This window comes from Rhinopithecus roxellana, chromosome 15 (genome assembly GCF_007565055.1).
Source record: "Rhinopithecus roxellana isolate Shanxi Qingling chromosome 15, ASM756505v1, whole genome shotgun sequence".
Lineage (NCBI taxonomy): Eukaryota > Metazoa > Chordata > Mammalia > Primates > Cercopithecidae > Rhinopithecus > Rhinopithecus roxellana.
The window spans coordinates 14,171,343-14,238,684 of record NC_044563.1 but is presented as its reverse complement, the minus strand read 5'-3'; the positions used below and the strand labels follow the sequence as shown (position 1 = coordinate 14,238,684).

The 67,342-nt window shown below is 55.2% G+C and overlaps 6 protein-coding genes and 1 long non-coding RNA gene across 12 annotated transcripts in view; 4 read left to right on the top strand and 3 right to left on the bottom strand.

Moving 5' to 3' along the window:
• Nucleotides 1–15,651: 15,651 nt before the first annotated feature.
• LOC115893608 lies at nt 15,652–35,478 on the bottom strand. 6 transcript variants are annotated; one of them, XR_004053680.1, is made up of 8 exons: nt 34,548–35,478; nt 33,847–34,219; nt 33,372–33,504; nt 30,737–30,851; nt 27,918–28,122; nt 26,322–26,517; nt 24,027–25,483; nt 22,385–22,675 (listed from the first exon to the last, which is right to left on the bottom strand). It is a non-coding gene; the product is annotated as an uncharacterized LOC115893608 (long non-coding RNA). The 6 variants fall into 6 exon arrangements; XR_004053681.1 differs by lacking the exon at nt 30,737–30,851 and having other exon boundaries at nt 24,027–24,887; nt 25,384–25,483; XR_004053678.1 differs by lacking the exons at nt 22,385–22,675; nt 30,737–30,851 and adding an exon at nt 15,652–15,954.
• On the top strand, nt 25,465–26,372 carry LOC104656765 (interferon-induced transmembrane protein 3-like). The gene is made up of 2 exons (XM_010356490.2): nt 25,465–25,640; nt 26,206–26,372. Exons 1-2 carry the CDS (start codon nt 25,491–25,493, stop codon nt 26,344–26,346), a joined length of 291 nt encoding a protein of 96 aa, XP_010354792.2. The 5' UTR covers nt 25,465–25,490; the 3' UTR covers nt 26,347–26,372.
• A 1,188-nt stretch (nt 35,479–36,666) lies between the features above and the next one.
• On the top strand, nt 36,667–38,590 carry LOC104655295 (interferon-induced transmembrane protein 3-like). The gene is made up of 3 exons (XM_010354744.2): nt 36,667–36,778; nt 37,454–37,708; nt 38,275–38,590. The coding sequence occupies exons 1-3, from the start codon at nt 36,668–36,670 to the stop codon at nt 38,425–38,427; spliced, it is 519 nt and encodes a 172-aa protein (XP_010353046.2). The 5' UTR covers nt 36,667; the 3' UTR covers nt 38,428–38,590.
• A 3,898-nt stretch (nt 38,591–42,488) lies between these two features.
• IFITM1 (interferon induced transmembrane protein 1) lies at nt 42,489–43,888 on the top strand. Its single transcript, XM_010354645.2, has 2 exons — nt 42,489–42,984; nt 43,539–43,888. The coding sequence occupies exons 1-2, from the start codon at nt 42,799–42,801 to the stop codon at nt 43,728–43,730; spliced, it is 378 nt and encodes a 125-aa protein (XP_010352947.1). The 5' UTR covers nt 42,489–42,798; the 3' UTR covers nt 43,731–43,888.
• A 6,834-nt stretch (nt 43,889–50,722) lies between these two features.
• LOC104655384 (interferon-induced transmembrane protein 3) lies at nt 50,723–51,937 on the bottom strand. The gene is made up of 2 exons (XM_010354836.2): nt 51,604–51,937; nt 50,723–51,037 (listed from the first exon to the last, which is right to left on the bottom strand). The coding sequence occupies exons 1-2, from the start codon at nt 51,850–51,852 to the stop codon at nt 50,885–50,887; spliced, it is 402 nt and encodes a 133-aa protein (XP_010353138.2). The 5' UTR covers nt 51,853–51,937; the 3' UTR covers nt 50,723–50,884.
• Nucleotides 51,938–63,324: 11,387 nt separating this feature from the next.
• On the top strand, nt 63,325–64,636 carry IFITM5 (interferon induced transmembrane protein 5). Its single transcript, XM_010354927.1, has 2 exons — nt 63,325–63,540; nt 64,123–64,636. The coding sequence occupies exons 1-2, from the start codon at nt 63,355–63,357 to the stop codon at nt 64,333–64,335; spliced, it is 399 nt and encodes a 132-aa protein (XP_010353229.1). The 5' UTR covers nt 63,325–63,354; the 3' UTR covers nt 64,336–64,636.
• A 2,391-nt stretch (nt 64,637–67,027) lies between these two features.
• Nucleotides 67,028–67,342, bottom strand: part of PGGHG (protein-glucosylgalactosylhydroxylysine glucosidase) — a 6,686-nt gene continuing 6,371 nt past the window's right edge. Inside the window, exon 14 of the mRNA XM_030918455.1 lies at nt 67,028–67,342. This exon is cut by the window's right edge and continues 803 nt beyond it. The gene's annotated coding sequence lies outside the window, so the exon portion shown is untranslated.

Sequence of the window (67,342 nt, the reverse complement as noted above, 5' to 3'; positions counted from 1 at the left end):
AACAGTAATGGTGAGAGCAGACGACCCTGTCTCACTCTTTCTCCTAGGGCACAGTATCTACAGTCTCACCAGTAAGTGTGATGTTAGTTGCACATTTTTGGGTAGATGAATTTTATCAAGTTGAAGTAATTTTCTTGTCTTCTCGTCTTCTCTTTCTTTTTTTTCCTTTTACTTTTTCTTTTTTCTTTTTTTTTTTTGAGATGGAGTCTCGCTCTGTTGCCCAGGCTGGAGTGCAGTGGCGCGATCTCGGCTCACTGCAAGCTCCGCCTCCCAGGTTCACGCCGTTCTCCTGCCTCAACCTCCCGAGTAGCTGGGACTACAGGTGCCCACCACCACACCCGGCTAATTTTTTGTATTTTTAGTAGAGACAGGGTTTCACCGTGTTAGCCAGGATGGTCTCGATCTCCTGACCTCATGATCCACCCACCTCGGCCTCCCAAAGTGCTGGGATTACAGGCGTGAGCCACCGCACCCGGCCTACCAGCGCCATCTTGTCTGCTCCTTACTGTACACATGGCTGCCAAAGGGAAGGGAAGATGGAACTGCCATTTTGATCATGCCTAGTCCCAGGCAGCCTTTTCCTATTGGCATAGCTGTTAGTATTCACCTGTTCAAACTTCCAGCTTGCTTGTCTATGTCTGCAGCTGGATTTTACCAGCTGCTCTTTGTTAGAAAAGAAAACGATTTGGGGGCTGCTTTTCATTAAAAGGAAAACCTTACCGAGGACTTTTTTACCCTCACTACCTGCCTAAATAATTTCTTTTTTTTTTTTTTTTTTTTTTTTTTTTTTGAGGCGGAGTCTCGCTCTGTCGCCCGGACTGGAGTGCAGTGGCCAGATCTCAGCTCACTGCAAGCTCCGCCTCCCGGGTTCACGCCATTCTCCTGCCTCAGCCTCCCGAGTAGCTGGGACTACAGGCGCCCACCACCTCGCCCGGCTAGTTTTTGTATTTTTAGTAGAGACGCGGTTTCACCGTGTTAGCCAGGATGGTCTCGATCTCCTGACCTCGTGATCCGCCCGTCTCGGCCTCCCAAAGTGCTGGGATTACAGGCTTGAGCCACCGCGCCCGGCCAATAATTTCTTTTTAACTCCTATATCATCACTTGGTCACCCAGGCTGGAGTGCAGTGGTGCCAACACAGCTCACTGCAGCCTCGACCTCCTGAGTTCAAGCAATTCTCCCATCTCAGCCTCCTGAGTAGCTGGGACTAGAGGCACATGCCACCAGCCCCTACCACACCCAGCTAATTGTTGTATTTTTCACTGAGACAGGGTCTCCCTATGTTGACCAGGCTGGTCTCTAACTCTGGTCTCAAACGATCCTCCCACCTTGGCCTCCCACAGAGCGGGGATTACAGGTGCACACCACGGCTCCAGCAACGGAGGCCGCACATGCTCAGCGTGTGAGGCTGCCCTGTGGCTTGGGTCAAACCAATGCACTGGGTCCCAAATAAGTTCAACCACAAATCCCCACTGGAGCGGCTGTGCCCTGGGGAGGGCGGCCTTTCCATGCCTCTCCTTTGGGGATGGGGGTGCCTTCTGGCCACACTGCCTATAATAATTGCCCCGAACCTCCTCCGTGTCCTCCGTTGGGCTCCCAGGGTGGGGCCGACTCGTGGCTCCAGGCAGCAGGGTGAGGGCTGTTCCCTGGCAGCGGGACAACGGCCAGGACCCCCGCCCCAGGTCAGCAGGCCTGGGAGGCCCCCATGCATAACGGGCCGGGTTGGGGAACCGCCTGAGTCTCTTCCTGGCCGAGTTGGGAGGAGCACCTCCTGCTGTGTCTGGGTTAATGCCACCGTGGGGACCTGCGAAAGGAGGCCGAGGATCACTGGAGATGCAACCTGGGTGCCCCTCTGTGACTCACAGGGCGGCAGAGTCGGCTCCTGCGCAGGACAAATGCGCGGGGGGAGGGGCTCCCAGCCGGCCAGAGTGTGTGACCTGCAGTCTGGGGGCCCCGCGGCCTCGCCGAGGAGTGGGTTCAGCCCAGGGTAGAGCTGCTGGGAGAGGCCTCGCTGTGGGCCCTGAGTCCCGAGTGGCCGGGCCACAAGGCCAGCCCTCGCAAGGTGGAGCGGTTTCTGTGGCCCCCATGCAGGCAGCCGAGCGGGTCAGGGTGACCCGGGGTGATCGCGCCCACCGCGGGCTCCCGGAGCGGCGCCTGTGAGTTTGCTGCGCCCTGAGCCCCTGGACACCCGCGCGGTGGCGGGAGGTTTTTATCTGCGCCTCCTCCAGACGCGGCGGCTCCCGGCACGGACATTCCCCTGGGCCAGGCCCGCTCCTGGGTCCCCACAGCGCCCCCCAGGCCTGGCCCTGACCCTCCTCTGGTCCCTCCCTGGGGTGCACACCAGCCCCTCCTTCTCCCTCGGCGCCCCCCGGGGCCTCCCCCGCTCCCCCGGGTGCCCCTGTCCCGCCCGGCCTAGCCCGGTGCTTCCAGGCCTTTCCATTCCGAGTCCTGTTGGCTTGTTTAGGGTTTGCGTTTTCCCTGAGGCCCCTGAGGCTCCGCCAGGTCATTCCTGCCCTGCGTGGCCTCCCAGCCTCCTTTTCCAGGGGTGGGTGGGCTCAGGGGCTCCGGGGTCCACGCCGCCTTCGTGGCTCCAGCGCCCTGGGCACCGCCCTGCGCTCTGTTGGAAGAACGAGGCGGGGGCCCCGGGCTGCTGGGGTCCGACCCTGCGTCTCCGCGGGGTCTCCTCCATCCGCCCCCGGCGAACCAGGACAGCGCAGCGGAAGCAGAAACTCCCGCTCGGGCCTGATGTGGGCTTCGTTCGGTTTGACCAGAAATGCTCGGGGGACCATCAGGACCGGAGTCAGTCGAAATCTGGGTTCAGCGTCCCGGCCCCCGGTGTCCCGGATGGCTAACGGGTTGGGGGGCGAAGGCCGCGGCGCCTCCTCAGGAGCGACCCTCGCCCCGCAGGCCCCGTTTCGCCCCTCCCTGAGGGCGCGTTTTGCCGGCAAGGCCACCAGGTGGCGCCGCAGGGCCCCGAACAGCCGGGGAGGCGCGCGCAGGGCCGGGCCCGGGTCCTCTCGCCGGAGGGGCGGGGCGGGGCGGGGCGGGGCCGGGGGCGGGTCCTCTCGCCGGAGGGGCGGGGCGGGGGCCGGGGGCGGGTCCTCTCGCCGAGGGGCGGGGGGGGGGCCGGGGGCGGGTCCTCTCGCCGGAGGGGCGGGGGGGGGGGGCCGGGGGCGGGTCCGCTCGCCGGAGGGGCGGGGGGGTCCGGGGGCGGGTCCTCTCGCCGGAGGGGCGGGGGGGGGGGGGGCCGGGGGCGGGTCCTCTCGCCGGAGGGGCGGGGGGGGGCCGGGGGCGGGTCCTCTCGCCGGAGGGGCGGGGGGGGGCCGGGGGCGGGTCCTCTCGCCGGAGGGGCGGGGCGGGGAGGGGGCGGGGCCGGGGGGCGGACCGGCTCCGAGCATCTGGGGGGCGGGTCTGCTGGGGGCCGCGCTTGCGGGGTGGGAAGGTCCGGGGCGTGCCAGAGGTCCCAGGAAGGGGAGGCGGGGAGGGGATGCGGCGCCCTGGCAGCATCCGGACCCGCCCCCCGCCCCCCAGGCGCTTTCTCCGTTTCCCCGAAGTGACGACCGCGCCTGGGCCGGAAGCGGGGAGGGGCCGCCTCGTGGGAGCGCGGACGGGCAGAGCCCTTTGTGTTCGGGACGGGGCGGGACGGGCTGGGTGCGGGGAGACCCCCTGCGCCCTGGCCCTGCTGAGGAGGAGGGGGCTCTAGACGGGCGGGACGCTCCTCCGAGCGCTGCGTATCTGGGGCCTCGAAACGCAGACCCGCCCCCACCTTTGGAACGTCCTCCCCCCATCCCTGGGGAGCCGCTGGGAACGCCCCACACCCATCCATCCCGGGCCGCGCCTTCACGGTTGTTTTCCTCGGTCTGGTAAACGCCCCGGCCCGCTCGGTTCCGGGCCGTCGGTTCGGGGACGTTTTCCTGGCACAGCCCTGGGAGGCCTCCCCGGCGCCGAGGGCAGCCAGTGTCTGGGGGCAGAGTCCTTGTCCGGGAAGATGCGCCCCGGGCTCGGCTCCTGCCTACACCCACTGCGTGGCGCGGGTCCCCCGGTCCTCCAGGCTTCCTGTGGGAGCTGGGGCTTGGGAAGCCGCCGCAGAAGCGGTTCCCTTGGCCACCTCCCTGCCTGAGAAGTCAGCCGTCCTTGCCTCTGACCCAGGGGCTCTGTCTTCTGATGGCCTCCGGGGAACTGTGGCCGGTTCACCCCCTAGGTGGTGAAGCTAGTCGTTTGAACCAGAGCAACTCCATCTTGATTAGGAGCTGGGTAAAATGAGGCTGAAATCCACTGGGCTGCATTCCTAGACGGTGGAAGCTCAGATCCTGCCCGTTTGTGTACGGGAAGAACCCACCAGACTCCTGAAGTCCACCTCAGCTCCCTTCCCCGAGCTCCAGGCCCGGCCTGCAGTTCCCTCCACCCCTTAGACCGCAGACCTGGACAACTCCCTGTGTTTTGAGCCCCCTGTGCCCTTCCTATCCTGTTTGCCACCCAAATTGTTCTTAACCCCGTTATTTAGGGCATGCGATAGTGTGGGCGGAGGATTACCCAGGTGCCGAGGCAAGAGATTGAAGGCACAAACTCTTTCAGTATAATAAAGAAAATAGAATAAGAACAGTCAGAATACAGATTAGATATAGAGATGATCATGAGCATTATCAATAGTATAAACATTATTAATCAGCTTTTATCATGGACATTATCAATCAGGATGAGCATTATTAATCATTAACTTTTAATAGTACTCTTTCTTGCATTACTAATATAACCAAGGAATAACTGGCGGGTATAGGGTCAGGTGCTGAAGGGACATCATGAGAAGTGACCGAGAAGGCAAGAGATGAGCCCTCCGTCACGCCCGCATAAGGGCCGCGGGAGGGCTCCTTGGTCAAGCGGTAACGCCAGTGTCTGGAAAGGCACCCATTACTTAGCAGACCGCGAAAGGGAGTCTCCTTTCCTTGGAGGAGTCAGGGAACACTCTGCTCCACCAGCTCCTCGTGGGAGGCTGGATATTATCCAGGCCTGCCCGCAGTCACCCGGAGGCCGAAACCCCTCCCTGTAGTGCTGTGCTTCAGTGGTCACTCTCCTTGTCCACTTTCATGTTCCTCCCGTACTCCTGGTTCCTCTTTGAAGTTCGTAGAAGGTAACAATAGAAGAAATAAAGTCTTTGATCTTTCTTTTTTTTTTTTTTTTGAGATGGAGGCTCGCTGTGTTGCCCAGGCTGGAGTACAGTGGCCCGATCTTGGCTCATTGCAAGCTTCGCCCCCTGGGTTCATGCCATTCTCCTGCCTCAGCCTCCCAAGTAGCTGGGACTACAGACGCTCACCACCATGCCTGGCTAATTGTTTGTATTTTTAGTAGAGACGGCGTTTCACTGTGTTAGCCAGGATGGTCTCGATCTCCTGACCTCATGATCCACCCACCTTGGCCTCCCAAAGTGCTGGGATTACAGGCGTGAGCCATCACGCCTGGCTGTCTCTGATCTTTCTTAGAAGTGCATAGAAGAAAACGCTGACGTATGCTGCCTTCCCTCTCTGCTTCAGCTGCCTATAAGGGAAGGGCCCCCTGTCCTATGATCATGTGACTTGTCTGACCTTATCAATGACTTGGATGACTCACCCTCCTTACCCTAACCCCTTGTCTTGTATGCAGTAAATATCAGCGCCCAGCCATTCGGGGCCATTACTGGGTCTCTGCATCTTGGTGGTAGTGGTCCCCTGGGCCCAGCCGTTTTCTCTTTATCTCTTTGTCTTGTGTATTTATTTATTTATTTATTTATTTATTTATTTATTTATTTATTTTATTATTATTTTTTTTTGAGACGGAGTCTCGCTCTGTCACCCAGGCTGGAGTGCTGTGGCCGGATCTCAGCTCACTGCAAGCTCCGCCTCCCGGGTTCACGCCATTCTCGTGCCTCAGCCTCCCGAGTAGCTGAGACTACAGGCGCCGTTACGTCGCCTGGCTAGTTTTTTTTTGTAGTTTTTAGTAGAGACGGGGTTTCACCGTGTTAGCCAGGATGGTCTCGATCTCCTGACCTCGTGATCCGCCCGTCTCGGCCTCCCAAAGTGCTGGGATTACAGGCTTGAGCCACCGCGCCCGGCCGAGAAGTTGAAGTTCTAAAGTTCAAGTCCAGAAATACTGGGAAGGGAAAAACAAAACAAAAAAACTCAGGAAACAAACATCAGGGAAAAACCCAGAATCTCATCATGAAAATAGTGTCCTGTTGCTCCGTTTCTGATTGGCAGCTCACAGCTTGTGTTTCACCCCGGCCTCTGGGGCCGGCTCTGTGCCTGGCCTGAGGCCGACTCCCTGGCACAGTCCACACAGTTGGGCCAGGCTTCCTGCCCTGGAAACCAGTCGGGGCTTCTCCACAGGAACGTGCCTGGGCAGACACAGGGCTTTGCTGGTTCTCCCACAGGAAGTCTGAGATGAAACTTGGGTGTTTTGCTTTAACAAAAAAAAAAAAAAAAAAAAGCCAAAAAACAAAAACAAAACTGGGTTTTGATGTGTTTAGAAAGAGACCTTTCTGAGCGTCTTCTGCTCTGTGGCCTGGGTGCGGGGTGCTGCCCACCAATAGCAGCTGGGCTGGGCCTTCTGCTCCCAGCCTGGGGGTGCTTTTCAGCCCCTGTAGAGGTAAAGTAACACCCAAAGTCTCTCTTCTTTAAAAAGGGCAGAGCCGCTGGGGGAATATGAATTTCATGTCGTTACCCGTGGAGGGTGTCCAGGTTCTTGGTGTCTTGAACAAAGAACTGGACCAAACATATGAAGTAAGGAAGGAATGAGGAGATTTACTGGAAATGAAAGCACACACCACAGCGTGGGAGTGGTCAGAGTGTGGGGCTCAAGGGCCCCGTTCCAGAATTTTGGGGAGTTTAAATACCTTCTAGAAGATTCCATTGGTTACTTGGTGTACGCCCTATGTAAATGGAGAGGATGAAGTAAAGTTACAAAGTTATTTACTGGGTGTAGGCCTTATGGAGGATGAAATAAAGTTACAGAGTCATTTACTGGGCGCAGGCCCTATGGAGAGGCTATTTCCTGTCATACCTGAGGTGTGAATCGGCCTTACGCTCCCTGTCTCCAGGCTTCATTTTCCTGCCTCACTAGCACCAGGCCCACAGCCACACAATGTGGAAAACGGACTCCACGTGCCTCCAAGGCGAACACCCTGGATCTCAGGAGCAGAGACCTAGCGGTGTCCCAGGGAGAGTGGAGAGACAGCGAGAGAAATGTTCTGGCTGGTCCGGAGGGCGAAACAGCAGAGACTGTTCTGTAAGAGGTGTGTGAACCAGAGCAACTCCATCTTGATTAGGAGCTGGGCAAGATGAGGCTGAGACCTACTGGGCTGCATCCCCAGATGGTTAAGGCGTTCTAAGTCACAGGATGACACAGGAAGTTGGCAATAGCCACAGGTCATAAAGACCTTGCTGATAAAACAGTTTGGGGCCGGGCGTGGTGGCTCAAGCCTGTAATCTCAGCACTTTGGGAGGCCCAGACGGGCGGATCACGAGGTCAGGAGATCGAGACCATCCTGGCTAACACGGTGAAACCCCGTCTCTACTAAAAAATACAAAAAACTAGCCGGGTGAGGTGGCGGGTGCCTGTAGTCCCAGCTACTCAGGAGGCTGAGGCAGGAGAATGGCGTAAACCCGGGAGGCGGAGCTTGTAGTGAGCTGAGATCCGGCCACTGCACTCCAGCCTGGGCCACAGAGCGAGACTCCGTCTCAAAAAAACAAACAACAACAAAGAAAACAGTTTGGAATAAGGAAGCCGGACAAATTCCTCCAAAACCAAGGTGGTGATGAGAGTGACCTCTGGCCGTCCTCAGTGCTACACTCCCACCAGGGCCCTGACAGTTTACAAATGCCATGGCAACGTCAGAAGGTTACTCTACATGGTCTAAAAGAGGGGGCAAGAATTATCCACCCCTTGTTTAGCGTATGATCAAGAAATAACCGAAAAAATGGGCAGCCAGCAGCTCTCGGGGCCCCTCTGTCTAAGGAGTAGCCAATCTTTATTACTTTACTTTCCTAATAAACTTGCTTTCACTTTAGGGACTCGCCCTGATTTCTTTCTTGCACGAGATCCGGGAACCCTCTCTTGGGGTCTGGATCGGGACCCCTTTCTTGTAACATGTTTCTGGCGACCACAGAAGAAAAACCCCAGACCCGAAGGCTAACTTTGGGTAGGCGGTGGGGCCCAGTGACGTATTTCTGGCAACCACAGGAGGGGCTCCGGTGTGGAAACCCAAGACCTAGAGGCTAACTTTGGGTAAGTGGTGGGGTCCAGGCACATCTTTCTGGCGAACCCTGAAGGGACGACACTGAGGAGGAGCCCCCAACCCAGAGGAAACAGACTCAGCCCTGATTGGACGACTCTGGGTAAGTGGTGGGGTAGCCGGGAAAGGATGGGATTGGGTGAGAGGCCCATTTAGGGGAGTTAGAGTCTCTCCTAAGACAGACAGCGTGAAAGACCACTCTTAACAAGAGGCCAGGATGCTTGGCCCACCTTGGGTTAGAGGCCCCGCCTAGGAGGGTTGGTCGGGGTCCGTTCTAAGATTTAGGGGCTTAGAGGCCCCTCTCAGTAGAGTCCCTCTTGGAAAAGTCCCTCCCGGCTGAGAACGGGTTCGGCCCCAGGGGATGTTAACGGCTGTTCTCTTTGGGGTTAACCTGCCTTGCACTCTTTGCTGACGGCCGTGGGTGACAGGGTTAGGCACAGACAGGATCGTGGGACGTGGGAGCTTTTTCCTTCCTGAAAAGGGAAACTAGAGAGCTGATGGGACTGCGGGAAATAGTCCCTTCCCAACAGCAGCCGCCTGAACTCCTCAGTGTCCTGCAGTGGGCGTCTTTCTCTAGCCTCCCTGAGCCTTTTGCCTTCCCCACCCTGCCACAGGCAATGCTTTGCTCTCTCTCCGTTCCCTTGTTTATCTTTTCTATCCCTCAGGGCCGCTGTCTTGCCCAGAGAACGCATGTTGAAACTCCTGGTTGGAGGTTGGATTAATGACTACGGGGCAAGTTTGAGCCTTGCCAGTGTGATACTGGGTGCCAAGCAGAGTGGCTGTTGTCTACGTTTTCTCACACGGATTTTGCTCTGGCCAGAACAGAAAGAGAAACTTTCCTTTGTGTTGCGGCTTGGCCCGCAGGCCTGTGGTGCAGCCAGTTGTAAGGGAGGAGACCACCCCTCATATTGTCTTATGCCCAATTTCTGCCTCCAAAGAAAGAAGTAAAAACTAAAAGGCAGAAATGAAATCCACAGGCAGACAGCCTGGCACCGCACCCTGGGCCTGGTAGTTACAGATCGACCCCTGACCTAACCAGTTATGTTATCTATAGATTCCAGGCATTGTGTGGAAAAGCACTGTGAAAATCCCTGTCCTGTTCTGTTCTGTTCTGATTACCGGTGCCTGCAGCCCTCAGTCACATACCCTCTGCTTGCGCAATCGATCACGACCCTCTCACACGCACCCCCTTAAAGTTGTGAGCCCTTAAAAGGGACAGGAATTGCCCACTCGAGGAGTTCGGTTGTTGGAGACGTGAGTCTTGCCAAAGCTCCCGGCCGAATAAAGCCCTTCCTTCTTTAACTGGGTGTCTGAGGGTTTTGTCTGTGGCTTGTCCTGCTACAGTTGAGTCACTTGGTCCCCCGGGGGAAGGGAACCCAGAAGCCTGTCATGCTGGCAAAAGTGTAAGAATTACTCACCAGTCAGACTCCTGGCCTCTGTGTGTGTGTGTGCGTGTGTGTGGTGTGTGTGTGGTTGTGTGTGGTGTGTGTGTATGTTGGTGTGTGTGTAGTGTGTGGTGTGGTGTAGTGGTGTGTGGTGTGTGTGTGTATGTCTGATGTGTGGTCTGTGTGTGGTGTGGTGTGTGGTGTCTGAGGTGTGGTGTGTAGTGTATGTGTGTGTGGTGTGTGGTGTGTGGGTGTGTGTGGTGTCCGTGTGTGTGTGTGTGTGGTGTGTGTGTGGTGTGTGTGGTGTTGTGTGGTGTGGTGGTGTGTGTGTGTGTGTGTGTGGTGTGTGTGTGGTGTGTTGGTGGTGTTGTGTGGTGTGTATGGTGTGTGGTGTGTGTGTGGTGGTGGTGTGGTGTGTGGTGTGTGTTGGTGGTGTGGGTGGGTGTGTGGTTTGTGGTGTGTGGTGTGTGTGTGTGGGTGTGGTGTGTGGTGGTGTGTGGTGTGGGTGTGGTTGGTGTGTGTGTGGTGTGTGGGTGTGTGGTGTGTGGTGTGTGTGTGTGGTGGGTGTGTGTGGTTGTGTAGGGTGTGTGTGGTGTGTTGGGTGTGTGGTGGGTGTGGGTGTGTGTGGTGGGTGGTGTGGTGGTGTGTGTGGTGTGTGGTGGTTGTGGTGGGGTGGTGTGTGGTATGTTGGTGTGTGGGGTTGTGGTTGTGTGTGGTGGTTTGTGGTGTGTGGTGTGGTGTGTGGTGGGGTGTGTTGTGGTGTGTGTGTGTGTGTGTGTGTCTGGTTGTGTGGTGTTGTGGTTGGGGTATGTGTGTAGTGTGTGGTGTGGGTGTGTGTGGTGTGTAGGTGTGTGGGTGTGTTGTGGGTGTGGTGGTGTTTGGTGGTGTTGGTGTGTGTGTGTGGTGGTGTGTGTGGTGTGTGTGGTTGTGTGGTGTGTGGTGTGTGTGTGGTGTGTGTGTGGTGTGTGTGTGTGTGTGATGTGTGTGTGTGGTGTGTGGTGGTGTGTGTGTGGTGTGTGTATGGTGTGTGGTGTGTGGTGGTGTGTGTGTGGTGTGTGTGTGTGGTGGTGTGTGTGTGGTGTGTGTGTGGTGTGTGGTGTGTGTGTGGTGTGTGTGTGTGTGTGTGTGGTGTGGTGTGTGGTGTGTGTGTGGTGTGTGGTGTGTGGTGGTGTGTGGTGTGGTGTGGTGTGTGTGTGGTGGTGTGTGGTGTGTGGTGGTGGTGGTGTGTGTGTGTGTGTGGTGTGTGTGGTGTGTATGGTGTGTGGTGTGTGTGGTGTGTGTGGTGTGTGTGGTGTGTGTGGTGTGTGTGGTGTGTGTGTGTGGTGTGTGGTGTGTGTGGTGTGTGGTGGTGTGTGGTGTGGGTGTGGTGTGTGGTGTGTGGTGTGTGTGTGTGTGTTGTGTGTGGTGGTGTGTGGTGTGTGTGTGTTGTTGTGGGTGTGTGTGGTGTAGTGTCTGTGGGGTGGGTGTTGGGTGTGGTCTGTGTGTGTGTGTGGTGTGTGTGTGTGTGGTGTGTCTGGTGTAGTGGTGGGTGTGGGTGGTGTGTGGTGGTTGTGTGGTGTGTGGTGGTGTGTGTGTGGTGTGTGGGTGGTGTGTGGTTGTGTAGTGTGTGGTTGTGTGGTGTTGTGTCTGTGGTGTGTGGTTGTGTGTGTGGTGTGTGTCATGTGTCTGGTGTGTGTGTGGTGTGTGTGTGGTGTGTGTGTGTGTGGTGGTGTGTGTGTGGATGTGTGGTGTTGTGTGTGGTGTGACTCGGGTGTGGGTGTGTGGTGTGGTGGTGTGTGGTGTGTGGTGTGTGTGTGTGGTGGTGTGTGTGGTGTGTGTGGTTGTGTGGTGTGTGGTGGTGTATGTGTGGTGTGTGTGTGGTGTGTGTGGTGTGTGTGTGTGTGGTGGTGTGTGTGTGGTGTGTGGTGTGTGTGTGTGGTGTGTGGTGGTGTGTGTGTTGTGGTGTGTGTGTGGTGTGTGTGTAAACTGGATGAAACTTCCCTCTGGCCCGTCCTGTCCTTGGGAGCTTGGCCTTGTAACCACGTGGCCGTACTTTCTCTTGGTCTCTGCCATCGCACTGGCTGCCCAGGTTCAGGGTTCAATTCTCAGGGTAGGGGATGGATCTTTATCTTCTGTTTGTCCGTGTTTTTATACATGTTGTGTGTGTAATATAAAATAGCTTTAATTAATTGATTTAATAATAAGAGCTTAAATCAAAAATTGTGTCAGAAAAGTTAAAAGTGCAATGCCTTTGAGTTCACGTGACTTTTAAAGCAGATAGAAAACACTGTTTCTGTGGTTATTTTCTACGTTGACTTTCAGTAAAACCTGAGAACATAACACGAACGATTTCTTGAGGCCAGGCATGGTGGCTCACGCCTGAATCCCAGCATTTTGGGAGGCTGAAGCAGGTAGATCACCTGAGGTCAGGAGTTTGAGATCATCCTGGTCAACTTGGCAAAACCCCATCTCTGCTAAAAACACAAAAATAAGCCAGGCATGGTGGCGGGCGCTTGTAGTCCCAGCTGCTCCAGAAGCTGAGACATGAGAATGGCTTGAACCTGAGAGGCGGAGGTTGCAGTGAGCCGAGATCACGCCGCTGCACTCCAGCCTGGGCGACAGCAAGACTCTGACTCAAACAAACAAACAAAAAATATTTCTTGATATATTAAGGACACTAGCCTTTTGTCTGTGGCAAAACATTTTAAATATTTTATCCCGGCCGGGCGCGTTGGCTCAAGCCTGTAATCCCAGCACTTTGGGAGGCCGAGACGGGCGGATCACGAGGTCAGGAGATCAAGACCATCCTGGCTAACACGGTGAAACCCCGTCTCTACTAAAAATACAAAAAAATAAACTAGCCGGGCGAGGTGGCGGGCGCCTGTAGTCCCAGCTACTCGGGAGGCTGAGGCAGGAGAATGGAGTAAACCCGGGAGGCGGAGCTTGCAGTGAGCTGAGATCCGGCTACTGCACTCCAGACCTCCAGACCGGGCGACCGAGCAAGACTCCGTCTCAAAAAAAAAAAATAAAAAAATAAAAAAAAAAAAAAAAAAAAAAAAATATTTTATCCCTATTTGTCAGTTGCCTTTTCGCTTTGTTTATGGGTTTCTGTCATGCAAATTATTTAAAGAATGTTTTTATGTAGTCAAATATACTCATCTCTTCCCTGTTTGCATCAGGGTTTTGGATCTTAATTAGAAAGCTTTTCCTTCCAAGGAGGTTAAAGGGAATTCTGCGCCTGTTTTCTTGTTTCTTGGGTGGTCTCTGCTCTTACACGCAGATTCCTGACCTGCTGGGGTCTTTATGCAGGCCCGTGTGAGATACGGATCTCATTTTGTCTTTTTCCAAACACTCTCCGGTTGTCCCAGCACCATTTGTTGAAAAGTCTGTCTCTGTCCTGTAGGCCAAGTTCCCTCTTGGTTGGGGTTCAGTTCTGCACTTTCTATTCCCTTCCCCTGGCCCGCATCTATTCACGTCCCCGTGTCAGAGGCGTGTGAACCAGAGCAGCTCCATCTTGAATAGGATCTGGGTAAAATGAGGCTGAAACTTACTGTGCTGCATTCCCAGATGGATAACGCATTCTAAGTCCAAGATGAGGTAAGAGGTCAGCACAAGATACAGGTCATAAAGACCTTGCTGATTAAACCGTCTGCAGTAAAGAAGCTGGCCAAATCCACCAAAACCAAGAGGGCATCAAGAGTGACCTCTGGCCATCCTTGTCCAGACTGCTACACTCCCACCAGTGCCACGACAGTTTACAAATGCCATGACGGCGGGGTGGGGGCGGTGGTTCACACCTGTAATCCCGACACTTTGGGAGGCCGAGGTGGACGGGTCGCTTCAGGTCAGGAGCTCAAGACTAACATGGCGAAACTCTGTCTCTACTAAAAATACGAAAAATTAGCAGGGCATGGTGGTGCACACCTGTAATCCCACCTACGTGGGAGGCTGAGGCAGGAGAATGGCATGAACCCGGGAGGTGGAGCTTGCAGTGAGCCGAGATCATGCCACTGCACTCCATCCTGGGCAACAGAGCGAGACTCCGTCTCAAACAACAACAACAACAACAACAACAACAAAAACCAACAACCAAACAAGCAGAATACCACAGCAACGTCAGGAGGTTACTCTACACGGTCTAAAGGAGGAGGCAAGAATTATCCACCCCTTGTCTAGCGTATCATCAAGAAATAACCGTAAACATGGGCAGCCAGCAGCTCTCGGGGCCCCTCTGTCTAAGGAGTAGCCAATCTTTATTACTTTACTTTCCTAATAAACTTGCTTTCACTTTAGGGACTCGCCCTGATTTCTTTCTTGCACGAGATCCGGGAACCCTCTCTTGGGGTCTGGATCGGGACCCCTTTCTTGTAACATGTTTCTGGCGACCACAGAAGAAAAACCCCAGACCCGAAGGCTAACTTTGGGTAGGCGGTGGGGCCCAGTGACGTATTTCTGGCGACCACAGGAGGGGCTCCGGTGCGGAAACCCAAGACCTAGAGGCTAACTTTGGGTAAGTGGTGGGGTCCAGGCACATCTTTCTGGCGAACCCTGAAGGGACGACACTGAGGAGGAGCCCCCAACCCAGAGGAAACAGACTCAGCCCTGATTGGACGACTCTGGGTAAGTGGTGGGGTAGCCAGGAATGGATGGGATTGGGTGAGAGGCCCATTTAGGGGAGTTAGAGTCTCTCCTAAGACAGACAGCGTGAAAGACCACTCTTAACAAGAGGCCAGGATGCTTGGCCCACCTTGGGTTAGAGGCCCCGCCTAGGAGGGTTGGTCGGGGTCCGTTCTAAGATTTAGGGGCTTCAGAAGCAGTGAGTGAAATCGGACTCAGAGACTCTCACTGTGGCTTCTAAGCCTTTTCTTTTTCTTTTTTTTTTTTGAGACGGAGTCTGGCTCTGTCGCCCAGGCTGGAGTGCAGTGGCGGGATCTCGGCTCACTGCAAGCTCCGCCTCCCAGGTTCACGCCATTCTCCTGCCTCAGCCTCCCGAGTAGCTGGGACTACAGGCACCCGCCACCTCGCCTGGCTAATTTTTTGTATTTTTTAGTAGAGACGGGGTTTCTCCTTGTTAGCCAGGATGGTCTCGAACTCCTGACCTCGTGATCCACCCGCCTCGACCTCCCAAAGTACTGGGATTACAAGCGTGAGCCACTGCACCTGGCCTTTTTTTTTTTTTCCAGTACATTGTTCGAGGACATCTCAGGAATCTTAAATGCATGTTCAAAGCCATCAGTGGTACACCAGATGGTCTTACTGTGATTAGAACAACTGAAAAGGGAGAATAAAAATTTTCCCAATGAGCCTGACATTGTGACTTACAAGTTCCATGCGGAAACAGACAAACCAGCCACAACGGTGACAGAGGGTGCCTGCGTCTGACTTTTGGTCAATGTCCGATAAATGAGAGGATGGCTAATGGGGGAGTTTTTAGAAGACTCCATCAGGACACCATCAGACTGAGGAGGCCCCAGTGCCCTGAAACCCAACTGAGTTTGAAAGGTTGTATCCTAGGAAAACACAACTTAAGCTTCATCAGTCCACCAACCTCGAAGTAGGGACTTCAAGGCCATGGCTCCAACTTTGCCAATCAAGGATTTGCCTTCCCTACACCCCTGGTAAAGTTCCCTTTGACGGAGCCCCAAGCTGCTTGCAGTTTAGTGCTGCCCAGTTCATAAATTGCTGCTCGTTCGAATAAACTTTAAAAAAATTTCCTGGGCTTTTGTTTATATTTTAACACAAATAAGAAGATTATAGGGTGACATTTTACAGAATTGAAAGAAAAAAACCTAGAATTTTATATGCAGCCAAATTGTTACTCAAAGCTCAGAGAATAATAAAGCTATTTCCAGAAAGCCTCAGAATGTGTCTCTCCCTCACGTCTACGTTGAAAATATTCTTGAAGAAGGACGTCAAAAAACAAAAAAATAGAAAAAACAGAAATCCAGGAAATGCTGCAGGCCACAGGAGAAGTATGGGGACCCAATGTGTTTGTGAAATCTTTTTTATTAGCAACAAATCACTGCCAATAAAAAGGTAACGCAAAGGGCAAAGATGAGGGAAAATACAGTTGTGCAAAGCCTGACGATCTAGACAATGCCATCAGGAAGGGAGTGAGAGAGCCAAGGGATGTGGGAAGTTTGCCAAAGGGTGCAGGGTGCCGGGAGTTCCAGGTGTGGCAAGTCCAGGAAGCGAACAGGGGCAGCTGAATAGTGTGGGTCTTAAGACCACCATCACAGGAACTCACTCGCACACTGTGTGCCCACTGCTGTAGGGGAGAAGAGACAACGTCTTTCTTTCCTTTATAGGTTCTTAGTCGAGACAGTCTCCTGAAAATAAAAGTGAGATTAACACAAGAAAAAGCAACAGCAGTTTATGGATGCCTGCTGTACCTGCCTCGCCGGAGAGGCCTCAGGTTAAAGATATTTCTCTCTCTCTGCAATGGCTTAGGAGCCTTACTTCAGTAGTATTTTAACATGAGTCATCAATCCTATGGGAGAAGACAAAGGGCAGTAAAATATGGGGAGGAACATTTACGGGAAGGGCCTGGATTCTCCCTGTCTCTGAGGGTTTGTGCAAGTGTCTTCAGGTGCGAAAGGCAGAGAGGAGGCCAGGAAGACCTTAGTCTTTGTACCTCGCTGTCCTGCCACCAGGCAAGCAGAGAGGGGCCGAGCATTGCCCTGCGTTTTAAGTTTCGTCACCTCAGCAACGCCCAGTATTTTAGGGTGTTTTGGTTTGTTTCATCACGTGCAGCAATTCTTGGCACTGCAGGAGCAGAGAGCTGTGAGGCCTTTCTTCACCCCTCACAGGGTCACAGCGACACTCTACACTCTCATAACTACACACAGCTAACAAGAGAAAAGCAGAACACATTTACTGAGCCAAAGTTTTACATGACACAGAAGACCCAGAGACCCAGGGAAACCCTTTTTATGTTTAGATTAGATGAAGCATGGGCAGCTGTGTAGAAATGGGAACAATCCAGTGGGAAGGCGGAGGGGACAGACCCAGCAAGGCTGCCCAGAGCCTTCTCAGCACCCGCTGCAAAGCTCCTTCCTCCCTCCCACGCATGGGGGCAGGACCCTTGGAAGGAAGGCCTCCCAGGGAAAAGGGACAGAGTGATCTTCTAGGTTCTACGGCCTGCTCTGGGAGACACGAGTTCTATTTTCTATGACTCACCATGGGGAAAAGGAATTCTGGTTTCTGTGATTCACACTGGGGAGAAAATGGGGCAGGAAATAGGAGGGAAGGAGAAGGCCAGAGAGGCTTTGCTTCTGAGGCCCTTAATGGCCCCAGACCCAAGTACTCAGCAGGCCAAGGTCACGTTTGGAGCCCCAGCAACAAGAAGGAGGCACTCAGTAAGTTTCGTTGTGCCAGGCGTGGTGGGAGGAGAGCCTGAGGCCAGGAGTTTGAGAGCAGCCTCGGCAACAGCAAAACTCCATCTTAAAAAAAAATGTGTGTGTGTGTGTGTGTATACATGTGTGTGTGTGTGTATGTATTTGTTGAATGAATCAATATAAATTTTTAGAAAAGTTATAAAAGAAAAAATCTCTCATGAAAATCACCAAAAGAAAAAAACCCCCAAAAGTAGGGCAAATAGAAAATATAAAAACTGTGGCAGGAATATGTCCTTGTCGAAGAATTATTATAATAAATATGAATTAAAAGACAGAGATTTAATTAGAGATACGTTTTAAGAAAAGACCCAGAAATATGGAAATGTTCTTTGAAACTGAATTTGGGTGCTTCTAGGCGATTCCTGACGGAATCGATAGGCAATCCTCCCCCGACGGAGATAACACCCCAGGCCTGAAAGCAGCTCCGTGTCCAGCCATGAAACATAAACAGGCAACATGGAGGGAGAAGACAGTGAGGGTGAGGGTCAGCAGGAGCCACAGGCAGCAAAAACTCCGGGTGCTGGAATTCCCAGGCGATAAACCAGCTGTGCTCGCTATGTTTTTGGAAACGAAAGGTAAACATGAGGATTTTTTCCAAAAAATGAGAAATGGATACGGTGATGCAATAAGAAGAACCGGTTTGGTCTTCAGTCCTGGTTCTGCAGAGCCCCTAACACTCTTATGACTCCGAGGCAATGGGGAGTAAAGGCAGAGCCTCTCTCAACCACACCTGGGTTTTCACTGAAGAAGAGGCGTTTGGGAAGGGGCTCTGGTTGCCAGGTGATTTGGGGGCTGGAACTTTCAGTCCCACCCTCAGCCCGTGGAATGAGTCAGTCTCTAGGGGAATGATTTAAGCAGTCGTCCCTACATAATGAGGCCTCCATAGAAAACCCTAATCAGCAGAGTTCCAAGAACTTAGATGTTGGAAGCTCTAACTCATCGTGTTTAGGTGTAGCCGACACTTGATTTGGTTTGGTTTAACCCCCACGTGGGTGTTAAAATCCTGACAAAAAGCAAGAATGTGTTCACCGTAGAAGTCCGGAGTGGTGGTCTTCTTGGGAAGGGAGGGGTCGTGACTGGGCAGGGACAGGCAGGCACCTTCTGGGGGATGGGCAATGCACCCTTTTGACTAGGGTGGTAGTTTTTTACTTTTATGTTTTATACATTTTGCTGTAAATTTATTAAATTTCACAATAGGGAAACGTTAAAAGTATATGCACCCAGCAACACGGATTTTATACACACCAGGCAACCACAAATAGAAATGCTGGGAGACGTGGGGTCAGCAGTAATCATATTTCTGAAATCACCAAAATTCTGCCAGGAAAAGATATGGAGAGCCTGTGAGGCCAAGGCTAAGATCTCCAGTGAGGGTGAGACTAAGCTGAGGACCTGCAGATGACCATTGCAATGGCCGTCTGCGTCAGCCAGGACAGGCTGCGTTAGGCTGCATAACAAATAGCCCCACATAATGACATCCCGTGCATGCTCCACCCCACCGGGGAGGACTCTGCTCTCCACCCCCATGCAGAGGCCCAGGTGAAATCGCACCTCGACACGCGTCTCCATGGCCACTAAGGTGAAAGAAGGAGCTCCATGGGAAGACGGAGCCCTGCCGTCTGCCCAGAGGAGAGCCGAAGGTATCTAGTGAACAGAACTGATGCACACCACATCCAGACACCTGCGAGGTACTTGGAAGACTGCCCTTCCTGCAAGCAAAACGCACCCGCTTCCTCCAAGGCAACCATCCCGGTGTCCTCCAGCTACATGAAGGTCAAACGTACACAAGTTGCTGCATCCAGCCTAGCTGTGTCTCCTCCCAAGCTGGAGGGCTCTGAGTTAAAAAGATGAAGGTTTGCTGCCCACGCCTCCCGTATTCAACCAAGGAGCAGGGACAGGGGCTTCCAGGGTCTGGTTTGGAAGGGGAAGAAGGCAGACCCCAGCAGTCAAGCTCTGCAGTGGCTCCAAAGTCCCAGTGGGTGGCTGGGGGAGGACCCCAACCCCGGGGAGCAACTTCCTGGAAGAGATGTGGGCTGTGGTCGGTGGAGGGGACACCTCCCATCCCCACAGTCCTCTGTGGCCCCACCAGGGTGGGTGCTGGAGAGCTGAGTGGCTTCCTCAGCTCCCTTCTTGCCTGTAGCGACCCGGGGGGCCCAAGGGCTACTTTGAATCTCAGGCTGTCACAGCCTTTGGATCCAGCCTGCATTTTTAGGACAGTGCAACTCTTTCAAATCTTTGATCAACTATTTTTTTCTTTTTCTTTTTTTTTTTTTGAGGCAGGTGTCGCACGCGTCCTTGTGAAGAGACCACCAACCGGGCTTTGTGTGATCAATAAAGCTTTTTAATCACCTGGGTGCAGGCGGGCTGAGTTCGAAAAATGAGTCAGCAAAGGGAGATGGGGTGGGGCACTTTTACAGGATTTGGGTGGGTCGTGGAAGAGTACAGTCAAAGGGCGTTCGTTGTTCTCCGGCGGGCAGGGGCAGGGGCCACAAGGTGCTCGGTGGGGAGCTTCTGAGACTCACTGTCCAGGAGAAGGAATGTCACAAGGTAGTGTCATCAGTTAAGGCAGGAACCGACCATTTTCACTTCTTCTGTGGTTCTTCAGTTGCCTCAGGCCATCTGGATTAGTCCAGGCTTGGGCTCAGAGGCCTGACCGCAGGGGCCTGCCCAGGCGGGATGTGACTGATCGCCACTCAGTGCAGCCTCTACCTCCTGGGCTCAAGCGATCCTCCCACCTCAGTCTCCCGAGTGGGTGGGACCACAGGCATGCACCACCGCCACTGGCTATGTTTTCATCCTTTTTGTAGAGACCGGGTCTCACCATGTTGCCCAGGCTGGTCATGAACTCCTGGGCTCAAGTGATCCGCCCGCCTCAGCTTCCCAAAGTGCTGGGATTACAGGCGTGAGCCACGGCACCCGGCGTAAATCAGCTCTTTAAACTTCCGTCTGATTTGGTCAGGTCCCTGTGCCGAGTCACACCCGCTCCTCCTGCCTGCTCTTGGCTTGGCTGCATTTCTTTCCTTGGTCGTCCTCAGCTCCCACTGCCCCCCTCCCTCTAAAATCTCTCCCCACAAAATGCGGCATCAGGTCAGGCTGAAGAGCCTGAGGCACAGCCTTAGTCTTTTTTTCTTAGAGCATTTGGTGCAATAAAAGCGCTTTCCTGGGCCATTCCCTTGGCCAGACCTGGAGACATTGCGAGCTCCTCGGCGTTTTCAGCGGTGGGAGCGGTGGTGTGCTCTTGATTCCATCCTAGCCGCAAATGCTGAAATTTTCACTCAAGGGTCTCTGCAATCTTCCCTTCTATGGTCAGGATGGAAAGGCAGTTGCCTCTTTTAACCCACAAAGTCCCCCCTGGGTTTTCTTGGTTTCCTTTCACTACTGCTCACCCACCAGCCAGTTCTCTCCTGAACTCATGATGTCAAAACCCGCATCCGGCCGCAGGCAGCACCCACAGAACATTCACTGCCCAGCCTCAAAGTCCAGGACTCACATTGATTAGGTTCTTGCTCTCCTTCCAAACACCTCAGGGGTCACTGCCCCCACCATGTCCTCCCTGCTCTGCCTGGCCCGGGCAGCACTGCTCCCAGTCAGCCAGGATGAGCCAGGCTGTGCAGTGGTAACGAACAGCCCCACCCTCAGCCGCTGACTCCCTCCAGTGTGGGCCGGTGGCAGGTGTGGGGTCTGTGGTCTGTGCATCGTCCTTGCCCAGCCACCCAGGTTGGGGAGCCCCTAGCATGTGCTGCCAGGCCTCTGAGGTGGGAATGGGAGGTGGAGTCATGCCTGATCTCTTGGTGCCACCTCTTATGCCCACAACATCGCACTGGCCACCTCAAGTGACAAGTTCATGCCAAGCTGCAAGGGGGTGGGGAAGAAAGACTCCAGGAAGAAAGAGTCCAGGAAGAAAAATTCCAGGAAGAAAGCTGAGGCTTGGGGAACAGCACTGATGGGCCTCCCAGTGCATCTCGAGGCACTGCTGTGGGGTGTGTGCCTGTGAAGAGGGCGGGGCTGCACTTGGGAGCCAGGGCAGGGGAGTCGCTGCCCTGGGGAGCAGCAGCTGCATTCGAGCAAGAAGGTCAGGGCACCCCTCACGGGGCTGTTCGAACGGAGGCTCGAGGAACGGGCTTTTCACCCTCGTTCTGACCCAGGGCTTCTCTGAATCCGTCCTGACCGTCGGCGGGCATTGGGAAGCTGGCCCAGCAGCTCCCGGAAGGCACCCTCTAACTGCAGCTCCAAAGGGGTTTTTCTGCTGCAGCTCCCACCGCAGCTGCTGAAGAAAGGGCTTGGGAAGGAAGGAGCTGTGGCCATCCTGAGATGCAACCTCATTCTCCACACTGAGCCTCCAGAAAGACAGGGCATCCATTTACTGAGACGACTTCAGATTGCTTTTGTGGAAGATAAATGCTCAAATATGTTGTGGGAAGTCAGGGACCCCAAAGGGAGGGACCGGCTGAAGCCGCGGCCGAAGAACGTAAATTGTGAAGATTCCATGGACATTTATTAGTTCCCAAAATTAATACTTTTATAATTTCTTATGCCTGTCTTTACTGCAGTCTCTGAACATAAATTGTGAAGATTTCATGGACAGTTGTCACTTCCCCAGTCAATAGCCTTGTGATTTCCTATGCCTGTCTTTACTTTAATCTCTTAATCCCGTCATCTTCTTTGTAAACTGAGGAGGATGCATGTCGCCTCAGGACCCTGTGATGATTGCGTTAAATGCACAAATTGTTTGTAGAGCATGTGTGTTTGAACAATATGAAATCTGGGCATCTTGAAAAAAGAACAGGATAACAGCAATCTTCAGGGAACACCAGAGATAAAGACTTCTGGCCACTGGTGAGCCAGATGGAACAGTCATATTTCTCCTCTTTCAAAAGCAAATAGGAGAAATATCGCTGATTCTTTTTCTCAGCAAGGAACATCCCTGAGAAAGAGAGTGCGCCCCTGAGGGCAGGCCTATAAACTGCCCCCTTGGAAGCCTACCGCGCCGTCTTTTATGGTTGAAGCCGAAGGGATGAAATAAGCCCTGGTCTCCTGTAGAGCTCCCAGGCTTATTAGGACGAGGAAATTCCTGCCTAATAAATTGTGGTCAGACAGGTTGTCTGCTCTCAAACCCTGTCTCCTGATAAGATGTTATCAATGACAATGCTGCCCAAAACTTCATTAGCAATTTTAATTTCGCCCCATCCTGTGGTCCTGTTATCTTGCCCTGCCTCCACTTGCTTTGTGATATTTTATTACCTTGTGAAGTATGTGATCTCTGTGACCCACACCCTATTCGTGCACTGCCTCCCCTTTTGAAAATCGCTAATAAAAACTTGCTGGTTTTACGTCACGGATCCTGCCGACATGTGATGTCTGCCCTGGACACCCAGCTTTAAATTTCTCTCTCTTGTGCTCTTTCCCTTTATTTCTCAAACCAGCCGAGACACCTAGGAAATAGAAAAGAACCCATGTAACCATCGGGAGTGGGTTCTCCCGATACAAATAATCTTTATTTCTCTGTGAATTAAAACTCCAATTTAAGCATTAGCTGGGCATGCTGGTGTGTTACTTGGGAGTTCTAGCTACTCGGGAGGCTGAGGCAGGAGGATGGCTTGAGCCCAGGAGGTGGAGGCTGCAGTGATCTGTGATGGTGCCACTGCACTTCAGCCTGGGTGACAGAGTGAGACCCTGTTTCAAACAAAGAAACAAAATCCACGAAACAAAACAAAAAACCCCTCTATTCCTTACTCCATTTTTTGGCCGTGAAGAGACCCCAGGGAGACTTGCTTTTTCCTTAAAATGCTAAGTCACAAAATTCTAGAGCCTGACTGTGAGAAACAAAGTCACTTGTCCAAACCCAAAGAATGGATTTAGAAACCTGGAAAACAGCAAAAGTGAGACTTTGAACGATGGTCTTGCAAGATCAGGCATCGGATGGGCAGGCCCAGGCAGTACAGAACAAGCCATTTATCCCCCAGTGCGCAGGCCCCTCCCCCGGTTCCTCATAGGCCGAGTCCTGTGGGGTCACTGTCTTCCTATTGGTTGTTGGGCAGGAGCTTTAGGTGTTTCCTTTAGGGTCATCCTGCTGCATTTTGTTGCAGCCCACAATGCATTGCAATCCCAGTCAGCTCAGGGGCTCCTTGTGTATTTGACTTATGACCTAAGCAGCTGGGCAGGCGGATACGGACACACGAACCGAGCTATTTTGCAAGCTAGTAAACTTTCATCTTAGACTAAACTTCCTTGATTTGCGTGAGGGCAACTAAGTGGAGGGAGAAGGGGAGGGACAGGGAGACTGACAAGAAGGAATCAGCTATCCAAGCAGGGGCCTAGTATATCCTGTTTCTTCTGTAGTTTGCTGACCTAAGCTGATTTAAGGCACTTTGTCTTGGAAATGGACCACTGTATACATTATTTCCTTCACTTACTTAGAAAGGAAGAAGATAGGCCAGGCGTGCTGGCTCACGCCTGTAATCCCAGCACTTTGGGAGGCTTAGGTGGGTGGATCACGAGGTCAGGAGATCGAGACCATCCTGGCTAACACAGTAAAACCTCATCTCTACTAAAAATACAAAAAATTAGCCAGGCGTGGTGGTGGGCGCCTGTAGTCCCAGTTACTTGGGAGGCTGAGGCAGGAGAATGGCGTGAACCCAGAAGGCAGAGGTTGCAGTGAGCCGAGATCACGCCACTGCACTCCAGCCCGGGTGACAGAGCGAGACTCCGTCTCAAAAAAAAAAAAGTTTTATTGATTTAATTTTAATTACTTGTTTTTAAAGGCAGGATCTCTGTCATCCACGCTGGAGTGCAGTGGCACCATCACAGCTCATGGCAGCCTCAACCACTGGCCTCAAGCGATCCTCCTGCCTTGGCCTCCCAGTGCTAGGATTACAGGAGTGAGCCACCATGCCTGGCCAGCAATCTACTTAAACAAATATATCCAAAATACTACCTCACCATATCGTCAACAAAATATACTACTGATGAAATAGTGACATTTTACAAAGAAATTTTTTTCTCACCAAATCTTCAAAATCCAGCATGAGCTTTGTACTCGCAGCAGTTTGAGAATGGAACTGGCCACTTTCCAAGGGTGGCCACAGGGAGCTCCCCAGAGTGTAGCAGCCAGGCCGGAGGCTGCACAGAGGTGCAGGAGCGGAGGAGGCGCAGGCAACCCCAGAGTCCGGTCTGAGATGGCACAGGGAGCAGGTCTCTGGTGGCCTTGACAAGACGACAGGATCCAGGATAGGGTGGGGAGGGGACGGACCCTGGGCACTTCAGAGAGCAGAGCAGGGGAAACAGGAGCCCCCACCTAGGGAGAGCTGGAGGGGGGGCTCCTCTCCAGGAACCCCAATCAAGACAGGCCTCACGTGACTCCCACTTCCTCCTGGAGGGTGTGGGGGCCTCTTCTGAGGTGAGTTTGGTTTCTGATTTTTTCAAGGGAAACTTTTCAGCACGTTGTCCTTGGCCAGATGCCACAGGAGCCGCTGACCCAGTGACCTCACCTTGCTCTGCTCAGACTGCACTCCTGTCCACGGGGCGCTGAGGCAGGAGGAGGAAAGTGTTGTAATCTCAGTAAGCTCTTGGCCAATGGGGCCCTAGAGCCCTGCCCTGGCCCCATGGGGTGTGGCCCTGAGTCCAGGAACCCCCCGCCCCTCATGTCCCCTCAACCTCTGTGGTGTTTTATAAAGCAAAGGGGCCCCGGAAGGAGGAAGGAGGGGGTCGCGCATGTCAGCCCTGAGCACCGAAGCTGCCTCCACAGGTCCTGGAATCCTCCCTGTATCCCAAGACAGCCTCCTCTTCAGTCAGTGCTCCCCACAGTCCCCGGTCCTGGGCCTGGAGGGCTGCTTAGGGCAGGCAGCAATGGCCACTGGGTCTCTGACCTGCAGCAGGAGACACAGGGAGGCTTGGGCCTCTGAACCCACATGGAGCAGAACTGTAGCCCCAAGAAAGGGAAGATTCCAGCAGAGGAGGCCTGTGACAAGAGAGGTGAGGGCTTGAGGGGCCCCCTGTGGGGCCTAGAGTGTGGAGGCCCATCGGGGGCCTGGCAGGGACACTGAACCAATACAGTGAGGTCCTGCAACTGCTGGCGTAAGGTGAGGAGACTCCCAGGTCTAGTAAAGTTCACAGGGGCCTCTGACACCCCTACAAGAGGAAGCTGGAGTCACATGACGCTGTCCTGCTGGGGTCCTGGAGAGAAGGCTCCTAATCCGACAGTGCATCCGCCTGCCCTGAATGTATAACTTCACGTTCAGAAATTTGTTACCCCCCTCCTCAGACCTCACACAAGCAGGAAACAAACTTCTAAGAAAGCAGAACCCCTGAGTCCAGCGGGTCAAGGATCCTAAGAAGACAGCGAAGACCTGTCAGAGACAGTACCCCAGCATCCAGACGTCACTCCACAAATGGTCATGTAAGAGAGCAGGAACCACACTTCCCAAGCCTTCTTCACCACCAAAAACATCAGCTTCCCGGAAACCTGAGACATGATCAAGGAGGAGCACTGTGTGAAGTCAGCCATGACCCACATCCGCAGCGAGACCTCCGCGCCCGACCATGTCGTCTGGTCCCTGTTCAACACCCTCTTCATGAACCCCTGCTGCCTGGGCTTCATAGCATTCGCCTCCTCCGTGAAGGTGCGTGTGGCCCCAGGGGATGCTCAAAGGGTCCGTGAGCCTGGGGCTCCACCTGCCCAGATGCTGCCTGGGGTGGGGACTTGTGTGTCCCTGTGAGTGTGAGTTTGTGTGCACCTCTGTCCCGTGTGTGCTCACGTCAGTAGCTTTGTCTGTGTGATCTGTGTATGGGTGGCTTGGGGAATCTGCCCAGTGCAGGTCTAGGAGGAGGCTCCAGGAGGCTGGCTGGCTCAGAGTTTGTCACAGCGATCCACTAGCCCAGAGCAATTCTCCCTACAGCCCAGTACCAGAAATGACACCCTCACCTTCCAGACTGGCACCCAGGTTCTCCCAGAAAGTGAGAAGGGAACTCACAGGCGACTTCACCCCATGGTGGGAGAACAGCCTGTGCTGGGGCCAAGGCAGAAGGAGGATGAGCCCCGAGGCCCCTGGAGAGTCAGCCTGAGTGAGGAAGGGGAGGGGGTGGTCCCTGATCTCAGAGTGGGGAGGAGCCAGGGGGGAGTGGGAGCCACAGCACATGGCTCTCAGCTGAGGGATCCTGGTCCCCTCACCATCTCTTCTCCTCCAGTCTAGGGACAGGAAGATGGTTGGCGACCTGACTGGAGCCCAGGCCTGTGCCTCCACCGCCAAGTGCCTGAACATCTGGGCCCTGACTGTGGGCATCTTTGTGACGACTGCACTCACCATCCTTTCACCAGTAGTTCTGTGATAATATTCCAAGCAATTTCTCAGATGACAAAGAATCTCCAAGGCCAGTAGTAGCGCCCAGGTACTCGCCATCCACTGCTGGTCCTGCCCCCGGAGCCGAGTCCTGTATCAGCCCTTTATCCTCACACACTTTTCCACAGTGGCATTCAATGAAGTGCAGGTGTTTCTGGTGCTGTGGAAGGCAGGATATAGTGTCAGGAAAAAAGGCTCAAAATGTGCCTGAAGGTGTCCAGTGTTTACGCTTCTATATAAGCCAAGAGGAAAGATGCCTTAGCAGTGAACGGAAAGCAGTGGACAGAAAGCAGCTGTTTGTTCCCTTCCTCCTCCAACCACCCGGCGTCAGAGATAAGAGAGCTCCTAGAGGCAGCAAGGTTCTGCTGCGTTTGAATCCCAAATCTCTTGCTCATACCTAAGCTGCTATATGAAGCCACAAAGAGGAGGAAAGAAGGAGACCCTCCTCTAGGAGGCTGACCAGGAGAAGGCTTTCTTTTTTTTTTTTTTGACACGGAGTCTCGCTCTGTCGCCCAGGCTGGAGTGCAGTGACTCCATCTCGGCTCACTGCAAGCTCCGCCTCCCGGGTTCACGCCATTCTCCTGCCTCAGCCTCCTGAGTAGCTGGGACTACAGGCGCCCGCCACCTCGCCCGGCTAATTTTTTGTATTTTTTAGTAGAGACGGGGGTTTCACCGTGTTAGCCAGGATGGTCTCGATCTCCTGACCTCGTGATCCGCCTGCCTCGGCCTCCGTAGTGCTGGGATTCCAGGCGTGAGCTGTTGCGCCCGGCCAGGAGAAAGCTTTTTTTTTTTTTTTTTTTTTTTTTTTTTTTGAGACGGAGTCTCGCTCTGCTGCCCAGGCTGGAGTGCAGTGGCCGGATCTCAGCTCACTGCAAGCTCCGCCTCCCGGGTTCACGCCATTCTCCTGCCTTAGCCTCCCGAGTAGCTGGGACTACAGGCGCCCGCCAGGTCGCCCGGCTAGTTTTTTTTGTATTTTTAGTAGAGACGGGGTTTCACCATGTTAGCCAGGATGGTCTCGATCTCCTGACCTCGTGATCCGCCCGTCTCGGCCTCCCAAAGTGCTGGGATTACAGGCTTGAGCCACCGCGCCTGGCCTTTTTTTTTTTGAGACGGAGTCTCGCTCTGTCGGCCAGGCTGGAGTGCAGTGGCCGGATCTCAGCTCACTGCAAGCTCCACCTCCGGGGTTTACGCCATTCTCCTGCCTCAGCCTCCCGAGTAGCTGGGACTACAGGCGCCCGCCACCTCGCCCGGCTAGTTTTTTGTATTTTTTTTTTAGTAGAGACAGGGTTTCACCGTGTTAGCCAGGATGGTCTCGATCTCCTGACCTCGTGATCCGCCCGTCTCGGCCTCCCAAAGTGCTGGGATTACAGGCTTGAGCCACCGCGCCCGGCCAGGAGAAAGCTTTTAAAGAAATCAAAGAAGACTTAACTCAGCTCAGCTTTAGGGCTGCCTGATCTAACTAACCAAGCTTTGCTTCTTGTTTGTCCATGAGTGAAAGGGAGGCCACAGGGCTTCTAACTCAAGCCATAAGGTCACGGCATCGCCCGGCGGCATACTTACCCAGGTTATTAGATTCTGTGGCACTTGGATGACCTCCTTGTTTTAAACAGTAGCTGCCGCTGCCCTACTGGTGCAGGAAGCCGATCAACTGACTTTAGAGACTGTGAATACCCTAAACACAGCTGCCTTGCTCCTCATCGCGTCAGTGCCGGGAATGTGGGTGGAGGATTACGCGGGGGTCGAGGCAAGAGACTGAAGGCACAGACTGTTTCAGTACAATAAAGAAAATAGAACAAGAACAGTTGTAATACAAATTAGATATAGAGATGATCATGAACATTATCAATCATAAGTATAAACATTATTAATCATTAGCTTTTAATATGACTTCGTTGCATTACTAATATAACCAAGGAATAACCGGGGGTTATAGGGTCAGGTGCTGAAGGGACATCATGAGAAGTGACCGAGAAGGCAAGAGATGAGCCCTCCGTCACGCCCACATAAGGGCCGTGTGAGGGCTCCTTGGTCAAGCGGTAACGCCAGTGTCTGGGAAGACACCCGTTACTTAGCAGACCGCGAAAGGGAGTCTCCTTTCCTTGGAGGAGTCAGGGAACACTCTGCTCCACCAGCTCCTTGTGGGAGGCTGGATATGATCCAGGCCTGCCCGCAGTCACCCGGAGGCCGAAACCCCTCCCTGTAGTGCAGTGCTTCAGTGGTCACTCTCCTTGTCCACTTTCATGTTCCTCCCGTACTCCTGGTTCCTCTTTGAAGTTTGTAGTAGATAGCGGTAGAAGACATAGTGAAAGTCTTAAAGTCTTTGATCTTTTTGATAAATGCATAGAAGAAAACGCTGACGTATGCTGCCTTCCCGCTCTGCTTTGGCTACCTAAAAGGAAGGGCCCCCTGTCCCATGATTGTGTGACTTACCTGACCTTATCAATGACTTGGACGACTCACCCTCCTTACCCTAACTCCTTGTCTTGTATGCAGTAAATATCAGCGCCCAGCCATTCAGGGCCACTACCGGTCTCCACATCTGGGTGGTAGTGGTTCCTGGGCCCAGCTGTTTTCTCTTTATCTTTTTGTCTTGTGTCTTTATTTCTAACGATCTCTCATCTCCGCACACGGCGAGAACACCCGCCAAGCCCTGTAGGGCTGGACCCTACACAGGACGTCCCTTTCATTGCTGTGAGGATGTGGTAGATAAAGTGCTCTCAAGCCGGAAAGATTGAACAGATTGGCCCCTCGAGGACCCGGACATTGAACGTTTTACTGAGGGAAGCAGTTTCGTACTAAAGGGAGTCTGCCGAGCTGGGTGTGCACTGCTGACTTTGGACTCAGTAGAAGAGGTGCAGTCTTTGCCTGCAGAAACCTCTGCTTAGAAGGCAGAGCTAATAGCTCTGACAAGAGCTCTCCCGCTAGCAAAAGACCAGAAGGTGAATATTTACACAGATTCCAAAAATGCTTCTGCCACTTTGCATGTTCATGAGGCTATTTACAAAGAATAAAAGACTTTTAACCACTGAAAGTAAAAAAATAAAGTATCAGGAAGAAATTAAAGTATAAGAAATAAAGTATAAACAATGACAACTCCACCTTCTAAAGAGGAAGCCTTAGCTGTACCTCTCCTCCCGGAGATCCCAAACTCCACTCCACATGAAAAGGCTTGGTTTGCCCAGAAAAATAAGAGCTACATTGAAGGAAGTTGGTTAAAATTCTCCAATGGGAGGCTAGCCATTCCTGAAATGGTGGCCCCCAGATTTGTAAAACAGTTCCACAAAGGAACTCATTAAAAAATAAAAAAATAGGCCGGGCGCGGTGGCTCAAGCCTGTAATCCCAGCACTTTGGGAGGCCGAGACGGGCGGATCACGAGGTCAGGAGATCGAGACCATCCTGGCTAACACGGTGAAACCCCGTCTCTACTAAAAATACAAAAACTAGCCGGGCGAAGTGGCGGGCGCCTGTAGTCCCAGCTACTCGGGAGGCTGAGGCAAGAGAATGGCGTAAACCCGGGAGGCGGAGCTTGCAGTGAGCTGAGATCCGGCCACTGCACTCCAGCCTGGGCGACAGAGCGAGACTCTGCCTCAAAAAAAAAAAAAAAAAAAAAAAAAATAATAATAATAATAATAAAAATAAAAAATTAAAGACATTATTAAGGCATCATTTCTTTTTTTTTTTTGAGACGGAGTCTCGCTCTGTCGCCCAGGCTGGAGTGCAGTGACCAGATTTCAGCTCACTGCAAGCTCCGCCTCCCGGGTTTACGCCATTCTCCTGCCTCAGCCTCCTGAGTAGCTGGAACTACAGGCGCCCGCCACCGCGCCCGCCTAGTTTTTTGTATTTTTTTAGTAGAGACGGGGTTTCACCGTGTTAGCCAGGATGGTCGCGATTTCCTGACCTTGTGATCCGCCCGTCTCGGCCTCCCAAAGTGCTGGGATGACAGGCTTGAGCCACCGCGCCCGGCCAAGGCATCATTTCTATGTGCCATGGCTCACTGTTATTCTTCGAGCCATTTGTAAACAAATGGTGTTTAATTTGTGCTCAGAACAATCCACCACGAGGGCCTATTTGGCCTCCGGGATTTCAGGAAACAGGAGCCAGGGGGCCATGCCCTGTGAAAAACTGCTTATGGACTTCCCCGAATTGCCTGAGAGGGGCTGTCAGTGCATGTTACGGTTCATTTACACCTTTCAGGATAGGTCAAAGCCTTCCCCACCTGGACAAAAAAGCCACTGGAAGTAACCAAGGTGTTGTTAAGAGACCTTATTCCCAGATTTGGACTGCCTCTAACTCTAAGATCAGATAATGGACCAACATTTGTGGCTGAAATAGTTCAGGACTTAACCTGACTACTAAAAATAAAGTGGCAATTACATACCGCTTGCAGGCTGCAGAGCTCAGGCAAAGTGGAGGCATGAACCAGACACTCAAGCAGCTGCTGAAGAAATTTTGTCAAGATCCGGGCGTGGTGGCTCACACCTGTAATCCCAGCACTTTGGGAGGCCAAGACGGGTGGATCACAAGGTCAGGAGATCGAGACCATCCTGGCTAACACGGTGAAACCCTATCTCTACTAAAAAATACAAAAATTAGCTGGGCATTGTGGTGGGCGCCTGTAGTGCCAGCTACTAGGGAGCCTGAGGCAAGAGAATGGTGTCAACCTGGGAAGCGGAGGTTGCAGTGAGCAGAGGTTGCAGTGAGCGGAGGTTGCAGCGAGCGGAGGTTGCAGCGAGCGGAGGTTGCAGCGAGCGGAGGTTGCAGCGAGCGGAGGTTGCAGCGAGCGGACGTTGCAGCGAGCGGAGGTTGCAGCGAGCGGACGTTGCAGCGAGCGGACGTTGCAGCGAGCGGACGTTGCAGCGAGCGGAGGTTGCAGCGAGCGGAGGTTGCAGCGAGCGGAGGTTGCAGCGAGCGGACGTTGCAGCGAGCGGACGTTGCAGCGAGCGGACGTTGCAGCGAGCGGAGGTTGCAGCGAGCGGACGTTGCAGCGAGCGGAGGTTGCAGCGAGCGGAGGTTGCAGCGAGCGGAGGTTGCAGCGAGCGGAGGTTGCAGCGAGCGGAGGTTGCAGCGAGCGGACGTTGCAGCGAGCGGAGGTTGCAGCGAGCGGAGGTTGCAGCGAGCGGAGGTTGCAGCGAGCGGAGGTTGCAGCGAGCGGAGGTTGCAGCGAGCGGACGTTGCAGCGAGCGGACGTTGCAGCGAGCGGACGTTGCAGCGAGCGGAGGTTGCAGCGAGCGGAGGTTGCAGCGAGTGGACGTTGCAGTGAGCCAAGATTGCACCACTACACTCCAGCCTGGGCAACAGAGCGAGACTCTGTCTCAAGAAAAAAAAAAAAAAAAAAAACCAGAAGGAAAACGAGAAAATGGGTTGCGGTCTGGCAACCTGGTTATGTCTTTACTCGGCTTATTTTTCCCTTGCCACAAAGTTTTCTTTACTGTCTTATTGGAATATTGTTGCCCTAGACAGACTAATTCCCCTACTGGGTTTGTGAAGGCTTTCCCTCAGCAGGCTTAACCGCATCATAAAGTTGCAGGCAGTACTTCAAATCGTCACTAATAAGACAGCAAATACTGTCTGTGGACATGTATATTGTTGTGGACAAATACATTGCTGTGCCAGCAAGCTACAAAAATGAGAAATGCCATTTACCAAAATAGACTACCTCCTAGCCCAGGAAAAAGGAATATGTGGAAAGTTAAACCTGACAAATTGCTGCCTAGATATTGATGATAATAGAAAGGCCCTTATGGAAATAGCTGCAAGAATTAAATCAATACCCCATCTTCCAGTTCAAACTTAGAAAAAGCAGTCTCCAGATTCTCTCTTTAGAGGCTAGTTTTCATTTTACGGAAAGTTCAAGACTTCAATAGGCGTTGTTCTGGCCATACTAGGAAGTTGCCTAACATCCCCTTGTCTCTTACCTCTCCTTGTCAGAAGCATTCAAGCAACTACAGAGGCAATAGCAGCTAGGCAAACTACCACTCAGCTAATGGCTTTGCGTAAATATCAACCATTGCCCAAAGAAGAAAACCTGTCTCTTCATTCAGAATTAAGTAATATTGAGGCCTTCTAGTAAACTTCTTTTATAAAAGGCCTCAAAGGAGGGCGGATCATGAGGTCAGGAGATCGAGACCATCCTGGCTAACACGGTGAAACCCCGTCTCTACTAAAAATACAGATACTAGCCGGGTGCGGTGGCAGGCGTACCTGTAGTCCCAGCTACTCAGGAGGCTGAGGCAGGAGAATGGCGTGAACCCGGGAGGCGGAGCTTGCAGTGAGCTGAGATCGCGCCGCTCACTCCAGCCCGGGCGACAGAGCGAGACTCCGTCTCAAATAATAATAATAGTAATAATGATAATAAAAGGCCTCAAAGAGGGGAAGGGAATGAGGCAGGAAATTAAATAAAAATAAAATGAAAAAGAAAGAGAAATAGGTTTTCCTGTATTAGGCTGACCTGTCCCAGAGGCAGCAACAGACACAGGCCAGACCCAGGCAGAGTCTTGATAATATTATCTGCTGTACTCTGGAGACTCTCCCAGCACTCCCTCAACACAGGGAGAAGAAAAAAACAAATTTTCCTTAGTTTTGTGGAATGAGTTTATAGATTCCTGTTCTCTGTAACTAATGACTTTAAGTATTCTGTTTTATCTAAGAAGTGTAACGATGGTCATGTGAAGCCTGAGCAGGCCTGAACTCCAGCTGCCTGGGCACCACAGTGAGGGTTACAGGATAAGCCCGTGCCCAGACAAGCCTAGATACGGACATCTGGGTTGCTTGGCAGCGGTCACGTGCGATCATGTCTTTGTCCTGCCTCTGTATCCCGGCTTTCACACCACTGGAAGCTAGCCCTGCCCTTTTGTGAAGTGTGTATAAAAGTCAGATGCTGTCTTTGTTCTGGGCCCAGTCTTTGTACATAAGTCTGCTGGGCCTGAGTGTACTTAATAAAAGATTCTCCTGTTTTAACCTGAGGTCTCTCTCTCCTCCTCCTGAATCCCACAACAGTGCTGCTGCCACTTCACCTGGGGAGGGTCCTGTTGAGGGTCCAGAGTGTGGTTCTGAGACTGAGCAGAGTGGCCAGTCCCTGCCGTGCCCCTTCCGGCCTCTGTGCAGCTCTTACGGACGGGCGCGTGCTCATGTGCAGCTCCTGGGGCACTGTGGGTTGGCGGGACGCAGACCCTGAGAACTGCAGCACCTGGCGAGGACGGGAACCCCTCTCCTCCCCCTCGGGCACGCCCCTCGCTGAGGCTTCCTGCCCTCCTCTGCCGCTCCCACCTCCTCTTCACCCACGAGGGGTCCCGATTTCTGCGTCTCCTGGGCCCCTCCCTGGGCAGGGGTTCAGCCTGAATCCAGGATGCTGTCTCTGAGGCTGGGAAACCTACCAGCAGGCCAGGGAGGACCAGGGCACCCCACACACCAAGGTCGCAGCTGGGAGTGTGCCAGCCACACTCAGGACAATTCTTCCTTGGAGGCCTCCCTGCCCCGACTGGGACTTACCTCCTTCGGAAGAGGGGCCTGATGGCTCAGAGATGAAAAGATCCCAGGTGGAGAGTAGTTCCCTCCTAACGCAAGTGAGAGCAGCCCCCACAATATTTGCCAGCAGAGTCCTCCAGATGTCTGGAAAGATGCTGTCCCCACAGGGAAAGAAGAGGAGGCCGACAGGGCTGCTCCCCAGCTCCCACCAGCCCAGGAGTCCGCGGCAGAGCAGGCCACAGGTGACACCTCCATCACCACTCAGGACCTGGTCCCTCCAGACACCAGCGAGTCTTCCGCCCCGGCCCATCCAATCAGTGAGGCTGGAGACCCCAGGATCCTCACATCCCTCAGTCCTTCCCGAGGAGCTTGTGGCCGTGCACTTGGATCATGGGCCCTGAGGAAAGGGGCATCCCAGACATCTCAGGCCACGCTGGACACAGGGGACAGGCCAGGACCCTGACACAGAAAACATCATCCTGGCCACTGGCCCACGACGGACACAGGGGGGCCAATGGATCAGTGGGGTCCTGGTCTAGGGACCCCCCCAGGCATTTCCCATTCCCAAAATGTGTAGTTGGGAGAGATGGGGGTGGGCACAGCCCCTCATGCCGTCAGTGGCCAGGTGGGCAGCAGCTATTGCATGGGAGATAGGCAGGTGGGGTCTCTGAAACTGCTTCCCCTCCCACCCCAGCTGGGAGAGTCAACCGAAAACAACATCTCACCTGGGAAGGGACAGAAGTAAGTGGCACCCTCGGAGCCTGGTGGGTGCAGGGCCCTGGTCCCCGGTTGTCCTCCCTTTCCTTAGCAGTCTAGCCCCACAGGACCCACGGCCCCCGGCGGGTGGAGGGGATTGGTGCAGACCAACCCAGTGTAGCCCAGTGGCAGCTGATCGCTGACCGCCGGGTGGAGATCAAGCCGACCTGGAGCCTGGGAGGTGTGGACACTGATCTGGCAAATGCAGTCTTTTCTATTCTGTTGCCAAAGATGGACAGGGAACACCATGTGAGCCTGCGGCAGAACTGTGCACCACCAGCAGGGCCCTGTCAGACCCACTGAGTAAGAGCAGGTGGTGGACCAGCAACAACGCCTCCTCCCAGCATGGAATCAGAGCACTCGGATGGAACAGGCAGGCTGCCCTGACCCGGGTCCTGCACCACTTTTTCCCAAGGCCTGTCCCTCCGTTCATGTCCAGGGCTGCAGTGAGAATCCCAGGGGACCAGAAGATGGAGGAGGCAGAATTCAGAGCCTGGTGCTCCATGCATCAGCCGTGGGTGAGGGAGCAAGTAGGATCTCGATGGCACTGAACTCCAGCCGGTGAGGGGAGCTTCAGACCATGGTGTCCCCATGGCAGAGCCAGACGCAGAAGCCAGGCCATCCTGTGTTGCAGGGAGACAAGGCCCAGGACAGAATGCGAGTGGAGGCCTGGACGTGGCTCCTTAGAACAAACTCTGTCCGGCAGAAGGCAGAGCACTTAGGCAGCTGGGCCTGAGGACTGACTCCTGCAAGTCGGCAGTTAGTATAAGACGTTAATATTTTACTACATGGTGGCCGGGCAAGGTGGCTCATGCCTGAAATCCCAGCACTTCGGGAGGTCGAGGCAGGCGGATCCCAAGGTCAGGAGTTCGAGACCAGCGTGGCCAATATGGTGAAACTCCATCTCTACCAAAAATACAAAAATAAGCCATGGTGGCAGCACCTGGAGTCCCAGTTACTCGGGAGGCTGAGGCAGGAGAATCACTTGAACATGGGAGGTGGAGGTTGCAGTGAGCCGAGATCGCACCACTGCACTCCAGCTTGGGCAACAAGAGTGAAACTCCATCTCAAAAATAAAAAAAAAATTATACTATGTGGGCTGGGCATGGTGGCTCACGGCTGTAATCCCAGCACTTTGGGAGGCCAAGGTGGGTGGATCACGAGGTCAGGAGCTCGAGACCATCCTGGCTAACCCAGTGAAACCCCTTCTCCACTAAAAATACAAAAAATTAGCCGGGCCTGGTGGCGGGCACCTATAGTCCCAGCTACTTGGGAGGCTGAGGCAGGAGAATGGCATGAACCTGGGAGGCGGAGCTTGCAGTGAGCTGGATCCGGCCACTGCATTCCAGCCTGGGCGACAGAGCAAGACTCCAACTCAGTTAAAAAAAAAAAAATTATACTATGTGGATACAATCCCTGCTGCGTGGCCTGGAAAACATCCCGTAGCAAAGGTGTTCAACATCGAGAAGCACTGTGAGTTGTTGGTTATCACAGCCATTGTTAAAGTTAGATCTTATAAATCTTATAAATTATCAATACAATTTATCTTATAGAGCCAAAGTCATCATTACTCAAACACATCACTCTGCAATTACACGGCTGCACGCTACTGTTATGTGAACTCCGGAGGTCACTGATGTGGACCTGACCACCCACTGAGGCGAAGGCTACGGCAGGGTGAGCAGCTACCCATCTCTGTAAGTTCCACCTTCAGCGATGTCCTCCGGGGAGTCTGGCCTGGTGGGCAAATAAGCCCAGGAAAATGGGCCCATGTAGCACATCAGGAATTAAACAGGTCGCGCCGCACACAGGCCTGCAGGCCTCGTTCCTGCCCCTGTGACCCCTCCCCTGCCAGCCCTGCCCACACTGCCCCCTCTGACGAGCCAAGCGCACAGCATCAGCTCAGTTTGCCGCAATAGCCTCTGCCAAGGAGGGTCCAGGAAGAAACCCAGAGGCCACACAAGGTGTTTCCACAGGGAGGACGTAACCTCCGGAACTGCTCAGGGGCACAAACCGGTTCATGGGAAAAACAGGCGGCAACTGCAGGAAGCGGCCGGCACCCGTGTGAGGACCCAGGGAAGAGGCAGAGATGATCAGAACCTGGAAATCTGGAGGGCGCCCCAGGGACCAGACACCCAGAGCTCTGGGCACCTTGGGTGCTGCTGGGCCACGTGGAGCGGGTCTGGGAGCCTTCACCCAGGTGGGCCTCCAGGGTAAAAGGCCATGGCTCCTAACTCCACCGTCCAGGCCTCTGCCACTGGCATCCCACAGCCCCCTCTTTCGTCAGTGCTCCCCAGAGTCCCCGTTCCTGGGCCTGGAGGGCTCCTTTGGGACAGGCAGCATTGGCCGCCAGGCCTCTGACCTGCACCAGGAGACACGGGGACCTTTAGCCCCCACACCCACACGGAGCAGGACTGCAACCCCAGGAAACCACAAGGCATTTCAGCAGATGAGGCCTGTGACAAGTGAGGCGAGGGCTTTGGGGGAACTGCTGTGGGACCTGGCGTGTGGAGGCACCAGCACAGGCCTGGCAGGAGCCCTGAACCGGGACAGTGAGGTCCTGCAGCTGCTGGCCTGCGGTGTGGAGACTCCCAACGTAGGGGAAGTCTCCAGGACCCCCACACCCCTAACAAGATGAGAAATGTGCTCACTTGGGCTCTAGAGAGGAAGCCCCTCTTAGCCCTCAGCCCCTCCTTCCTCCCCGTCCCAAAGTAATTTGATCTCCAGGAATTTGTTCCGCCCTCATCTGGCCCCGGCCAAATCCCGATTTGACAAATGCCAGGAAAAGGAAATGGTTGAGAAATCGAAACTACTGGGGAAAGGGAGGGCCCACTGAGAACCATCCCACTAACCCGACCACCGCTGGCCTTCGCAGGACACCATGAACCACACGGTCCAAACCGTCTTCTCTCCTGTCAATAGCGGCCAGCCTCCCAACTATGAGTTGCTCAAGGAGGAGCAGGAGGTGGCTGTGCTGGGGGCGCCCCACAACCCTGCTCCCCCGATGTCCACCGTGATCCACATCCGCAGCGAGACCTCCGTGCCCGACCATGTCGTCTGGTCCCTGTTCAACACCCTCTTCATGAACCCCTGCTGCCTGGGCTTCATAGCATTCGCCTACTCCGTGAAGGTGCGTGTGGCCCCAGGGGATGCTCAAAGGGTCGGTGAGCCTGGGGATCTACCTGCCCAGATGCTGCCTGGGGTGGGGACTTGTGTGTCCCTGTGAGTGTGAGTTTGTGTGCACCTCTGTCCCGTGTGTGCTCACGTCAGTAACTTTGTCTGTGTGATCTGTGTATGGGTGGCTTGGGGAATCTGCCCAGTGCAGGTCTAGGAGGAGGCTCCAGGAGGCTGGCTGGCTCAGAGTTTGTCCCCAGCGATCCACTAGCCCAGAGCAATTCTCCCTACAGCCCAGTACCAGAAATGACACCCTCACCTTCCAGACTGGCACCCAGGCTCTCCCAGAAAGTGAGAAGGGAACTCACAGGCGACTTCACCCCATGGTGGGAGAACAGCCTGTGCTGGGGCCAAGGCAGAAGGAGGATGAGCCCCGAGGCCCCTGGAGAGTCAGCCTGAGTGAGGAAGGGGAGGGGGTGGTCCCTGATCTCAGAGTGGGGAGGAGCCAGGGGGGAGTGGGAGCCACAGCACATGGCTCTCAGCTGAGGGATCCTGGTCCCCTCACCATCTCTTCTCCTCCAGTCTAGGGACAGGAAGATGGTTGGCGACCTGACTGGGGCCCAGGCCTATGCCTCCACCGCCAAGTGCCTGAACATCTGGGCCCTGATTTTGGGCATCCTCATGACCATTCTGCTCATTGTCATCCCAGTATTGATCTACCAAGCCCATCGATAGATCAGGAGACATCATTCAGGCCAGCAGCTCCGCCCACAACCTGTGTCCCACGTGCTCCACCTTCCTTCCATTCCTCGCCCTGCCCCCGGAGCGAGTCCTGTATCAGCCCTTTATCCTCACACTTTTCTACAATGGCATTCAATAAAGTGTACATGTTTCTGGTGCTGCTGCGACTTCACCTGGGGAGGAGTCCTGTTTTGGGTCCTGAGCGTGGATCTGAGACCTAGCAGTGTGGCCAGCCCCTGCACCGCTCCTTCTGGCCTCTGCAGCTCTTGGGGACGGGGCAAGTGCTTAGGCCTTCTGGTTTCGGGCCTCCTGCTGTGGGCAGCAGCTGGACCCAGGACCCTGGGAGGAGTTCCTGCGTCCTGGAAGTCTCAGCTCCGACTCAAGGTGGGCTCTTTCCGGGAACGTCAGTGCTGAGTCCGGGACATCCTGGGCCCAAGGATACGCTCTTGGCCTGTCAGCAATCCAGGCTGTCGGCTCAGGACAGAGGGAAGGGCTGGAGCCCCCAGCAGGGCCAGGAAGGGGCAAGGTGGCACCGGCTCCCCAGCTGCTCCCAGACCCTGCTCTGTGGTGCTGGGGACCTGGCTTTAGTTCCTCGGGGTGGAGGGAGCACCGAGCTGTCTGGAGCAGCCAGCGCTGCAGATGTGGGCAGCTCGGGCCCTGTGGGAGGGAGGGGGCTTTGTGCCCACGGCAGCAGCTGAAGGAGCCCCGGGCCTCGTAGCCCCTCCTGGGTGACCCAGGTGCTGCTTCGTGGCAACTGCCGCCTCCAGTCCAGCGGGTATCGTCCCTGCTCCCCCGCGGTGGGGGCAGCACAGGAGGAGTGGAGCTGCCCTCATGGAAGTTACCTCCACCCGGGTCTGACCCCTGGACAGACACCCCGCCCCGACCTGGTTACAGCTCCCTTCCTCGGTTCGGTCGCCGGTGTGGGCGTCTGGGGTGCCCCGTGGGCAGCCGCGGGAGGAGCTGGGGTGACCACGCGCGCCCCCGCCCCGCCGTCCACCCCCGACTCCAGGTCTGGATCCACTCCCCCTCCCCACCCTCACCCGCCCCCAGACCCGGAGCCGCGCTCTCGGCCCAGGGGTCCAGGCGCCGCATGGGCGATGCACGCAGAGGAAGCGCCCTCTCCCCCTCGGGGGTCTCCCGGAGGTGAGTTCCAAAGGGGGCGAGCTCCGAAGTGGGTCCCGGGCGGGAGGCGCGCGGCCCCGCGGGGCGGGGAGGGAGAAGCGGCGGAGGCGGGAGCTCAGCGGCGCCCCTGGCGGCGGCCGGCGCAGGTGCAGGTCCCGGAGGAGGCTCCGCCCGCAGCCCGGACCCCGGGGGGTGGGCGGGACGCGGACCCTGAGACCCGCAGCGCGCGACGAGCACGGGCGTTCCTCTCCTCCCCCTCGGGCACGCCCCCGGCCGAGCCTTCCGGCCCTGCTCTGGGGCTCCCACCTCCCCTCACCCGCGGGGGGCCGGATTTCCGCGTCTCCGGGGCCCCTCCCTGGGCAGGGGTTCCAGCCTGAATCCAGGAGTGACCTGTGGGAGGACTTGGTGGTCCGGAAATCACCCTGGGAGCCCGGTCCTGTGACGCCATGATGGGTTCTCTTTGCGCTCCGGGACAGAGCCCATTGGTCGCATCGGGGCAGGGGACTTGCAATAAGGAAAGTGTAATTCGCGCAGAGCCGGCTGCCGGGGAGACCGGAGTTTTGTGATTACTCAAATCCGTCTCCCCCGAAACGTGGGGATCCGAGTTTTGAAGGACGATTTGCTGGGTAGGCGGCCAGTGAGTCAGGAGTGCTGACCGGGCCGGTTGGAGATGAAGCCTTGGGGAGTCCAAGCTGCCTTCCTAGCCCTAACCCAGTTCCTGGGTAGGGGCCACAGGACCAGAGGAGCCAGATTGTGGGTCTGGGTGGTGCCAGCTGATCCACTGAGTGCAGGGTCTGTAAAGTATCTCAAACTCTGATCCTAGGTTCTACAGTCGTGCTGTGATCCTCCGGAGCAACTTGGGGGCTGGCGGGGTCAGAATCTTCCATCCTCCAGCTGCGTGACTCCTAAACCATCATTTCTAATCTTGCGGCTAACGTGTTAGTCCTGCAAAGGCAAACTAGTCCCCAGGCAGGAAGGGGGCTTGTTCAGCCTTCATCCATAAACGTTTCTCCCCAGATCAGTTTGGGCGAAGCCCAGGGATGAGCCAGGACAGCTTGGAGGTTAGGAGCCAGACGGAGTCGGTTAGGTCAGACCTCCTTCACTGTCGTCATACTCTCAGTGATGACTTTGGCAAAGGTGGTTTCATTTCCATGCCTGCCCCTCAGAATCCTGCCCCCCTCTTGTGCCCTGCAGTTTCTTCCTCCCTAAACCACAAAACACCTTCCACAGGAAATTGGAGCCCCACCCCACTCTGCAGTCACGTTTGGCCTTTGATAGGAGGTCACAAAGCCTTGCAGGGAGTTTGTGGCCTGTTGGGGATTGGGTGGAGGGTGGTGGGGTTGGTGTGCGATTTGGGGAGGCCCAGCAGTGACTCCCAGCAAGGGCCAGGGCTAGTTCTTTTTTTTTTTTTTTTTGGCTGCAATGGGTAGGGAGGGGCTGATGGGTTTGGAGCTCAGTTTTTGAGATGGAAGTCTGCTAATGCTCCCGTCTGAATAAAGGCCAAATAAAGCCCTTTTCTTCCTCCACTCGGTGTCTGAGGGTTTTGTCTGTGACTCGTCCTGCTACAATTTCTAACATTACCAGTAATTTTAAAGCTAGCTTATTAAAGATTTTACTTAAGTCACATGACTGTGAAAAGTATTTAGGCTTTCTATTTAATTTATGAGTACTCTTTAAGTTTAAGCTAAATTTGGTAACTTGTGGCCAAAAACATGTAACAAAACATGTGTATGCACACACAAACACACATACACACTCAAGCAAAAGTATGGCTTTTACTTCAGAACTCCAGCCATGAGATAGTCATACAAATTCATTGGTTTACACAAACAATAAAAAGAAATGGTTGGATGCAAACAGTGGATTTTATCTCTGTAGAAAAGTAACAGCAGACTTAAAGCAGGCAGAAAAGAAAGCAGGAAGAGAACTTAAGAACATTATATTGGCCGGGCGCGGTGGCTCAAGCCTGTAATCCCAGCACTTTGGGAGGCCGAGACGGGCGGATCACGAGGTCAGGAGATCGAGACCATCCTGGCTAACACGGTGAAACCCCGTCTCTACTAAAAAAAAGTACAAAAAACTAGCCGGGTGAGGTGGCGGCGCCTGTAGTCCCAGCTACTCGGGAGGCTGAGGCAGGAGAATGGCGTAAACCCGGGAGGCGGAGCTTGCAGTGAGCTGAGATCCGGCCACTGCACTCCAGCTTGGGCGACAGAGCGAGACTCCGTCTCAAAAAAAAAAAAAAAAAAAAAAATAATTGTAGGTCCACATTTGGGCTTTGATTTTTCCTTTATGTAATTTTCAATTGTAATTCATGATCCTTGTGCCTGAGGGCTCCCTCCTGCTACTCAGTTGACAATTCCATGTCCCTGTGAAGGGGCCCCCAGGCCTGACAACCCCAGACTTGGTTTTGTCAGCCCTCCAGGTCTCTCCTGCATGGTTGCGACCCAACGCCTAGCACCCACCCAACCAAAGCCATGGGAAATGCTGGGACCCAGGAGGTAGGGGTAGCACATGTGTGCCCTGTGCTCCAAAGCTCCCCCCACAGGCCCCTTGTGTCTCAACACAGCCCCCTCTTCAGTCAGTGCTCCCCAGAGTCCCCATTCCTGGGCCTGGAGGGCTGCTTTAGGGCAGGAAACTTTGGCCACCAGGCCTCTGACCTGGGAGGTTTAGGCCCCAAACCCGCACAGAGCAGGACTGCAGCCCCAGGAAAAGAGCAAGGATTTCAGGACACGAGGCCTGTGACAAATGAGGTGAGGGCTTTGGGGGGGATTGTCCTGGCGCCTGGAGTGTGAAGGCGCCAGTGGGGGCCTGGCAGGGGCCCTGAACTAGGACAGTGAGGTCCTGTACTTGCTGACCTGGAGTGGAGAGAATCCAAGCCTGGGTAAAATCCCCAGGGTCCCCTAAACCCAAGACTTAGGAAGTCACTGATCCTGACTTGAGTTTCTGATGAGGAAGCTCCTCCCTTTTAACCTTCAGCCTTTCCTCCCACCCTGCCATAAAGTAATTTGATCCTCAAGAATTTATTCCACACCTCATTGGTCCCCGGCTAATTCACCAATTTATAAACAACAGGAAATAGAAACTTAAGAGAAATACACACTTCAGAGAAATTGAAACTAGAGGGGAAAGCAGGGCTCACTGAGCACCGTCCCAGCATCCGGACACCACAGATCCTCTTCCCTCCACGCTGAAAACCACACTTCTCAAACCTTCACTCAACACTTCTTTCCCCAAAGCCAGAAGATGCACAAGGAGGAGCACGAGGTGTCTGTGCTGGGGGCACCCCATAGCACCATCCTCCCAAGGTCCACCATGATCAACATCCAAAGCGAGACCTCCGTGCCCGACCATATCGTCTGGTCCCTGTTCAACACCATCTTCTTGAACTGGTGCTGCCTGGGCTTCATAGCATTCGCCTACTCTGTGAAGGTGCGTGTGGCCCCAGGGAACGCTCAGAGGGTGTCAGTGAGCCTGGAGCTCCACCTCCCCAGATGCTGCCTGGGGTGGGGACTTGTGTGTCCCTGTGAGTGTGAGCTTGTGTGTACCTCTGTCCCGTGTGTGCCCACGTCAGTAGCTTTGTCTGTGTGATCTGTGTGTGTGTGGCTTGGGGAATCTGCCCAGTGCAAGTCTAGGAGGAGGCTTCAGGAGGCTGGCTGGCTCAGTTTGTCCCTGGCTGTCCACTAGCCCAGAGCAGTTCTCCCCACAGCCCCATAAGAAATTACACCCTCACCTTCCAGACTGGCACCCAAGCTCTCCCAGAAAGTGAGAAGGGAACTCACAGGTGACTTCACCCCATGGTGGTGAGAATAGCCTATGCTGGGGTCAAGCCAGAGGGAGGATGAGCCCCAAGGCACCTGGAGAGTCTGAGCCTGGGTGAGGAAGGGGAGGAGGTGGTCCCTCATCTCAGGGCAGGAAAGAGCCAGGGGGAAGCTGGAGCCATACCACGTGGCTCTCAGAGCCCTCAGCTGTCTCCTCTCCCCCAGTCTAGGGACAGGAAGATGGTTGGCGACGTGACTGGGGCCCAGGCCTATGCCTCCACCGCCAAGTGCCTGAACATCTCGGCCCTGATTGTGGGCATCCTCATGACCATCGGATTCATCCTGTTACTGGTGTTTGGCTCTGTGGCAATCTACCATATTATGTTACAGATCATACAGGAAAAACAGCGTTACTAGTAGCTGCCCATAGCCTGCCACCCTTGTACTCCACTTTGCAATGCTGGCCCTCACGCTGGGGCTGTTGGCCCTGTCCCCTTGGTCCTGCCCCTAGATACAGCATTTTATCCCCACACACCTGTCCACAATGACATTCAATAAAGTGCACGTGCTTGTGATGATGCTGTGACTTCACCTGGAGTGGGGGCCCTGCTGCACGGTCCCAGCCTAGTCCTGAGACAGCCCAGTGTTAGCCCCTGCACAGTCGCATCCCTCGTCTGTGAAGCTCTAGCAGGGAGCAGGGATGTGCTCAGAATTCGCTGGTTTCGGCCTCCTGCCGTGGGCAGCAGCTGGACCAGGACTGTGGGGTGAGTGTTTCTCTGACACCAAGGTAAGGACACACTGTGTCCAGAATACCTTTGGGCCAGGACAACCCTGCCTGCCTCTGAGCTGGGTGGAGCAGCTCGTCTTGCAGATGTGTGCGGCTTAGACCCTGTGGGAAGGGCAGGGGCTTGGTGTGCGGCTTAGATCCTGTGGGAGGGGCAGGGGCTTGGTGCCTAGGGTAGTAGCTGAAGGAGCCTCAGGGCTGCAGCCCCTCCTGGGTGATCCAAGTGTGCTGGGTCCTGGCACCTGCCTCCTCCAGTCCAGCCGGGGTCTTCCCTGCTCCCCTGGGGTGGGGCGAAGCCCCCCGACTGTAGGCTGACTGCAGAAGCCAGTCAGACCCAGTGACTTCTCCACCAAGTCGGACGGAAACTCTGAAGTCTGAACCCAAAACTGGCTGGGCCTCCTGGGTAGAGGAGTTCCTGGGGCCAAAGCAGGTCCTCACTGTGGCGGTGGGGGTCCTCCCACAGGTGCCTTGCCCCTTGGGGGATTCTGGCTTTCACCCTGCCAGCAGTGGGACCGCGATGACAAGTCCCGCCTGCCTTCTGCCTCAGGCGGCGGTACTGCAGGGCTCTCCCGGGACCTAGCTGGGGACCGACCGCCCTAACTGTCCCCCACTTCCCTCGCCAGCTCACCTGCGGCGCCCAAACTGTGGGGGTCCCCGGGAGGGGGGCCATGGACGCGCATCAGGGCGCGCCCTCTCGCCGAGGGTTCCACTTTTGCCAGCGTGACCAGGGAGCGAGGCCGGCTCGGAGGTCCTGGGCATTGAGGGGAGGGCCCGGCGCCGCCGGGTCAGGGAAAGGCACTTGCTCCGAGGCAGGGAGGCCGGCGGGAGCAGCAGCCGGGCCCGGGGAGGCGGCGCAGCCAGGTGCCCAGGCCCAGGTGCGGGGTGCGCGGGTGCGGGGACTTTCCCGAGGCGGGCAGCGCTCGCGAGGGCCCGGGAGGGCAGCTTCGACCGGGAGCCCCGCGGGAGCTCGGGAAGAGGGTCCCTCCAGGGGGGAACCCCTCTGGTGCACCCAGCGAGGGCCCCGGGATCCCGCAGTCTTGAAATGTGACGGGAAGACTGAGGCATCACGAAGGCGGAGACGCAGCGCGCGTGGTGGGTCCTGGGTGCCGAACGCCAGCTCGCCACGGCCCAGCAGCGCGGCCAGATCCCGGTCCCCACGGGCGTTGGGTGTGCGCGGACCGCGGGGAGGTGAGAGGCCCGAGCCGAGAAGTTTCCCAAACAGCACTCGCGGGAGCAGAGCTGGTCGGCCCGGCCGCTCCTCGCCGCGGACTCGGGTCCCCGTGGACAGCATCCCCTGCCAGGCCCCAGCGGCCTTGGGCCTCTCCTCCTCTGCAGGGGAGACTCGGGCCGCCGGCTCTGGAGAAGGGCAAGACCAGGCACGGCGCAGGTGCTCTCGGTCGGGAGACGGCGGCCACACGGGGCGCGTTCACAGCGGGAGAAACCCTCCTGGGAGGGACGGGGCGGACAATTTGGGCAAGATAAAAAATCAGAGTTTAGTCCTCAATCATGATGAGCCGCTGAGTTTTGGACAAGGCCTATTGTCATTGAAACAATAGCCTATATGTCTCTGAAAGTCAGTTTGGCCCCAAAAACCAGGAATAATTAAGGGAAAGTCAAGATGGGGGGTGGGTTAGCTCAGCTCACAGTTTCAATAATTCTTCTCACTGATATTGTTACAGTAGGTAGCTCCTGCGGCTTGAGCAGGACAGGAGAGTGCTTCCCACCCCCAACCAGGAATGTCAGGCGACCCCTCAGGTGATGGTCAGATGGTTGTTACACCATTTCTCTAAAATAATAATTGGTATCGACCAGCGCCAAGGAAAGGCAGTCTCCCAGTAGATAGAAAAAACCCGAAACGTGGTCAGCAGCTTCCCAGTAAGACCTCAGGAGTTGGGTGAGTGGGCTCCAGCATGCGCATGAGGAGGTCAAATGGCTGGTTTAACTGATGCATGACCTTTCGCCAGCTTTCAGCTGGTAGGGGAAGAAGGCCTCAAGTGAGCATGCGCAGAGCTCCAGCAAACACCCTGCATGCAGCCACTCCCAAGTGCTGGCAGACCACCATGTTTGCAGATAGCCCCCATCAAGAGAAGGGGCGGAAGACGCAGAAGCCACCACATAAAACCCACATCGAAGATCTACCTGCTTCATGTCTCAAGTCGCCCACTTGGCCCTCTTCCCAGTGTAGTTCCTTCCTTTCATTCCTGCTCCAGAGCTTCCACTCCTGCTCCTTGCCTTGGTCTCTCCTTCTGCCTTATGCCTGTCAGTCGAATTCTTTCTTCTGAGGGGGCGAGAACTGAGGTTGCTGCAGAGCCATATGGATTTGCCACCATTATTAACAATTTCATGCCCTGTGACTCAGATACATTCCGCTGCTAACAACATAGTTTTTCCCAAGGTGGTTTTACGTTTTCAAAACTGGACAGATGGGATTTGCCCCTATTAACGTAAGTTTTATCTAAAAATCTAAAAAATGATGAGCTATCATCTAATCTCAGATGGGGGCATAGATGAGAAAGTGGCAGAAGGTGAGCATTGTGGATGCTGGTAATGGGTACGGAGGGGTTATTGATTTTAGTCTCCATTTGTTATGTTTCCCAAAACACAGGTACACAAACACCCAAAAATAGATGAGCTCCAAAGAAGGTGCTATGGTTACGCTTTGTGTTCCCACCCAAATCTCATCTTCACTTATAATCCTCGTTATGCTCGTAACCCCAATATGTCACCTGAGAGAGGAGATGGAGGGAGCTGGGTCACGGGGTGGTTTCCCCATACTGTTCTCCTCAGTGAGTTTTCTAGAGATCTGATGGTTTTAAGAGCGTTGGGTAGTTCATCCTTCATTCATTCTCCTTCCAGCCGCATTGTGGAAAATGTGCCTTGTTTCCCCTTCAACTTCTGCCATGATTGTAAGTTTCCTGACACCTCACAGCCATGTGAGTCAATTAAATTTCTTTAATGTATGAATTACCCAATCTCAAGCAGTTCTTTATACTAGTGTGAAAACAAACGAATATGAAGGTTAAACTCCCATCCTAGGCATATCTACGCTGCCAGAGTCAGGGCTGCTAGAGAATACCTTGGGGCAGACACATGGCCGGCTATCTGGCCTGATCATCTGGAATCTGCATCCAGGTCGCCAGACCCCTGAGCCTGCAGAAGCATCGACACTTCCTATTAAGAGCTAGCCATCGCCCTTGCTGGGAGTCACTGCTGGGCCTCCCCAAATCGCACACCAACCCCGCCACCCTCCACCCAATCCCCAACAGGCCACTGCCAGCCCCAACCACATCCCAGGCCACTTAGACCAAACTGTGGCCGGGTCCCGGCAAGCCAGGGGTGGATGTGGATGGAGCCTGCTCTGAGACATCGAGGGCTGCCTAAACAAACTCCCTGCAAGGCTTTGTGACCTCCTATCAAAGGCCACCCGTGACTGCAGAGTGGGGTGTGAAGGGGTGGCCTGCCCCTCCACACCTGTGGGCGTTTCTCGTTAGGTGGAACGAGAGACATGAGAAAAGAAATGAGACACAGAGACAAAGTATAGAGAAAAAGTGGGCCCAGGGGACCAGAGCTCAGCATACAGAAGACCCACGCCAGCACCGGTCTCTGAGTTCCCTAGTATTTATTGATAATTATCTTTACCATCTTAAAGAAAAGGAAGTGGCAGGGTAATAGGATCATTAAAAGGAGAAAGCAGTAAGACATATGAATAAAGTTCTCTGAGACATGAATAAGTTTAAGGAAAAGTGCTGTGCCTTGATATGCATATGTAAACATCTCCATAAACCTTTTTAGTGCATAAAGAGCAGCATTGCGCTAGCAAGTCCCGCCTTTCGCCCTAAGGCGGTGTTCTCCTTTCTCAGTAAACAGAACATACAATCGGGTTTTACATCGAGATGTTCCATTGCCCAGGGACTGGCAGGAGACAGAGGCTTTTCTCTATCTCAACTGCCAACAACCGCCAAGAGGCCTTCTTTCCTCATGTACTAGTCCTCCTCAGCACAGACCCTTCACAGGTGTCAGGCTGGGGGACGATCAGGTCTTTCCCTTCCCACGAGGCCATATTTCAGACCCTCACATGGGGAGAAGCTTTGGACAATACCTAGCTTTCCTAGGCAGAGGTCCCTGCGACCTTTGGCAGTGTGCGTGTCCCTGGGTACTTGAGATTAAGAGAATGGTGATGACTTTTCAACAGCAAGCTGCCTTCAGGCACTTGTTTAACAAAGTACACCCTGCACAACCCAAAATCCTTTAAACCTTGAGTCACTGCAGCACATGTCTCTTGCAAGGACAAGGTTGGGGGTAGGGTCACAGATTAACAGCATCTCAAATACAGAACAAAATGGAGTCTCTTATGTCTGCTTCTTTCTATATAGACACAGTAACAGTCTGATCTTTCTTTCTTTTCCCCACAGGGTGGGGCTTCAATTTCCTGTGGAAGGTGTTTTGCTGTTTAGGGAGGAAGAAACTGCAGGGCACAAGAGGGAGGCAGGATTCTGAGGGGCAGGCATGGAAATGAAACCACCTTTGCCAAAGTCATCACTGAGAGTATGACGACAGTGAAGGAGGTCTGACCTAACCGACTCCGTCTGGCTCCTAACCTTCAAGCTGTCCTGGCTCATCCCTGGGCTTCGCCCAAACTGATCTGGGGAGAAACGTTTATGGATGAAGGCTGAACAAGCCCCCTTCCTGCCTGGGGACTAGTTTGCCTTTGCAGGACTAACACGTTAGCCGCAAGATTAGAAATGATGGTTTAGGAGTCACGCAGCTGGAGGATGGAAGATTCTGACCCTGCCAGCCCCCAAGTTGCTCCGGAGGATCACAGCACGACTGTAGAACCTAGGATCAGAGTTTGAGATACTTTACAGACCCTGCACTCAGTGGATCAGCTGGCACCACCCAGACCCACAATCTGGCTCCTCTGGTCCTGTGGCCCCTACCCAGGAACTGGGTTAGGGCTAGGAAGGCAGCTTGGACTCCCCAAGGCTTCATCTCCAACCGGCCCGGTCAGCACTCCTGACTCACTGGCCGCCTACCCAGCAAATCGTCCTTCAAAACTCCGATCCCCACGTTTCGGGGGAGACGGATTTGAGTAATCACAAAACTCCGGTCTCCCCGGCAGCCGGCTCTGCGCGAATTACACTTTCCTTATTGCAAGTCCCCTGCCCCGATGCGACCAATGGGCTCTGTCCCGGAGCGCAAAGAGAACCCATCATGGCGTCACAGGACCGGGCTCCCAGGGTGATTTCCGGACCACCAAGTCCTCCCACAGGTCACTCCTGGATTCAGGCTGGAACCCCTGCCCAGGGAGGGGCCCCGGAGACGCGGAAATCCGGCCCCCCGCGGGTGAGGGGAGGTGGGAGCCCCAGAGCAGGGCCGGAAGGCTCGGCCGGGGGCGTGCCCGAGGGGGAGGAGAGGAACGCCCGTGCTCGTCGCGCGCTGCGGGTCTCAGGGTCCGCGTCCCGCCCACCCCCCGGGGTCCGGGCTGCGGGCGGAGCCTCCTCCGGGACCTGCACCTGCGCCGGCCGCCGCCAGGGGCGCCGCTGAGCTCCCGCCTCCGCCGCTTCTCCCTCCCCGCCCGGCGGGGCCGCGCGCCTCCCGCCCGGGACCCACTTCGGAGCTCGCCCCCTTTGGAACTCACCTCCGGGAGACCCCCGAGGGGGAGAGGGCGCTTCCTCTGCGTGCATCGCCCATGCGGCGCCTGGACCCCTGGGCCGAGAGCGCGGCTCCGGGTCTGGGGGCGGGTGAGGGTGGGGAGGGGGAGTGGATCCAGACCTGGAGTCGGGGGTGGACGGCGGGGCGGGGGCGCGCGTGGTCACCCCAGCTCCTCCCGCGGCTGCCCACGGGGCACCCCAGACGCCCACACCGGCGACCGAACCGAGGAAGGGAGCTGTAACCAGGTCGGGGCGGGGTGTCTGTCCAGGGGTCAGACCCGGGTGGAGGTAACTTCCATGAGGGCAGCTCCACTCCTCCTGTGCTGCCCCCACCGCGGGGGAGCAGGGACGATACCCGCTGGACTGGAGGCGGCAGTTGCCACGAAGCAGCACCTGGGTCACCCAGGAGGGGCTACGAGGCCCGGGGCTCCTTCAGCTGCTGCCGTGGGCACAAAGCCCCCTCCCTCCCACAGGGCCCGAGCTGCCCACATCTGCAGCGCTGGCTGCTCCAGACAGCTCGGTGCTCCCTCCACCCCGAGGAACTAAAGCCAGGTCCCCAGCACCACAGAGCAGGGTCTGGGAGCAGCTGGGGAGCCGGTGCCACCTTGCCCCTTCCTGGCCCTGCTGGGGGCTCCAGCCCTTCCCTCTGTCCTGAGCCGACAGCCTGGATTGCTGACAGGCCAAGAGCGTATCCTTGGGCCCAGGATGTCCCGGACTCAGCACTGACGTTCCCGGAAAGAGCCCACCTTGAGTCGGAGCTGAGACTTCCAGGACGCAGGAACTCCTCCCAGGGTCCTGGGTCCAGCTGCTGCCCACAGCAGGAGGCCCGAAACCAGAAGGCCTAAGCACTTGCCCCGTCCCCAAGAGCTGCAGAGGCCAGAAGGAGCGGTGCAGGGGCTGGCCACACTGCTAGGTCTCAGATCCACGCTCAGGACCCAAAACAGGACTCCTCCCCAGGTGAAGTCGCAGCAGCACCAGAAACATGTACACTTTATTGAATGCCATTGTAGAAAAGTGTGAAGATAAAGGGCTGATACAGGACTCGCTCCGGGGGCAGGGCGAGGAATGGAAGGAAGGTGGAGCACGTGGGACACAGGTTGTGGGCGGAGCTGCTGGCCTGAATGATGTCTCCTGATCTATCGATGGGCTTGGTAGATCAATACTGGGATGACAATGAGCAGAATGGTCATGAGGATGCCCAAAATCAGGGCCCAGATGTTCAGGCACTTGGCGGTGGAGGCATAGGCCTGGGCCCCAGTCAGGTCGCCAACCATCTTCCTGTCCCTAGACTGGAGGAGAAGAGATGGTGAGGGGACCAGGATCCCTCAGCTGAGAGCCATGTGCTGTGGCTCCCACTCCCCCCTGGCTCCTCCCCACTCTGAGATCAGGGACCACCCCCTCCCCTTCCTCACTCAGGCTGACTCTCCAGGGGCCTCGGGGCTCATCCTCCTTCTGCCTTGGCCCCAGTACAGGCTGTTCTCCCACCATGGGGTGAAGTCGCCTGTGAGTTCCCTTCTCACTTTCTGGGAGAGCCTGGGTGCCAGTCTGGAAGGTGAGGGTGTCATTTCTGGTACTGGGCTGTAGGGAGAATTGCTCTGGGCTAGTGGATCGCTGGGGACAAACTCTGAGCCAGCCAGCCTCCTGGAGCCTCCTCCTAGACCTGCACTGGGCAGATTCCCCAAGCCACCCATACACAGATCACACAGACAAAGTTACTGACGTGAGCACACACGGGACAGAGGTGCACACAAACTCACACTCACAGGGACACACAAGTCCCCACCCCAGGCAGCATCTGGGCAGGTAGATCCCCAGGCTCACCGACCCTTTGAGCATCCCCTGGGGCCACACGCACCTTCACGGAGTAGGCGAATGCTATGAAGCCCAGGCAGCAGGGGTTCATGAAGAGGGTGTTGAACAGGGACCAGACGACATGGTCGGGCACGGAGGTCTCGCTGCGGATGTGGATTACGGTGGACATCGGGGGAGCAGGGTTGTGGGGAGCCCCCAGCACAGCCACCTCGTGCTCTTCCTTCAGCATCTCATAGCTGGGAGGCTGGCCGCTATTGACAGGAGAGAAGACGGTTTGGACCGTGTGGTTCATGGTGTCCTGCGAAGGCCAGCGGTGGTCGGGTTAGTGGGATGGTTCTCAGTGGGCCCTCCCTTTCCCTCGTAGTTTCGATTTCTCAGCAGTTTCCTCTTTCTGGCATTTGTCAAATGCAGAGTTGGCCGGGGCCAGAAGAGGGCGGAACAAATTCCTGGAGATCAAATTACTTTGGGACGGGGAGGAAGGAGGCGCTGAGGGCTAAGAGGGGCTTCCTCTCTAGAGCCCAAGTGAGCACATTTATCATCTTGTTAGGGGTGTGGGGGTCCTGGAGACTTCCCCTACGTTGGGAGTCTCCACACCGCAGGCCAGCAGCTGCAGGACCTCACTGTCCCGGTTCAGGGCTCCTGCCAGGCCTGTGCTGGTGCCTCCACACGCCAGGACCCACAGCAGTTCTCCCAAAGCCCTCGCCTCACTTGTCACAGGCCTCATCTGTTGAAATGCCTTGTGGTTTCCTGGGGTTGCAGTCCTGCTCCGTGCAGGTGTGGGGGCTAAAGGTCCCCGTGTCTCCTGGTGCAGGTCAGAGGCCTGGCGGCCAATGCTGCCTGTCCCAAAGGAGCCCTCCAGGCCCAGGAACGGGGACTCTGGGGAGCACTGACGGAAGAGGGGGCTGTGGGATGCCAGTGGCAGAGGCCTGGACGGTGGAGTTAGGAGCCATGGCCTTTTACCCTGGAGGCCCACCTGGGTGAAGGCTCCCAGACCCGCTCCACGTGGCCCAGCAGCACCCAAGGTGCCCAGAGCTCTGGGTGTCTGGTCCCTGGGGCGCCCTCCAGATTTCCAGGTTCTGATCATCTCTGCCTCTTCCCTGGGTCCTCACACGGGTGCCGGCCGCTTCCTGCAGTTGCCGCCCGTTTTTCCCATGAACCGGTTTGTGCCCCTGAGCAGTCCCGGAGGTTACGTCCTCCCTGTGGAAACACCTTGTGTGGCCTCTGGGTTTCTTCCTGGACCCTCCTTGGCAGAGGCTATTGCGGCAAACTGAGCTGATGCTGTGCGCTTGGCTCGTCAGAGGGGGTAGTGTGGACAGGGCTGGCAGGGGAGGGGTCACAGGGGCAGGAACGAGGCCTCAGGCCTGTGTGCGGCGCGACCTGTTTAATTCCTGATGTGCTACATGGGCCCATTTTCCTGGGCTTATTTGCCCACCAGGCCAGACTCCCCGGAGGACATCGCTGAAGGTGGAACTTACAGAGATGGGCAGCTGCTCACCCTGCCGTAGCCTTCGCCTCAGTGGGTGGTCAGGTCCACATTAGTGACCTCCGGAGTTCACATAACAGTAGCGTGCAGCCGTGTAATTGCAGAGTGATGTGTTTGAGTAATGATGACTTTGGCTCTATAGGATAAATTGTATTGATAATTTATAAGATTTAAAAGAGACTGTGTCTACTGTCAAATCACAGTGCTTCTCGACATTAAACACCTTTGCTACGGGATGTTTTCCTGGCCACGCAGCAAGGATTGCGTGATTGGTAGCAGGTGTCCAGGCTCTTGGCATTTTGAACAAAGAATTGTACAGAATGCACAAAAGTAAGGAAAGAATGAAGCAACAAAAGCAGAGATTTTTTTCAAAATGAAATTATTTTTGGAAATAAAAAATGATTTTTTTAAATGAAAATGAAATGGTTGCAGAAAGCCACCAATCAGAAGCTAAAGTGAAGTTACAAAGTTGCACTTCTATGCAAAGGCTTGTCCTCCTATCAGAAGCTTCAGTTCAGTTACAAGGGTACAGTCCTATGCAAACGTCTGATTGATTAGAAAAAGCCAATCAGAGGTACTTTCAATTTCCCATCTGCCATGCAGAAGTGGGGGTTTGCAAAGGGAGTAAGACTTCCTAATTCCAGGAAGACAGTGTGAAATGGCCTCCAGACCCTATTCTCTTGCCTCAATTGTATCCCGAAAGTAAAGTTTTTTTTCTTTTTGTTTTTTAATTTAATTTAACTTAATTTAATTTTTTTTTGAGACGGAGTCTCGCTCTGTCGCCCAGGCTGGAGTGCAGTGGCCGGATCTCAGCTCACTGCAAGCTCCGCCTCCCGGGTTTACGCCAACTCCTGCCTCAGCCTCCCGAGTAGCTGGGACTACAGGCGCCCGCCACCTCACCCTGCTAGGTTTTTGTATTTTTTAGTAGAGATGGGGGGTTTCACCGTGTTAGCCAGGATGGTCTCGATCTCCTGACCTCGTGATCCGCCCGTCTCGGCCTCCCAAAGTGCTAGGATTACAGGCGTGAGCCACCGCGCCCGGCAGTTTTTTTTCTTTTTGAAATGGTGCCGAGGCTGGAGTGCAGTGGAGCAATCTCTGCTCATTGCAGCCTCTGCCTCCTGGGTTCCAGTGATTTCCTGCCTCAGCCTCCCAGGTAGCTGGGATTACAGGTAATCTGCCACCCTGCCCATCTAATTTTTGACTTCTAGTAGAGACGAGGTTTCACCATGTTGGCCAGGCTGGTCTCGAACTCTCGACCTCAGGTGATCTGCCAGACTCGGCCTCCCAAAGTGCTAGGATTATCGGTGTGAGCCACCATTGCTGGCCCTGAAAGTAAGATATTAATGTCTTATATTAATGCCCACTTGCAGGAATCCGTCGTCAGGCCTGAGTCCGTAAGTCCTCTTCCTTCTGCTGGCTGGGGTGAGCGCTAAGGACTTAGCCACATCCAGGCCTCCACACGCCTTCTATCCTGGGCCGTGTCTCCTCCACACACAGGATGTCCTGGGATCTGTGTCTGGCTCTGCCATGGGAACACCTCCCCTCTTCACGGTCTGAAGCCCCCGACTGGACTGGAGTGCTGACTGAAAACCAAAAATAAAAATCTAGGCCGGGCGCGGTGGCTCAAGCCTGTAATCCCAGCACTTTGGGAGGCCGAGACGGGCAGATCACGAGGTCAGGAGATCGAGACCATCCTGGCTAACACGGTGAAACCCCGTCTCTATAAAAATACAAAAACTAGCCGGGCGAGGTGGCGGGCGCCTGTGGTCCCAGCCACTCCGGAGGCTGAGGCAGGAGAATGGCGTGAACCCGGGAGGCGGAGCTTGCAGTGAGCTGAGATCCGGCCACTGCACTCCAGCCTGGGCGACAGAGCAAGACTCCGTCTCAAAAAAAATAAAAATAAAAATAAAAAAATAAAAATCTAAGCCCCCTTCCCCTCATGACTGAATGGAGCTCCCTTGGCCAAGGGAGTCCCAAACAAACCTGAAAAACTGAATTCACAGCCTCGAAGGGAAGGGAGGTTGGACAGGCCTACTGATACCCCCTCCCTGTAGAGTTTAGGTACAACCGACCAGCAGTAACACGAGATAAAGCTCATAGTAGTGACAAAACAGACTCTTCGAGGCAATAAGGTACCAAATTCCAACCTCACTGTGGTACAGCGTCACATGACAGTGTAAACCCTAAATATCTAAGAAAGTTTTCGGTCAACTGTGGGGAAAAGAAAGAGAGATCAGCCTGTTACTGTGTTTATATAGAAAGAGGTAGACATAAGAGACTCCATTTTGTTCTGTGTTTGAGATGATGTTAGTCTGTGACCCTACCCCCAACCTTGTCCTTGCAAGAGACATGTGCTATGGTGACTCAAGGTTTAAAGGATTTTGGGCTGTGCAGGCTGTGCCTTTGTTAAACAAGTGCCTGAAGGCAGCTTGCTGTTGAAAAGTCATCACCATTCTCTTAATCTCAAGTACCCAGGGACACGCACACTGCCAAAGGTCGCAGGGACCTCTGCCTAGGAAAGCTAGGTATTGTCCAAGGTTTCTCCCCACGTCAGAGTCTGAAATATGGCCTCATGGGAAGGGAAAGACCTGATCGTCCCCCAGCCTGACACCCGTGAAGGGTCTGTGCTGAGGAGGACTAGTACAAGAGGAAAGAAGGCCTTTTGGCGGTTGTTGGCAGTTGAGATAGAGAAAAGTATGTCTCCTGCCGGTCCCTGGGCAATGGAACATCTCGGTGTAAAACCCAATTGTATGCTCTGTTTACTGAGATAGGAGAAAACCGCCTTAGGGCAAAAGCTGGGACTTGCTGGCGCAATGCTGCTAAAAGGTTTGTGGAGATGTTTGCATATCCATATCAAGGCACAGCATTTTCCTTTAAACTTATTCATGTCACAGAGATCTTTATTCATATGTCCTACTGCTGATTTTCTCCCTACAATGATCCTATTATCCTGCCACTCCCTTATCTTTAAGATGGTAAAGATAATTATGAATAAATACTAGGGAACTCAGAGACAGGTGCTGGCGAGGGTCCTCTGTATGCTGAGCACCGGTCCCCTGGGCCCACTTTTTCTTTCTCTATACTTTGTCTCTGTGTCTCATTTCTTTTCTCAAGTCTCTCGTTCCACCTAAGGAGAAACGCCCACAGGTGTGGAGGGGTAGGCCACCCCTTCAGTCAATTTAAGAGCAAGGTTAAGGATGCACGGGTGGCAGAGCCTCAGGAGGCCCTGACAGCATGCCCAAGGTGGTCGGGGCACAGCTGGTTTTATGGGAAGACGTGGACATCAATATATGTGCGATGTACATTAGTTCCATCTGGAAAGACAGGACAACTAGAAGTGGGGAGGGGGCTTCCAGGTCACAGGTCGAGAAGAGACAAAGGATCACATTGGTCTGAGTTTTTGATGAGCTTTCCAAAGGAAGCGATCAGATAGGCATTATCTCAGCTAGAAGGATAACTTTGAGTTCTATTTGTCTTTTGTCCACAAGGAATTTCCCTGTGGACAAATTGTGAGGCAGGTATGTAGCTTTTTTGTTTTGGCAGTCGGCGTTTTTAAGAACAGAATGGGAGGCAGGTTTGCCCTAAGCAGTTCCCAGCGTGATGTCTCCTTTTGGTTCAGTGATTTTGGGATCCCAATATTTATTTTCCTTTCACAACAAATAGCAGGCTCTGAAGGAAATAAAAATTATTTACCCCCAAAATAAACTTTTTATTTTTGAGACGGGGCCTTACTATGTTGCCCAGACTGGTCTCCAGCTCCTGGGCTCAAGAGATCCTTCTGCCTCATTCTCCCAAAGTGCTGGTGTGAGCCACCATGCCCAGCCTCAAAATAGATTTCTTTGGCATATTCTGAAACGGCCTTGCATAACTGTCTCTTATTAGGGAAATTTGCATTCTGTAAAGAATCTCCTTCCCTTTCTAGGTTTTTTCCTAACAGAACAGATACTTAACTAAGAGCCCTTTTTAGGGGTGGAAAAGAGATATTTATCATCCTTCTCTGCAGCCTGCTGCCTGGAGGCTCATCTGCGTAACAAGCACCTCGTCTTCCACAGTCCCTGTTATCTAAACTCGAGAATTTCTTTCGACTAACCAACTCTTTAGGCAAAGCTGAACTTTTTTTTTTTTTTTTTTTTTTGAGACGGAGTTTCGCTCTGTTGCCCAGGCTGGATTGAGTGGCGCGATCTCGGCTCACTGCAAACTCCGCTTCCCGGGTTCCCGCCATTCTCCTGCCTCAGCCTCCTGAGTAGCTGGGACTACAGGCGCCGCCGCCACGCCGGGCTAATTTTTGTATTTTTAGTAGAGACGGGGTTTCACCGTGTTAGCCAGGATGGTCTCGAACTCCTGACCTCGTGATCCGCCCGCCTCGGCCTCCCAAAGTGCTGGGATTCCAGGCGTGAGCCACCCAGCCCGGACCCAAAGCTGAACTCTCTAAGCCAACTGCCAATCAGAAAATCTTTAAATCCACAAAAGGAGACGGAACAATACGGAGCGTTGCAGGAGAAGAGAACATTCCAAGCAGCAGCCTCACATGACTAGCAAAGGAAACTGTTGCAGTTGCTGCAGAAGCCGGGGGCGGAGGAGACTCGGAAAAGCAGTGTGGGGCAAGCTGGCGAAGGCAGACCGGAGCCACCAGGGTGGCGACTGTCACCTGTGCGTCCCCAGGACCCCCTCCCGTTAACACACTCGGCCCACGCCCCGGCGCAGCGGCAGCTCCAGCAGCTCAGACTCGCCGTGGACTGGGCGGGCGCCCGGCCCAAGATGGCGGCCTCCGTGCGGCGCGTCGCTTTGGCGGCCGCGGGTGCGGTCTGCAGCCAGAGCGGCCTCGCGCTGGGCGCTCCTGCACGCCTCCGCCGTCCAACGAGAACCGGCGGCCCGAGTCCGCGGAGGCCAGCGGGACACGCCGGTGACCTGGGAGGACGCACACGCGCCGCACTCGCTCGCCCGCCTGAGGCCGGAGGTCGCTCCACGGGGAGCCCGGATGCGAGGGCCCTGCTTGGAGCGAACGGCGGAGGCTGTTTTCCGTGGCACGTTCATGTCGGGACCTTCCCGGGCGCTTGGTGACCAGCGGGGGCACCGCGCCGGGCTCGCCGCGGGGAGGTCTGTGCCGCGTCCTGAGGCACTCGCCTGCCCGCACGTGCTGCTTCCTCGTGGGCTACAGCGAAACGTTGCTGCCCCGCTTCCCACATGTCCTCTGCGCCTCCACCGCCAGCCGCGCCCTCCGAGGCTGCGTGAGGAGCTCTGGGACCACCCCCCGCCGCTGCATCGGGCTGTGGCCTGCAGCGCAGGGAGACGCGGGGAAGCGGTGCAAGCCGGGGAGACGCGGCCCCTCCACAGGACAGGCGTGGCCTCTCAGCGGCCATCCAATAAAGACCGTCTAGGCTGCCCTGTAGAAAAGACGGGAGGCACCTCAGTTCTGAGAAATCGTCACCTTCTGGCAAGAATCTTCATGCATACCCCCTCCGGGAAAGAAACCCCGAAAGATGGAAACTCCACCCAAACCCCTTGCAAGTGACCCTCGAGCCTCCGCCCACACGGCCCTTTCTTGAGTGTGTACTTTTCACTTTTCTTTCTTTTTTTTGCGGGGGGACGGCGCCTCTCTCTGTCGCCCAGGCTGGAGTGCAGTGGCGCGATCTCGGCTCACCGCAACCTCCGCCTCCGGGATTCAAGCGATTCTCCTGCCTCAGCCTCCCGAGTAGCTGGGACCATAGTCGCCCGCCACCACGCCCAGCTAATTTTTGCATTTTTAGTAGAGACGGGGTTTTGCCATGTTGGCCGGGCTGGTGTCGAACTCCTGACCTCAGGTGATCCGCCCGCCTCGGCCTCCCAAAGTGCTGGGATTACAGGCACGAGCCACCGCGCCTGGCCTTCACTTTTGAACGAATCTCCCTGCTTTCACTATTTTCTGACTCATCCTTGAATTTCCTTCTTGTGCCAAGAGCCTGGACACCCGTGGGGGTTCAGGTCCCACTGGCAATTGGGAACCTCCCCAAGCGCACTGGTATCACTATGACCTGTGACCACACCCCTTTGAGATGTCCTGCCTTTCCTGGCAGAAGCAACACACCTTACTTGTGAGAACTAAACTCTGACTTTTTTATCTTGCCCAAATTCCTGCCAAAGGGGCCTGGGGAGTCATGCCCTACAAATGGTAACTTCTCATCAGATGAGTTTTTGTTTGTTTGTTTTGTTTTGTTTTTGTATTTTTAGTAGAGACAGGTTTCGTCACGTTGGCCAGGCTGGTCTTGAACTCTTGACCTCAGGTGATCTGCCCGCCTCGGCCTCCCAAAGTGCTGGGATTACAGGCACGAGCCACCATGCCTGGCCAACCAGATGAGTTTTATTTAACCCTATATATCGTGACTTACTTTCCAACCTGACTCTGGCATAACGTTATGAAACAAGGGCTGGGCACGGTGGCTCACGCCTGTAATCCCAGCACTTTGGGAGACTGAGGCGGGCGGATCACCTGAGGTCAGGAGTTCGAGACCAGCTTCAACATGGAGAAACTCCGTCTCTACTAAAAATACAAAATTAGCTGGGCGTGGTGGTGCATCCCTGTAATCCCAGCTACTCCGGAGGCTGAGGCAGGAGAATTGCTTGAACCTGGGAGGCGGAGGTTGTGGTGAGCTGAGATTGCACCATTGCACTCCAGCCTGGGCAACATGAGCGAGACTCAGTCTCAAAAAAAAAAAAAAAAAAGCAGGAAGAAAATCAAAATTCCCCCAAAACAAGTTTCTTTGCCAAGTTTTGAAATGGCCCTGCAAAGCTGTTCCTTGTTGGGGGAAAATCTGCATCTGTAAATAATCTTAATTAACATAGCTAGGTGTTTTTCTTCCAGACCCTCCCAATCCTGAAGCGATTAACTAAGATCTGAATAGGAAACATTTGTCACCTATTGTCTCTAAGGGCAGCCACTGAAAGACTTCAAAATAACTTTGGTCTCCACATCTTTATTTTTTATTTATTTTTTGAGACAGAGTCTCTCGCTCTGTCACCCAGGCTGGAGTGCAGTGGCACGATCTCAGCTCACCGCCACCTCCGCCTCCCGGTTTCAAGCGATTCTCCTGCCTCAGCCTCCTGAGTAGCTGGGATCACAGGCGCCATCATAAGGGAGGAGACCACCCTTCATATCGTCTTATGCCCAATTTCTGCCTCCAAAGAAAGAAGTAGTAAAAACTAAAAGGCAGAAATGAAATCCACAGGCAGACAACCTGGTGCCTCCCCCTGGGCCTGGTAGTTAAAGATCGACCCGACCTAATTGGTTCTGTTATCTATAGATCAGACATTGTATAGGAACGCACTGTGAAAATCCCTATCTTGTTTTGTTCCAATCTAATTACCGGTGCATGCAGCCCCCAGTCACGTGCCCCCTGCTTGCTCAATCACGACCCTCTCACGCGCACTCCCTTAGAGTTGTGAGCCCTTAAAAGGGACAGGAATTGCTCACTTGGGGGGCTCGGCTCTTGAGACAGAAGTCTGTCTGACGCCCCGGCTGAATAAACCCCTTCCTTCTTTAACTTGGTGTCTGAGGAGTTTTGTCTGCCGCTCGTCCTGCTACAATCACGCCTGGCTAATTTTGTATTTTTAGTAGAGATGGGGCTCCTCCGTGTTGATCAGGCTGGTCTCGAACTCCTGACTTCATGATCTACCCGCCTCGGCTTCCCATAGGGCTGGGATTACAGGCATGAGCCACCACGCCCAGCCACAATCTTGATTTTAACCTGAACACTCCTTTTCTACCAATCCCAGGTCTTTAGACAAACTCAATTGTCGGCCGGGCGCGGTGGCTCAAGCCTGTAATCCCAGCACTTTGGGAGGCCGAGACGGGCGGATCACGAGGTCAGGAGTTCAAGACCATCCTGGCTAACACGGTGAAACCCCGTCTCTACTAAAAATACAAAAACTAGCCGGGCGAGGTGGCGGGCGCCTGTAGTCCCAGCTACTCGGGAGGCTGAGGCAGGAGAATGGCGTAAACCCGGGAGGCGGAGCTTGCAGTGAGCTGAGATCCGGCCACTGCACTCCAGCCCCGGCGACAGAGCGAGACTCCGCCTCAAAAAAAAAAAAAAAAAAAAAAAAAAAAACTCAATTGTCAACAAGAAAATGCTTAAATTCACCTATAGCCTGGAACACCGCCGCCTCACCCCGCCCACCGCCTCACAAGCTTTGTGTTGTCCTGCCTTTCTGGACCAAACCAATGTATTTCTTAAATGGACTTGATTGATGCCTCATGTCTCCCTAAAATGTATAAAACCAAGCTGCGCCCCGACCACCTTAGGCCTATGTTCTCAGGACCTCCCGAGGGCCACATCACGCGCCATGGCCACTCATATTTAGCTCAGAATAAATCTCTTCAAATATTTCACAGAGTTGGACTCTTTTCGTTACACTTGCATTGATCTATGTCTTTGCCTGTAACTTCTGTCTTCCTACAATGTGTAAAACCAAGCTGTAGCCCGGCCACCTCTGGTACATTTGCAGGAACTCTGGAGGCTGTGTCATGAGCCGTGGTCAGTCATATTTGGCTCAGAACAAACCTCTTCAAATACTTTACACAGTTAGCTTTTTTTCATCCTGACCAACATGGTGAAACCCCGTCTCGACTAAAAATACAAAAACTAGCCGGGCGTGGTGGCGGCGCCTGTAGTCCCAGCTACTCGGGAGGCTGAGGCAGGAGAATCGCTTGAACCCGGGAGGCAGAGGTTGCAGTGAGCCGAGATAGCGCCACTGCACTCCAGCCTGGGCGACAGAGTAAGACTCCGTCTCACCAAAAAAAAGTAAGAAAGAAAAGAAAAAAAGTCACCGCTCTGCTCACTGAGGTAAATGCATATCTGATTTCCTCCTTTGGAGAAGCGAGTCAGAAACTCAAAAGAATGCAAAATGCAACCTTTGTCTCTTATGTACCTGCGACCGGGAAGCGCCCCCTACTTCGAGTCTTTCCCGCCTTGCTTTGCATTGTCCTGCCTTTCCAGGCTGAACCAATGTTCATCTTACACATGTTGACAGATGTCTCCTGTCTCCCTAGAATGTATACAACCAAACTGTGCTCCGGCCACCTTGGGCACATATCCTCGGGACCTCCTGAGCCTGAGTCATGGGCACGTCCTCAACCTTGGCAAAACAAACTTTCTAAATTAACGGAGACCTGTCTCAGATATTTGGGGTTCACAGGTTCAAGCACAGCAGCAAGGAACCCCCTACCCAACCATCCCCTGCCGGTGGCGAGTGCGGGTCCTGGAGGAGGGAGGGCAGCTCAGTCCCGGGCGCTCGGGAGCGTGGCCGACTAGGAGACTGGGAAGTTGAGCCTTCTGGCCGGGTGCAGTTGCCACCACTGCTCGGGGGAAGGCTGGACACAGGAGGTTTGGAGGGAGGGTCCAGGGTCTATTGTTGGGAAGTGGGTGGAGGTCCACAGAGCAGGAGGTCCACAGAGCAGTGTGTGTGAGTCCAGAGCTGGGGACCAAACCATTGTCTTTGGGGGGCAGTCTGGGCTGAAGACATAAATGTGAGTTGTCACCACGCAGAGGCATCTGCAGCCACAAAGACTGGGGCGGACCTTGAGCCCTAAGCAGGACCACTCACCACAGACATTCTGGGATCAAGGAGGGCAGCGAGGAGGCTGAGGAGGGGAGGTCCACCACAGGCGCCCACAGGCTCCCTGCATCCCGCCACCAGTGTTAACAGCTGCTGCTGGCCCCTGGGGGTCCCCTGCAGGTTCTTAACAGGCTGCACCCCCTGGCTTTCTCCCCATGCGGTTCTCTCCTCTCACGCACGCCCTTTCCCCCTCGCAGGGACGCCGGCGCTCCTAGGGCCCGGCGCTGGTGCTCCTGCTCCGAGAGTGTTGGGGCAGAGTTGAGTTCTGAGTTCTGGGAATGGAGGGGCTGCGGTGTCAGCAGCTCTGGCTCTGAGGAGGGGGCTCCTGTACATCCCTGAACTGTGAGACCCGTGGCCCTGAGGCAGCACCTCCCACTCCTCTTGGCCTGGAGGGAGGGGGCTCTGGCCAATGGTCTGCCCACTGCGTTTGATGGGGTGGGGGGGATGAGGTGTGTGGGTGGGGGTCTCTGCCACCGCCCAGCAGTCGCCTTCCAAGCTGGGGATGTCTGGCAGGAGGGCCCTGCTGGGTGGTCCAAGGCAGCCTCGGACAGGGGCTCCCTGGGGTGGGGGCTAAGGGGCGGGCCGCACCCTCGGCCTGCAGGCTGTAATTTGTGTTATATATAGCATGGAGGGGCTGGGCCGGGAGGGCGGCAGGGCTATAAGTGAGTGGGAGCCCACCCTCCCAGCACCAGTCTAAGTGTGGAAGAGACGGCGCTGGAACCCATGGACACCGCGTATCCCCGCGAGGACCCCCGGGCCCCCACGCCCAGCAAGGCCGGTGCCCACACAGCCCTCACACTGGGGGCCCCGCACCCCCCACCTCGAGACCACCTGATCTGGTCAGTGTTCAGCACCCTCTATCTGAACCTGTGCTGCCTTGGTTTCCTGGCGCTGGCCTACTCCATCAAGGTGGGCGGGGGCCCTACCAAGGTGTGGGGGGACGGGTGGGGAGCTCCGTGGGGGGGTCCTCGCCATGCTGGGGGCGGCGGGGGGATCCGCTTGTCTGAGGGGCTCTGTGGGTACCGCTTGTGAAGGGGACACCATCAGGATGGCCTGGAAGGAGCTCCTCAGGAAGGCAAGGCCGGGGGCCTCTCCATTAAACACGGGGCTTCTTCTTAAGGGGGTCTGGCGCATTCAAGAGCACACAGGCCATTGGGAGGCACCCACAGAGGTCTCTGCAATCAAGGGGGGTTCACATGCTGGGGGCTCCTGGAGCAGAGGTCCCTTTGACTTCAGCTCCTGGGTGGCAGGGTTGGGGGTGTCTCTGCGCTCTGGAGGACCCTCCCCCGTAGAGAACTCTGATAGGCTGACCCTGGCCTGGGATGGCCCCTGGGTCCATAGCTGGGGCCCTGGTGAGCATCTCCTCAGGCCACAACCCTCCATCCGGATTTTGGGTCCAGTAGGGGCCTTCTAGGTGCCCTGGGTGGGGGTGGGGAAGGACCCCCAGGCCCCGAGGACACAAAGCCATCTGGCCCTGTGGTCTCTCTGCAGGCCCGAGATCAGAAGGTGGTTGGTGACCTGGAAGCGGCCCGGCGTTTTGGCTCCAAGGCCAAGTGCTACAACATCCTGGCCGCAATGTGGACGCTGGTGCCGCCCCTGCTGCTCCTGGGGCTGGTGGTGACTGGTGCCCTGCACCTGGCCCGGCTGGCCAAGGACTCTGCCGCCTTCTTCAGCACCAAATTTGACGATGGGGACTATGACTGACAGGCTGGGTCCTGATCTGGGGCCCCCAGCCCCAGGACACTGACCCCAGGCTGCTGCCCCGGGGCTCAATACTGACTCCCCGGAGCCTGGCCCTCCTTCTGTGGGGCCTCCATCCCTGCCCCATCCTGAGCCTGGGGCCCTCCAGCCCCAACATGGGCACCTAACGCTGACCCAGTCAGACCCCAGGGTCCTCACCCTAACCTGAGGGTTCCCGGGCCCTAACTCTGCCCCCAGCCCTGCCCCTCCCTCCTCACACTCCAGGCCCCTCGGTTCCACGATTAAAAGTGCCTGGTTCCAGAAAGTGCCTCCTGGGCCTCTTTCCTGCCTAGTGTGGGGGAAGGAGCTGCCCTAGAGACCAGCAAAGCCAAATGCCACGGCCGACCCTGAGTCAATGGTGGGAGTGTCCCTGGCAGCGCAGCAGCCCTGCCCTTCCCCCACTGTCCCCTTCTCTCAGCCACTGGCAGCCTGTGGCTTATGGGGTGGAGGCCCAGAGTATTTTAAACTAAGTTTGAAGCCCAGGCCTTTGATCTCTGCTGCTCTGTGGTTTAGTGGCCTGTGCCCCAGAACATCATGGGTGCGTCCCAACTCCACGTGTGCCCGCCCCATCTCTCTGTGCACATGTGTGTGCGTGGTCGAAGTCTGCGTGAGAGTCCGTGCCTGTGTGTGGGCCCCATCTGGGGTCTGGTGTACGCCTCCTTCCTTCTGGGTCATTCTGTCTGCCCCCATGACCCTGCGCGCCCCCTTAATTCTGAGAAATCCCAGTCCCCACGGTGGTTTCCCTCCCTCCTGGGCCGGTGAGGGTGACTGGGAAGGCAGGGCGGGGACCATCCCATGGGTGGGGCTGGATACACACACATACACATGTGGGCAGGATGGCAGCTTCCCTATCTCTCTCTCTCACACACACCAACCAAACTGTACCCAGAAAGACAGAAAATGGGTGTGTGCGCGACATTTTCTGAGTCCCCTGGTGCTGGATGCTTGTTCTCACATTATTTTACCTGCATCGAGTCCCTTGGTGTATGGGTGCATGCACCATGGGGCGCATGTTCTCGTATTATTTCACCTGCATTGTGCACCACTGCCTCCCCACACACCCCCACCACAGCCTAGTGATGGGAGAGTGCCAGGGACATGTACACCGTGGGCTGCAGGGAGGCCCTAGGGCCTCGTTGAGGCCAGCCATTGCCGGGAGGTGGTGCCCTGAGGTCAGCCATTGCCGGGAGGTGGTACTTATGGTGCTTAACTGCAGAGTGGCCCGGGATTCTGAGCACCCCACCCCGGGGCCCTTCCCTCACCCTTGCCTGCTGGATCTTCCTGGGCTGTGGGTGGGAATCTTTATCTAGTTGGTCTACTTGGAGCCCTGGGCAGTGCTCCCTGTGATATGCCTGCAGCTGACCGCAGGTGTGGCCGGGACTCTGAGTGCAGGCCCAGCCAGCCTGGGCCAGTCCCACGGTGGACCAAGGACAAGGGCAGTGTGCCCACCCGTGCTTGCCTTGGGATAGAGACAGTGTGCCAGCCCTGAGCCCCAGGATGGCCTGAGAAGGGACCAAACTGTTGGGTGCTGAGGCTGGGAGGGGTCAGCCCATGTGTGGCTGGATACATGTCCCCAGGGATGAGACGGTCTGCCAGTCCCCATGCTTACTGAGGGGCAGGGACGACCTGGCCCATGCCCAGTGCTGTGGGTGAGCCACCTTGGGGGAACAGTTACCAGCACCTCCCTGCCTCAGACTCAGGCTCCTGGGCAGGCAGATGAACCCTGACCAGCCAGGCCGGCACACATGCACTGACCATCACAACCCCCCAAAAAGGTCACCTCAGGATGTGCAGAGGTGACCACACACGTGTGTGGCCTGCACATGCAGCAGGTTTCAGGCCACATCTCTCCTGCGGGCACAGGGCTACCGACCACCCTGACCTGACACCTGTGCCCACATCACCCTGGCTCTGGGACTGCAAAGATGAACTCCTGCTGGGACAACCCTGGTGGGAGAAGGGGCCCATGCTTCCCTCAGGGAACCTGCCTCTGCCTCTCGCTGCCCAGCAACAGCGTTGGATGGGACCCAGCTCTGCAGCTGAGGGAGCCTGTAGGGGACTGGGGAGCCACATGGAGGCATCAGGCTGCATTCCCCAAGGCTCGCGCCCGGCACTGGACCGCACCCTGGGCTGCACCCTGACCCGCAGCCCCTCTCCACTGTGGCCGTGAGCCCCAGCAAGCAAGCTGCCGTAAGACACGCAGTGTCCACAGTCTCAGCCATCTGCACTCTACGCGGCTCCTGTCAGGGCAGCCGAGAGAACTCCTGGCCAACCTCTGAGTGCTGGTCTCGGCCGCGGGTGCACTGCACTAGAGACATGCATCCCCCACACACTGCTTCTGGCAGCCGCTGAGGGTGGCAGAGACAGGCCTTGGGAGATCGAGGCATCCTGATCCCCAGACCCCAGAGCTGCCTGAAAGAGGTTTCCACAGGCGTCCTTGCCTCCTTCCCTTCCTCCCTGAGTCTCCATCCGAAGCTCCACTGTCCTCTGACGACAGGGTGCAGCGGCAGCACCAGTGCAGGAGGGAGGTGCAGATGCGAGGGGACCCACGTTTCTCAGCGTGAGCCTCAAAGTTGCTGCGCTTCCAGACCCAAGTGGAAGGAGAAATGGGACCCAGGGCACGGCCCTTACTTCAGAAGGAAGGAAGCACAATTCCTCAGAGGAATAATGCTCTTCCCAGCACCAAAGCTTTAATTCCTCAGGCTGACAGCAGAGCAGGGGGCTGGTCCTCATCAGGGTTTCAGCGGCAGATGCCATCACATCTTGTTCTTGGGAAACTGGAACTGAGGCCCCGAGACAGAAGCTGGGCAGGGCCAGGGCCTTGAACCCATGCACGTCTGGCTCCAGCCCCTCTGGCTGGTCTGTGGAGAGCGCTGGGGTCTCGCTCTCAAATCCCTCTCCGGTTCTCTGGTGACTTCCCACTTCCCACTCCCCCACCCTGTCCTCACAAGCTGCGTGGTTGAGGAAAGAC

Coding starts and splice junctions, on each gene's coding strand:
- LOC104655295 (XM_010354744.2), top strand. CDS start 36,668: ATGATCAGAACCTGGAAATCTGGAGGGCGCCCCAGGGACCAGACACCC. Junction 36,779..37,453: donor GTCTGGGAGCCTTCACCCAG/GTGGGCCTCCAG, acceptor TGGCCTTCGCAG/GACACCATGAACCACACGGT. Junction 37,709..38,274: donor CATTCGCCTACTCCGTGAAG/GTGCGTGTGGCC, acceptor CTTCTCCTCCAG/TCTAGGGACAGGAAGATGGT.
- LOC104655384 (XM_010354836.2), bottom strand. CDS start 51,852: ATGAACCACACGGTCCAAACCGTCTTCTCTCCTGTCAATAGCGGCCAG. Junction 51,038..51,603: donor CATTCGCCTACTCCGTGAAG/GTGCGTGTGGCC, acceptor CTTCTCCTCCAG/TCTAGGGACAGGAAGATGGT.
- IFITM1 (XM_010354645.2), top strand. CDS start 42,799: ATGCACAAGGAGGAGCACGAGGTGTCTGTGCTGGGGGCACCCCATAGC. Junction 42,985..43,538: donor CATTCGCCTACTCTGTGAAG/GTGCGTGTGGCC, acceptor CCTCTCCCCCAG/TCTAGGGACAGGAAGATGGT.
- IFITM5 (XM_010354927.1), top strand. CDS start 63,355: ATGGACACCGCGTATCCCCGCGAGGACCCCCGGGCCCCCACGCCCAGC. Junction 63,541..64,122: donor CGCTGGCCTACTCCATCAAG/GTGGGCGGGGGC, acceptor GTCTCTCTGCAG/GCCCGAGATCAGAAGGTGGT.
- LOC104656765 (XM_010356490.2), top strand. CDS start 25,491: ATGATCAAGGAGGAGCACTGTGTGAAGTCAGCCATGACCCACATCCGC. Junction 25,641..26,205: donor CATTCGCCTCCTCCGTGAAG/GTGCGTGTGGCC, acceptor CTTCTCCTCCAG/TCTAGGGACAGGAAGATGGT.